The 71567-nt window shown below is 42.4% G+C and overlaps 2 protein-coding genes across 2 annotated transcripts; one reads left to right on the top strand and one right to left on the bottom strand.

Moving 5' to 3' along the window:
• Nucleotides 1-10860: 10860 nt before the first annotated feature.
• On the bottom strand, nt 10861-51456 carry LOC139413894 (sodium- and chloride-dependent taurine transporter-like). Its single transcript, XM_071161737.1, has 14 exons — nt 51229-51456; nt 35307-35536; nt 33345-33479; nt 30362-30596; nt 30066-30198; nt 29116-29250; nt 28560-28663; nt 28266-28390; nt 25613-25725; nt 22620-22757; nt 19185-19287; nt 18681-18781; nt 15082-15252; nt 10861-14355 (listed from the first exon to the last, which is right to left on the bottom strand). Exons 2-14 carry the CDS (start codon nt 35533-35535, stop codon nt 14197-14199), a joined length of 1881 nt encoding a protein of 626 aa, XP_071017838.1. The 5' UTR covers nt 35536; nt 51229-51456; the 3' UTR covers nt 10861-14196.
• On the top strand, nt 35985-37394 carry LOC139412687 (golgin subfamily A member 6-like protein 22). Its single transcript, XM_071159348.1, has 2 exons — nt 35985-36531; nt 36595-37394. The coding sequence occupies exons 1-2, from the start codon at nt 35985-35987 to the stop codon at nt 37392-37394; spliced, it is 1347 nt and encodes a 448-aa protein (XP_071015449.1).
• Nucleotides 51457-71567: the final 20111 nt, after the last annotated feature.

Genomic DNA, 71567 nt, shown 5'->3' with positions numbered 1-71567 from the left:
ATGCCAGTTACCAATGCCAGTTACCAATGTCAGTTACCAATGCCAGTTACCAATGCCAGTTACCAATGCCAGTTACCAATGCCAGTTATCAATGCCAGTTACTAATGCCAGTTACCAATGCCAGTTACCAATGCCAGTTACCAATGCCAGTTACCAATGCCAGTTACCAATGCCAGTTACTAATGCCAGTTACCAATGCCAGTTACCAATGCCAGTTACCAATGCCAGTTACCAATGCCAGTTACCAATGCCAGTTACCAATGTCAGTTACCAATGTCAGTTACCAATGCCAGTTACCAATTCCAGTTACCAATGCCAGTTACCAATGTCAGTTACCAATGCCAGTTACCAATGCCAGTTACCAATGCCAGTTACTAAAGCCAGTTACCAATGCCAGTTACCAATGCCAGTTACCAATGCCAGTTACTAAAGCCAGTTACCAATGCCAGTTACTAATGCCAGTTACTAATGCCAGGCAAGCATAAAGATGTTTGGAAAAATTAGAAAAGCTACAACTTAGTTTCTTTCCAGGCAAACAATTATCTGTATTATCTTTCTAAGTCATCGGAGTGTATTACATACCGGTGAGCAGTCGACAAGTAAACAAGCGTCTCTTTAAGATTTCTCAGAAAACATGTTTGCAAGTGGGAAAACCTCTGCCTCCACTAGCTTGTTATTGAGAAAGACTATATTTAGGCCTATTATTAGCCCTTTATCTCTCATGTGGTCAAGAAAATTCCTGCCTTCTCTTCAAAAATCTATTTGTGAAGCTATTTTCTTGGTCCCCAGAGCAGCAAACCCCAAAACACGTTTCACTTGTAATTATATGAGCATTACTCCAAATATTTTCCCTGCCCCGGGATACCTTCCAAATTGCACCCTTCCCTACGTAGTGCACTACTGTTGACCGTGGGCCCATAGGATAGTGCACTACTGTTGACCAGGGCCCATAGGATAGTGCACTACTGTTGACCAGGGCCCATAGGATAGTACACTACTGTTGACCAGGGCCCATAGGATAATGCACTACTGTTGACCGTGGGCCCATAGGATAGTGCACTACTGTTGACCAGGGCCCATAGGGTGCCATTTGGGACACATATCCAGAGTCCCGTTTATACCCTGTGTTGGAAAGCACCAGTTGTGTCTATGAAGTAGAAAGCACTCATTGTTTTGGAGAATTCTCATAAGAACAATCACCGTCTCTGTTCAGGCTTGTATTATTGCCCACGGAACTGGCCCTGGCCACAGAATTATAGACAGTTTCTTTTTCTCCTTTCTCTCTCACTCTCTCTCCTTCCCTTGCTTATGTATCTTTCCTTTCTCATAACTTCTCATACCCTCTCTCTCTTTTCTTCTCTCTCTCTGTCTTTCACCTTCTCTCTCTCTCTCTCCTCTCTCTCTCTCTCTCTCTCTCTCTCAATTCAACTCAATTCAAATTAAGGGGTCTTATTGGCATGGGAAACATGTTTACATTGCCAAAGGAAGTGAAATAGAAAGTAAACAAATGTGAAATAAAAAATAAAAAAAACATTTGAAATGTCATAGGTTTTTTCTCTCCCACTCTCATTTCTCTCTCTCTCTCTCTCTCTCTCTCTCCCATTCTCCTCTCTCACTCACTCTCTCTCTCTCTCTCTCTCTCTCTCCCACTCTCCTCTCTCACTCACTCTCTCTCTCTCTCTCTCTCTCTCTCTCTCTCCCATTCTCCTCTCTCACTCACTCTCTCTCTCTCTCTCTCTCTCTCTCTCCCACTCTCCTCCTCTCTCCTCCTCTCCTCTCCTCTCCTCTCCTCTCCTCTCTCTTTTTCTTTCTTTCTCTCTCACTCTCCTCTCTCTCTCTCTCTCACTCTCTCTCTCTCCCATTCTCCTCTCTCACTCTCTCTCTCTATCTCTATCCTCTCCTCTCCTCTCCTCTCCTCTCCTCTCCTCTCCTCTCCTCTCCTCTCCTCTCCTCTCCTCTCTCTATTTCTTTCTTTCTTTCTCTCCCACTCTCCTCTCTCTCTCTCTCTCTCTCTCTCTCTCTCTCTCTCTCTCTCTCTCTCTCTCTCTGTAGCATTTATGCAACTCCACCAAAATCTATCCCTGGTAATGGAAGGCCAATGTCAAAGGTATTTTCATAATTCTGGGCCTGTATTCATAAATCAAGAATACCATTTTGTAAACGGGGAAATTCTCAATTCATTTCGATGGCATAACAGCGAGTGTTACGTGTACTGTAGTTATCTTCATGTACGAATTATAAAACGTTGAGATTGAAGACAGGTGTTTTTCTACGCATCATGAAGTGGCAAAAACAAAAGTTTTTCTTAAGGTTAGAGTTTAACAAGCTTTTGAGGCATTTTACATGTGATCATCCCTATGCATTTCAAAGGTCAAAGGTCAAATATATGTATGCAATGATAGTGTGTATTTGAAGAGTTTATTTCCAAAACCCTATATCCACCAATTATTATTATTTTTACATTTGTGTTTTTCCTCTGAAGTGATTGCTTGTGGGTACCTTCATGTGTTCGTAAAATATTACTGTTCTCAAATTAAACATTTTTAGATGCATATGATTTTCATTATGCGTTTCATTGACAAACACTATATATCCATTGTTAGGCCTGAATAGACTGTTTGTATCCTGTATATTTGACTGTGATATGTGGTTAGCTATCTTAACATAAATGCACTGGATAAGAGCATCTGCTAAATGACAAAAAAAATGTCAATGTTTTACATAAATATCTCATATTACTGTATTTAATTATTTGTTTAATGTCAACAAATGCATCATGTACACATTCCTTCATTAAAAATGTGGGTCATTTGTTACATTTGACTGTGTGAAACTGGATATGTAGCATTTTGCAACAAAAATCATGAATTATGTCTCTCTGAAAATGAAACCGTCAAGTGATAGATTATAAACAAATTCATGTCTGTCACTGAACAACCCCATGCCATGATAAGATAGTGAGAGAGAAAAAAACACACCAATCTCTTTCAATATTTATTTAAACAATAAACGCTAATTTACCAGCATTTCTGAAAATGGATATATAGCGTTTTGGAATGAAACTCTTCATTTTTTTTTAAATGTGTAAAATTAATGTTCTGTTCTCTTTATAGTATTTTTATATCATATTTTCTCCCTGGACGTATCGGAGCACAATAAAATAAAGGTTACTGAGATTTTATATGAGGAAAATACTGCTACACCTTGAGGAGAAAAAGATGACTAAATAAACAAAGATGTTTTTGCTACACGGTTTGTGTTCATAGGTGATTCATGTAGTTCTTTAAATGTGTTTATTGCAACCAAAAGAGGAAGCTCCAGATTTTTTAAACATCCCTAACACACACACACGCACGCACGCACACACACACACACACACACGCACGCACGCACGCACACACACACACGCACGCACACACGCACGCACGCACATACACACACACACACACACACACACACTGCTGTCCTAATCTGCTGTCCTAACCTGCTGTCCTAACCTTCTGTCCTAGTCTGCTGTCCTAACCTGCTGTCTTAGCCTTCTGTCCTAACCTTCTGTCTTAACCTTCTGTCCTAACCTTCTGTCCGAGCCTGCTGTCCTAACCTTGCTGTCCTAACCTGCTGTCCTAGCCTGCTGTCCTAGTCTGCTGTCCTAGCCTTCTGTCCGTGTCTTCTGTCCGAGCCTGCTGACCTAGCCTTCTGTCTAGTCTGCTGTCCTAGCCTTCTGTCTAGTCTGCTGTCCTAACCTGCTTTCCTAGTCTGCTGTCCTAGCCTTCTGTCTGAGTCTGCTGTCCTAGCCTGCTGTCCTAACCTGCTGCCCTAGTCTGCTGTCCTAACCTGCTGTCCTAACCTGCTGCCCTAACCTGCTGTCCTAACCTGCTGTCCTAATCTGCTGTCCTAATCTGCTGTCCTAGCCTGCTGTCCTAACTTACTGTCCTAATCTGCTGTCCTAGCCTTCTGTCCTAGCCTGCTGTCCTAGCGCGCTGTCCTAGCCTTCTGTCCGAGCCTGTTGTCCTAACCTTGCTGTCCTAGCCTGCTGTCCTAGGCTGCTGTCCTAACCTGCTGTCCTAACCTTCTGTCCTAACCTGCTGTCCTAGCCTTCTGTCCCAACCTTCTGTCCTAACCTTCTGTCTGAGCCTGCTGTCCTAACCTTGCTGTCCTAACCTGCTGTCCTAGCCTGCTGTCCTAACTTGCTGTCCTAGTCTGCTGTCCTAGCCTGCTGTCCTAACCTGCTGCCCTAGTCTGCTGTCCTAACCTGCTGTCCTAACCTGCTGCCCTAACCTGCTGTCCTAACCTGCTGCCCTAATCTGCTGTCCTAATCTGCTGTCCTAGCCTGCTGTCCTAACCTGCTGTCCTAACCTGCTGTCCTAATCTGCTGTCCTAGCCGTCTGTCCTAGCCTGCTGTCCTAGCCTTCTGTCCTAGCCTGCTGTCCTAGCGCGCTGTCCTAGCCTTCTGTCGGAGCCTGTTGTCCTAACCTTGCTGTCCTAGCCTGCTGCCCTAGCCTGCTGTCCTAAAACTTGCTGTCCTAGCCTGCTGTCCTAACCCTTGCTGTCCTAAGTTGCTGTCCTAGTCTGCTGTCCTAGCCTGCTGTCCTAACCTGCTGCCCTAGTCTGCTGTCCTAACCTGCTGTCCTAACCTGCTGCCCTAACCTGCTGTCCTAACCTGCTGTCCTAATCTGCTGTCTTAATCTGCTTTCCTAGCCTGCTGTCCTAACCTGCTGTCCTAACCTGCTGTCCTAATCTGCTGTCCTAGCCTTCTGTCCTAGCCTTCTGTCCTAGCCTGCTGTCCTAGCGCGCTGTCCTAGCCTTCTGTCCTAGCCTACTTTCCTAGCCTGCTGTCCTAACCTGCTGTCCTAATCTGCTGTCCTAACCTGCTGTCCTAACCTGCTGTCCTAATCTGCTGTCCTAACCTGCTGTCCTAACCTTCTGTCCTAGTCTGCTGTCCTTACCTGCTGTCTTAGCCTTCTGTCCTAACCTTCTGTCCTAACCTTCTGTCCTAACCTTCTGTCCGAGCCTGCTGTCCTAACCTTGCTGTCCTAACCTGCTGTCCTAGCCTGCTGTCCAAGTCTGCTGTCCTAGCCTTCTGTCCGTGTCTTCTGTCCGAGCCTGCTGACCTAGCCTTCTGTCTAGTCTGCTGTCCTAGCCTTCTGTCTAGTCTGCTGTCCTAACCTGCTTTCCTAGTCTGCTGTCCTAGCCTTCTGTCTGAGTCTGCTGTCCTAGCCTGCTGTCCTAACCTGCTGCCCTAGTCTGCTGTCCTAACCTGCTGTCCTAACCTGCTGCCCTAACCTGCTGTCCTAACCTGCTGTCCTAACCTGCTGTCCTAGCCTGCTCTCCTAACTTGCTGTCCTAATCTGCTGTCCTAGCCTTCTGTCCTAGCCTGCTGTCCTAGCGCGCTGTCCTAGCCTTCTGTCCGAGCCTGTTGTCCTAACCTTGCTGTCCTAGCCTGCTGTCCTAGGCTGCTGTCCTAAATTTGCTGTCCTAATCTGCTGTCCTAACCTGCTGTCCTAACCTGCTGCCCTAATGTGCTGTCCTAACCTGCTGTCCTAATCTGCTGTCCTAATCTGCTGTCCTAGCCTGCTGTCCTAATCTGCTGTCCTAGCCTTCTGTCCTAGCCTGCTGTCCTAGCCTTCTGTCCTAGCCTGCTGTCCTAGCGCGCTGTCCTAGCCTTCTGTCCTAAAACTTGCTGTCCTAGCCTGCTGTCCTAACCCTTGCTGTCCTAACTTGCTGTCCTAGTCTGCTGTCCTAACCTGCTGTCCTAACCTGCTGCCCTAACCTGCTGTCCTAACCTGCTGTCCTAATCTGCTGTCCTAATCTGCTGTCCTAGCCTGCTGTCCTAATCTGCTGTCCTAACCTGCTGTCCTAATCTGCTGTCCTAGCCTTCTGTCCTAGCCTGCTGTCCTAGCCTTCTGTCCTAGCCTGCTGTCCTAGCGCGCTGTCCTAGCCTGCTTTCCTAGCCTGCTGTCCTAACCTGCTGTCCTAATCTGCTGTCCTAATCTGCTGTCCTAACCTGCTGTCCTAACCTTCTGTCCTAGTCTGCTGTCCTAACCTGCTGTCCTAGCCTTCTGTCCTAACCTTCTGTCCTAACCTGCTGTCCTAGCCTGCTGTCCTAACCTGCTGTCCTAGTCTGCTGTCCTAGCCTTCTGTCTAGTCTGCTTTCCTAGTCTGCTGTCCTAGCCTTCTGTCTGAGTCTGCTGTCCTAGCCTGCTGTCCTAACCTGCTGCCCTAGTCTGCTGTCCTAACCTGCTGTCCTAACCTGCTGCCCTAACCTGCTGTCCTAACCTGCTGTCCTAACCTGCTGTCCTAACCTGCTATCCTAGCCTTCTGGCCGGCCTGCATGGTGCAAACAGTAGGGTCCTTAGTCCTTAGTCCAAAAGGTAGCAAAACGTAGCAAAATGCTTTTCAACACACCAAATGTTTCTTATTGGACAAGTAGAGGTAGTCCCTCCCTTTTTCAGTCCGTTTTCTAACATTTGGTGCATAATGAACAGCTTTCTGTCTGGCATTCTAGCTGGTCTTAAATGGTGCACACAGCAGTTCCGTGTCTTCGGCAGATGCAGGTATGGACAGAGCAGAGTAGATCAGAATTAAACTGTCACACACTTCCTGTTTTTCACCCAGTCATAGGAAAGCAACCAGCCAACCCAGTCACATGAGCTAGATACCACATTTTGAGGGGAGGGAAATGGAGAGAGAGAGCGAGGGAGCAAGAGAGAGTGAGAGAGAGTGAGGGAGCGAGAGAGAGAGAAAGAGGGAGGGGGGAGAGAGAGAGAGAGAGAGAAAGAGAGTGAGAGAGAGTGAGGGAGCGAGAGAGAGAGAGAGAGAGGGGGGAGAGAGAGAGACAGACAGACAGAGAGAGAAAGAGTGCGAGAGAGAGAGGGGGAGAGAGCGAGAGAGGGAGAGAGAGAGGGGTGGGGGGAGACAGGGAGAGAGAGGGGGAGAGAGGGGGGGGGGGGAGAAAGAGAGGAAGTTAGAACATCTGAGTTGTATTAAGACAAGATCACAAATGCCAAATCTTTCCAAGAAGATATTATCTGCCATAAAAAGCTATATCTGGAGAATTCTGGCAGACACAGAATGGAAAACTTATTAACTTAACCTTACTTAAAGAAATAACTTGCAGTTATTTTAAGGATGGACTGACTTCCCCAGGGCCAACAGTTCTCACCAGCCAGGGATCCGTGTTCACAGAGTAGGAGTGTTGATGTAGGATCAGTTTCACATTCTAGGTTATAATAAATAAGATTATGGACAGAGGGGACCTGGTCCTAGATCAACACTCCTGCTCCGAAACTCATTGTGAAAATGAGCCCAGACAAGTGTGGGACATCTTTTATCATGAGGTTTCATCTGCCCATATTGTTGTTTTCACTGAGCTACTGCTGCCTCTCTGCCCCTAACCTCTGTCTACAGCAACTGTACAGCTACACGTAGTGACATAGAGTGTCAGGGGCTGTTGCCTGATGGAATGGACCTCAGGGTGTACTTGGAAGTTGTCGTTGTCGTTGTTTGTTTCCTATGCGTTGTTGATTTAGCAACAACAACAAAATGGGAACCATGCACCTCTGTTGTAACGCAGTTCAGTATTCTGATGTTCATGTTTACCACGTTATGTGTTACTGTGTACATGTCCTTGGGTATCTGAAAAGGTGCAAATTAAAAGTATTATTGCTATTATTGCAATAACATATCCACTGGCAGCCAAAATAAACAGCGTTTATCGATCCACATCTCACATAGTCTGCTAAAGAAATATCACCTGTATTAAACATACTTAACCCCCCAAAAAAGGTCTACTATGGCAAATGGAATCTCATATGAGTGGTTTGAGATCTGGGTTTTTATGTGCCAGTAAAGCTGGTCGTTCATGGTGTTTTGTCTCCGTGTATTAAGACATTTGTATCAACGTGTAAGATCATCGGGCTTCTCTTACATGACTATTATAAACAGGCTAGGGAGGTTTGGGTCCTGGGTGCTGATTAGCTGAAACAGAATTCAAGCCAATTGTAAACAGTGCATTAGGAAAGTATTCAGACCACTTGACTTTTTCCAGGTTTTGTTACGTTACAGCCTTACTTTAAAATGGATTCAATTGTTTTTTCCCCCTCATCAATCTACACACAATACCCCCATAATGACATCGCAATACCCCCATAATGACATCACAATACCCCCATAATGACATCACAATACCCCCATAATGACATCACAATACCCCCATAATGACATCACAATACCCCCATAATGAATGACAAAGCAAAAACAAATGTATAAATAAATAAAACCTGAAATATCACATTTCCGTAAGTATTCAGACCCTTTTCTCAGTACTGTGTTGAGGCACCTTTTGGCAGCGATTACATCCTCGAGTCTTATTTGGTATGATGCTACAAGCTTGGCACACCTGTATTTGGGGAGTTTATCCCATTCTTCTCTGCAGATCCTCTCAAGTTCTGTCAGGTTGGATGGGGAGCGTCGCTGCGCAGCTATTTTCAGGATTCTCTCCAGAGATGTTTGATCGGGTTCAAGTCGGGACTCTGGCCGGGCTACTCAAGGAGATTCAGAGACTTGTCCCAAAGCCACTGCTGCGATGTCTTGGCTGTGTGCTTAAGGTCGTTGTCCTGTTGGAAGGTGAACCTTCGCCCCAGTCTGAGGTCCTGAGCGCTTTGGAACAGGTTTTCATCAAGGATCTCTCTGTACTTTTCTCCGTTCATCTTTCCCTCGGATCCTGACTGGTCTTCCAGTCCCTGCCGCTGAAAAACATCCTCACAGCATGATGCTGCCACCACCGTGCTTCACCGGATGGTGCCAGGTTTCCTCCAGATATGATGCCTGGCATTCAGGCCAAAGAGTTCAATCTTGGTTTCATCAGACCAGAGAATCTAGTTTCTTTTGGTCTCTTGTTTCTTTTGGCAAACTCCAAGTGGGCTGCAATGGGCCTTTTACTGAAAAGTGGCCTCTGTCTGGCCACTCTACCATAAAGGCCTGATTGGTGGAGTGCTGCAGAGATGGTTGTCCATTGTGAAGGTTCTCTCATCTCCACAGAACTCCTTCAACCTCATGGCTTGGTTTTTGCTCTGACATGCACTGTCAACTGTGGGACCTTATATAGACAGGTATGTGGCTTTCCAAATCATGTCCAATCAATTGAATTTACCACAGGTGGACTCCAACCAAGTTGTCGAGACATCTCAAGGATGATCAATGGAAACAGGGTGAACCTGAGCTCAATTTCAAGTCTCATAGCAAAGGGTTTGAATACTTATGTAAAGAAGGTATTTCTGTGTTTAAAAAAAATACTATATATACAGTATATATCAAATAAATGATTAACAATACATTTTTTTTAAACATATTTTTATTTTCCCCTCACAAAGTTGTCAAATTACGAATGTCACCTATCAAAGCGAAGGACACTTACTAAAAATATGCTTTTTTTTCCATCACTACAAATGTAAAAACCAGTAAATAACCACACAAAGCAATGATATGAAGAACAGCAGTACAATAGATGGCATATATCTCCACATAAATCAGTTTGGTCTTTATAAGGTACGTGGGAGAGAGAAGATGTTAGAAGCTATAGTCAACCCATCAAGTCCGTTGGCTGTCCACCATCAAGTCCATTGGATGTCCACCATCAAGTCCATTGGATGTCCACCACAGCATAGGCAGGATCAAAGGCAGATGACGTGGTGCTGCTGTATTGTAATCTGATTGTTGAGGCATGGTTCCTCTAGCCTGGTCCCAGATCGGTTTGTGTTTTTTGTTAACGCCAATGGTGAGTCGGAACCATAGGGGTTGACAAGACAGCACAAACATGATCTGAGACTAGGCTATGGATTTTCTCCAAGGCCTCCCTGATGCCTCCATGCTTATTCCAAGACAGATACAAAGCATTAGGCTTATCTTTATTTTCTAAGTGTTCAATTTCAAAAGTAATGTGTGGTTTGCATACCTGATGTGTTTATGAATTATGATAATGGACTAAGGTGGCATTAAAGTAATGGGAAGATGTATTTTTCTTGGTTTCATCTTCTCGTCTTCATCGTCTGAAATAACATTTCGTATTTCAGCGGATACACTATTGTGTAACAAATATGTAACATTTATCCAAATTAAGATTTAGTTTGTAACCATGATTTTGTTTCATGGTTGGAAAATAACTAGCTAATCACTTCTGCCTTTTCTATTTGACCATACCCTCTGCACTAGTATGACAGTTATGGCCTACCAAATTGTATGTGTCTTTATATAAAATGTGGGAGGTCAATTTTAAACTTTAAACGCTAACAAATCTGCAGGCATCCTTAATTTTCATGGTTACAGTCAATTTGATGATAGGTATATTTCAATGGGATTTACCTTGATTCAAAATGCCCTTTTAAATATGCATCAACCCTCTTGTGACACTACATCACAATGCTGAATGTGTACTACTAACTATATGTCTTAAGTCATACAGTAGCCTATGTGCAGAATTTAAATAGTCTGCCTTGGAACCAACATTGTTGTGGGGTCATAGGGGACAAGAGGCTAAACTGCCCTGGATAAGCCTGTGATGTAGCTGCTTTAGGGGGGGTTGGGAGGGAGCACTGGGTCCATACTCCCAGCAATGGGTCTTCCTCACCTCTCCACCATGAGAGCTGTTGTGTGGTGGGATTTATTTTTCAAAATGGCTGCCATGGCTACACATTGGTGGTGGATGAGGTGAGCTTCCCCCTTACTTTGTAAAGCGCTCTGTAAATCCAATCAATTATTATTATTGGGGTCGTGAATGTCGAGTGACTAAAGTGCAAGATCCCTGCTTTATTCTGTGGCCTATAGACTCACTAAAGGAAACTACACATGAGAAAAGCAAAAAGCTTTTTTCCAAAAATGTTTTTTTTTTTTATTAAGAAATAAAAAGGTTTAATGTTTTTCTCAGTAAAACCCTGTTTTAAACACACATTTTTGTTTTACAGGTTATTTAGCGCCATAGAAATAAAAAATAAAATCTTTCAAATTGTATTTGAAAAATGTTTCTTCTTCATGGATTAAAAACATTTCCCCTTGTACATTCTTAAAAAGGATGGCCTGGTATGTAATGACATGTAATGTATGAGGCAGGAGAGTTAAATAACTTTAACATTATGTTTTCTATCTGTAGGGATCAGTAGCCTGTCTGATTATAGACAGCTAATCTCAATGGAAATGGAGAATGCGATCCAAATGGCACCCTATTCCCTATATAGTGCACTACTTTTGACCAGAGACCTATGTCAAAATTAGTTCACTATGTAGGGAATAGGGTGCCATTTAGGATACAAGCAGAGACTTCTCCAATCTCCAGCGATGGGACTGGGTGTCAATATCTTCACTGTAATAATGTATTCTCATTTGGTTTTTCAGTAAGCTTCTTTGATACAACACCTGTAAGGTACCTAGCTCGCTAACTACTAGCATTTTTTTTTTTTTTTACAGGTACCAAGCTAGCTAACAACTAGCGGTTTGTTACAGGTACCTAGCTAGCTAACAACTAGCGGTTTGTTTCAGGTATCTAGCTAGCTAACAACTAGCGGTTTGTTTCAGGTACCTAGCTAGCTAACAACTAGCGGTTTGTTTCAGGTATCTAGCTAGCTAACAACTAGCGGTTTGTTTCAGGTATCTAGCTAGCTAACAACTAGCGGTTTGTTTCAGGTATCTAGCTAGCTAACAACTAGCGGTTTGTTTCAGGTATCTAGCTAGCTAACAACTAGCGGTTTGTTTCAGGTATCTAGCTAGCTAACAACTAGCGGTTCGTTTCTGTGCGACATAATACATCTTCTGTACAAACAAACAAGCACTACGGTAGATAAGACAGGCTTATGTTTGGCGGCAGCATCATTTCAGAATGTCACCTAAACCTCACAGGCCAATTCCGACTACCAAATCAGATTTGAGATAGTCATTATAAAATGGCAGGATAACTTTTCATTGCAACTCCAGATATTTTAAAACGTGTAATATTTTTGATAAAGATGAATCAAATTCTGTGTGTTATGACAGAAAGCGATACTACTGCATTGAACGTTGTTTCTTTGTTGATATTATGGCATAAGATTTTGTGGTAGGTTTTCATTGGCCCCTGAAATTGTCGTAATTTTGTCTCTTGCATTGTTTAAAGCAAGTTTTTTATATTTTTATTTCTCTCTACAAAGTTAAAAGTACCACCTATTTGAAAAACAGAGTTATAAAATACTTTTCTTTCTACGAAGTATTGCACATTACAAATTGCAGTTTTGTTGATTAACAGTAAGTTGTTAAATGACGATTCATCCTCAGGAAGCATTAGTAACTGGAGACGGGGTGGTCATTTTACATTTTGATTACAAAAAGGCAAAAACGTGATTGAAAAACAATCAAAGTACAATAAACTAAACGTTCTGAATTTATACCCCCCCAGGGGGGAAAAAAAAAGAAGATTTTTCAAATGTTTATGGAATAGAATCAATAGAATTAAGCGAAGCTTCCGATTCACTACATGTGGTTTCACATTTCAACATTCCATTCTAAGAATATCTTTGCATTGTTTTATCATAAACGCTTCAAATTCCAACAAGGCTTTTGTTTGAATTGTTTCTGCCTCTTTGAAAAGCTGTACTAATATAATATTTAAAACTAAACTAAGATATGACGACCGATAGACAGGGAGTGTGAAAAGGCTAGAGGAAGTGGATAGTATAAGTTAGTATATTAATCAAATTACCATATGTATTATCATCACATCAGAACGTACACTGACCTAGCCTGCAGAAATTCAATAGAAAGATCTGATCGATGTGATTGAGAAGCAGTCTGCTTGTATTTTGAATGGTTCCTTAATCAATATTTGCGATTTATGATCCATATTTACTGTATGGGGAGTTTACATTAATGCGTAAAGTTATTGTGGCAGGTCCTTTAGGCTCCTGTCAATCCATTAGAGAGACAGACTCAAGAGATGCTATATGCATTATATAGTGTGATGTTGTGCTTGCTATTAACTTGCCACTATGTCATGTCCTCTATCTATAGCCAGCGATACAACAACAGACTAAAACACTAAGAATAAAGGAACAAAAACTCACTTTGTTACTTAGTGCAGATAATTAAATCACAGACTTGAAAGACGTATGATGTAGCTACTGTATGCACTGGGATGGATGGCATGTAGCAGTAGTGTCCTTCACCAGCATAGTATAGTCTACTTTAAAATGGAGTTGGGCTGCCTGTATGTATGTACACTAGACACTGTACAAGGAGGACAGGTTTGTACCTCCACAGTCAGGGCCAGGTACAGTTGCCAGCACTAAAAAGCTAGGTTGTACTGCAGTGTTATTTATACAGACAGAACAATTACTGCAAGGTGCTCAAGTACCTTCTAGCAAATAGTTGTGTCAAAAACCAGTATTGCAGACCGGGGCAGGATTTTAAAACCCTGACTTTTTAGCAACTGTAGATGAGATGCTCTGGACCATGAACGCTGCCTAGTAGTGGAGGCACGTTCAGGTTCAGTTGTAATTTTACAACAAACATCGACGACAAACAACACTCGACTAATCTCACTGTATACAAAGGGGGGGCACCACCTCCACGATATTATCGTACTATAGACATTAGTTTAGCTGAGAAGAGAGAGGGGCTAAGTTGATCTAGATACAAACAGGACATAGTCCAATGTTACTGCTCAAAACATGACACACATTTAGTTCTTACGGTTTTATACGCCCCTTTTTCGTATTATGTATTTTCTTCTCTGTAAAAAAAAAAGAGAAGAAGAAGAAAAGATTCCTAAAATAGAGACGACCGCTTATAGTTCTACGGGAAAGAAGAAGAAGAAGTACAAATGGACCATGTACTGATTCTGCTTGCTCCAAGTGGCATGGAAATCTACATTTCCTTCTAACTACATTAATCGTAATAACAGTAATATTAATAACAATAGTTTAATAAAAAATATTAAAAACATAAGACAGGAAACCAATAATGTAACTTCCTCTGTAGAAAACAAAAACAAAAAAGAAGACTCCTAGTGCAGATACATAGCAATGTAAACCTGGTCCTATAACTAGTTTAGTGATAATATAGTATAATAACATAGAAAGCGGGTCATTTCTTTTTTTCTCTTTTTTTTTTTCTTTTTTTCTTTTTTTCTCTTTTTTTTTTTCTTTTTTTAAAATTCGTTCCTCTCACAGAGAGCGCTCACATCATAGTTTCTACAATAGTGTGGGTGGGCTTGATCAGGCCGTTGTTCCCGTTAGGGTCCAGGGGGTAGGCCAGCTCGGCGGACATGCCCTTGGGACGGTGGTCGACTGGACGGGAGCTAGCACCTCCCAGCGGAGCTGCCACAGCCTTGATCCTCTGGGTGGAGACAACAACAAAAAAGAGCTCTGTTTAACTCCACTAAATACCAATATACTGTACAAGTATGATTATATGACGGCAAGTGTACCTGCTACAGATGGATCAACTTGAAAAATGACCTCAAGACTCACCGACTTCTACTGGCTTAATCACAACTTTGTTGGGAGGTCCACTATATCAGTCAAGAGGTCAAGATGAAGCTTCTGAACTACATGAAGTACCTAGGGGTAGGAGCTAGGGCTTAGGGTGTAGGGTATAGAACCTAGGGGTAGGAGCTAGGGCTTAGGGTGTAGGGTCTAGAACCTAGGGGTAGGAGCTAGGGCTTAGGGTGTAGGGTCTAGAACCTAGGGGTAAGGGCTTAGGGTGTAGGGTCTAGAACCTAGGGGTAAGGGCTTAGGGTGTAGGGTCTAGAACCTAGGGTAGGGGCTAGGGCTTAGGGTGTAGTGTCTAGAACCTAGGGGCAGGGGCTAGGGCTTAGGGTCTAGAACCTAGGAGTAGGAGCTAGGGCTTAGGGTGTAGGGTCTAGAACCTAGGAGTAGGAGCTAGGGCTTAGGGTGTAGGGTCTAGAACCTAGGGGTAGGAGCTAGGGCTTAGGGTGTAGGGTCTAGAACCTAGGGGTAGGGGATAGGGCTTAGGGTGTAGTGTCTAGAACCAAGGGGCTTAGGGTGTAGTGTCTAGAACCGAGAGGCCTGGGGGCTAGAGTTATAGGAGTTGTGTACTAACCTCTATGAGTGGTCCATCGGACTGGATGATCTTGATGACCACCACCATAGGAATACAGATCATAGAAGCCAGGGCCAGAGTCCAGCCCACGCCGATGGACCAGTCGGGGTACTCGTAGACCTTGTTGTACGTCAAAGGTTTGTATTTGACCAAGGAGAAGACGAAGCAACCCTGGAGGCAGAGAGAAAACACCAACGGACGGTAAATATATTAATGCTAACTCAAATTCTCCAATGTCTGACAATGAGGAAACGGTTTGGCGTTCTGGTACATTTGCAGTGCCAGCTTGCACTAGCTAACTATCAGCTTCAAAACAAGGGATCTACTGGAAAACGCTCTTGTTCTCAGTAATACAATACTTGATGCTGGAAAAAATAAAAATAAATTATGCAAACCGAGTCTTTCAATTCATTCAGACAAACACCTACTGTTTCATGAGCATTTTGGAAAACAAATGAAAATGAAAACAATTATTGACGTAATTGATAAAGTTACAGCCATATACAATTATGGCGTCTAAAATTATAATAATATCAGAGCTGGTAGTAATTGACATCCACTAACACATATTCTCCTCAAATTCTCCTTAGTCCCTTTCATTCTCCTTGAGTTCTCCTTAATCTCTCCTTAGTCCGTCTCAAGAGAACAAATAGCACTATGTTTCCTGGCTGTTAAGACACAGGAGATTCAATGTGATTAAACAGGATTATCCTCCGGACGGAGCCAAGCACCACATTTCCCAAATGCCTCAACAGTTTTAATCCAGCAAGCACACACAGCATGGGACTCCGGGCCAACGGTTACCCTTTAACCTCCATGGACAGAGGGCCAACGGTTACCCTTTAACCTCCATAGACAGAGGGCCAACGGTTACCCTTTAACCTCCATAGACAGAGGGCCAACGGTTACCCTTTAACCTCCATACACAGAGGGCCAACGGTTACCCTTTAACCTCCATAGACAGAGGGCCAACGGTTACCCTTTAACCTCCATAGACAGAGAGCCAACAGTTACCCTTTAACCTCCATAGACAGAGGGCCAACGGTTACCCTTTAACCTCCATAGACAGAGGGCCAACGGTTACCCTTTAACTACCAGGGAGGCAGGGCCAACGGTTACCCTTTAACCTTCATAGACAGAGGGCCAACGGTTACCCTTTAACCTCCATAGACAGAGGGCCAACGGTTACCCTTTAACTACCAGGGAGGCAGGGCCAACGGTTACTCTTTAACCTCCATAGACAGAGGGCCAACGGTTACCCTTTAACCTCCATAGACAGAGGGCCAACGGTTACCCTTTAACCTCCATAGACAGAGGGCCAACGGTTACCCTTTAACTACCAGGGAGGCAGGGCCAACGGTTACTCTTTAACCTCCATAGACAGAGGGCCAACGGTTACCCTTTAACCTCCATAGACAGAGGGCCAACGGTTACCCTTTAACTACCAGGGAGGCAGGGCCAACGGTTACTCTTTAACCTCCATAGACAGAGGGCCAACGGTTACCCTTTAACCTCCATAGACAGAGGGCCAACGGTTACCCTTTAACCTCCATAGACAGAGGGCCAACGGTTACCCTTTAACCTTCATAGACAGAGGGCCAACGGTTACCCTTTAACCTCCATAGACAGAGGGCCAACGGTTACCCTTTAACCTCCATAGACAGAGGGCCAACGGTTACCCTTTAACCTCCATAGACAGAGGGCCAACGGTTACCCTTTAACTACCAGGGAGGCAGGGCCAACGGTTACTCTTTAACCTCCATAGACAGAGGGCCAACGGTTACCCTTTAACTACCAGGGAGGCAGGGCCAACGGTTACCCTTTAACCTCCATGGACAGAGGGCCAACGGTTACCCTTTAACCTTCATAGACAGAGGGCCAACGGTTACCCTTTAACCTCCATAGACAGAGGGCCAACGGTTACCCTTTAACCTTCATAGACAGAGGGCCAACGGTTACCCTTTAACCTCCATAGACAGAGGGCCAACGGTTACCCTTTAACTACCAGGGAGGCAGGGCCAACGGTTACTCTTTAACCTCCATGGACAGAGGGCCAACGGTTACCCTTTAACCTCCATAGACAGAGGGCCAACGGTTACCCTTTAACCTCCATAGACAGAGGGCCAACGGTTACCCTTTAACCTCCATAGACAGAGGGCCAACGGTTACCCTTTAACTACCAGGGAGGCAGGGCCAACGGTTACTCTTTAACCTCCATGGACAGAGGGCCAACGGTTAACCTTTAACCTCCAGGAGCACTGGGCCAACGGTTACCCTTTAACTACCAGGGAGTAAGGGCCAACGGTTAACCTTTAACCTCCAGGAGCACTGGGCCAACGGTTAACCTTTAACTACCAGGGAGGCAGGGCCAACGGTTACCCTTTAACCTCCATGGACAGAGGGCCAACGGTTAACCTTTAACCTCCAGGAGCACTGGGCCAACGGTTAACCTTTAACTACCAGGGAGGAAGGGCCAACTGTTACCCTTTAACTACCAGGGAGGAAGGGCCAACGGTTAACCTTTAACCTCCAGGAGCACTGGGCCAACGGTTAACCTTTAACTACCAGGGAGGAAGGGCCAACTGTTACCCTTTAACTACCAGGGATGCTGGGCCAACGGTTACCCTTTAACTACCAGGGAGTAAGGGCCAACGGTTAACCTTTAACCTCCAGGGACACCGGGCCAATGGTTAACCTTTAACCTCCAGGGACACCGGGCCAACGGTTAACCTTTAACCTCCAGGGACACCGGGCCAACGGTTAACCTTTAACTTCCAGGGATGTAGGGCTGCCGGTTACCCTTTAACCTTTAACCACCAGGGGCAGGGAAACCGGTTAACCTTTAACTTCCAGGGATGCAGGACCACCGGTTAACCTTTAACCACCAGGGCCAAACAGGAAGGGATATGATCTTACAGAGCCTGGCCACTTTTGTTAAGCAAATTATCATAGGACCCCCCCACCTCAAAATCTAGGACCACCCACCTCAAAATCTAGGACCACCCACCTCAAAATCTAGGATCCTACCTCCCAAATCTAGGACCCTACCCCACAAATCTAGGACCCTACCTCCCAAATCTAGAACCCCACCACCCAAATCTAGGACCCTACCTCCCAAATCTACGACCCCACCTCCCAAATCTACGACCCTACCTCCCAAATCTACGACCCCACCTCCCAAATCTACGACCCTACCCCTAGCTCCGATGGGAAGGAATCCACTGTTTGTCTGTCTGTCTGTCTCCTCTCTTTTAGCAGGCAGATGGCCATTCCATCTTGGGTTCAGCGTTGTTGAACTTACTGAGTCAATTGTGGATTTTCACAGCAAATCCAGCGGATGGACGGGCACGCAAACCCACATACACACACGCTGCTGTTGTAGTAGTATAATGTTTGAGTGTGTGGGGGGGGGTTGACAGATATTTACAGATATATCACTCTCTATCCTTTTCTATAGGAGCCTGAATCCCAAATGGCACCCTATTCCATATGTAGTGCACTTCTTTTTGACTAGGGCCCGTAGGTTACATTATATAGAATACAAATATAGCAAGGGTACCATTTGAGACAAAGTTAATGTGAATGAACATAAGACTCACCACACAAAGAAGAGGTGTGATAAAAGACCAGCTCCATTTCATCCAGGCATTTGGTCTGTAGCCAATCATGTCTTCAATCGCATCATAGAAATTATCAACGCCTGATAGGAGGAGAGAAAAAAAAAATAGAGCATTTTGTCAGATTGATGTAAATAGGGGCCCTATATTCCTTTTATAGTGCACTACTTTTAGACCAGGGCCTATAGTAGGGCTGTGGTCAGAAAGACGTCCACTATAGGCACTATAGGGTACCATTTCTGATGGAGACAGTATTCTATCTCGTGTTCCTCTTTATACTGGGACACAGCCTGTCTAGGTCTAGATGTAATTTTGACGGTGTCCGGCGATATAATGCCACAATAATTTGAGACAGAACTGTGACATCTCTATACAGCTTGGAGTGGTTGTGAATGTATTTCACTGACGGGGCCCGGGGACATTTAAGGACCACAGCTCCTATACAGACATACACAGACAGAGCATTATATTCCAGAGTAGACGTACCATAAACCCAGGCTACAGCAATACATTCAAAGAATGCAACCCACAAAAGGCACACACCGCTGGCTGCATAGTAGTCAAAGAGCTGAAATACATACATGCCACCCTGTGGGAGAGAGAGACGGGCAGGATTTAGTGCTTGGCTCATGTGTGAATGTAGGATTTAATGCATAGATTTACAACAACAACAAAAAGGGTTCCAAAAGGGTTCTTCGGCTGTCCCCATAGGAGAACCCTTCTGTGTAAAGGGTTCCACGTTGAACACAAAAATGGTTCTCGCTGGAACCAAAACAGGTTCTTCAAAAGGTTTCTCCTATGTGGACAGCTGAAGAACCATTTTAGGCTCTACATAGCACCTCATTTTTCTAAGAGTGTAGTGGTGGGAGAATAACCAAATGCATCCCAAATAGCACCCTCTTCCCTACATAGCGCAGTACTTTTTACCATAGCCCTATGAGCCCTGGTCAAAAGTAGTGCACTTTACATAATAAGGAATAGGGTACCATTTGTGATGCAGACATGTTCCGACACAATAGCCCAACGGAACCTTGAGCCGTCCCGAGTTCCAACTCTGAACAGAGCACTCAGTCAGAGAGGCAACATGAGATTGTGATGTCATGGAAAAAGAACAGGCTACTGTGGTCGAAATTACATAAAGCAGTAAGTCCCTGACTCCCTGGCTGTCTAGGGGGCTTAGTGGGGTAGGATTAGGGAGTAGGGACTGTGGTGGGTTTGGTCTTTCTGAGGGTCATCCCATGCTCCTTTCTATATTATGAGGCTGAGAGGCAGGGACACAGCACAGTATCTCCAAGTATAGCTAGCTAGCAATACCTTTTTACAGCTCATGATGCCCTGGATTGAGATGAGCTTCCCAGAAAGTGACTGACAGTTCAGTAGGGTTTCTCAGAGTGGAGATAAAAGAGAGTGAGGTGTATGTGTGAGCCAAATATTTCTCTAAATAGACCATACAGTAGGCTACTGGGAAGCTCAGGCCACACCAGAGTATTTGAAGTGGTGCTATTGTGAGGTACTGGCATGAGAAGATAGGAAAATAGAAAGGGGAACTGTATGTATGGGACTCTTGTTTCTGGGGGAATTTGAGGTTTAAACGCTTCACAAGACCATTTTCTATTCAAGGGCAGTGGGAACCACTGCCATAAGGTGAAGCTACATTGTCTACATTGCCTTCAGAAAGTATTCACACCCCTTGACTGTTTTTCCACATTCTGTTGTATTACAACATGAATTTAAAATGGATTACATTTATATATTTTTTTGTCACTGGTCTACACACAATACCCCATAATGTCAAAGTGGAATTATGTTCTTCAAAATGTGTACTAATTCATTAAAAATGAACAGATGAAATGTCTTGAGTCAATAAGTATTCAACCACTTTCTTATGGCTAGCCTAAAGAAGTTCAGGAGTAAAAAATGTGCTTAACAAGTCACATAATAAGTTACATGGGCTCACTCTGTGTGCAAATTATTGTGTTTAACATGATTTTTAATGACTACCTCATGTCTGTACCCAACACATATAATTATCTGTAAGGTTCCCTCAGTCGAGCAGTGAATTTCAAACACAGATTCAACAACAAAGACCAGGGAGGTTTTCCAACGCCTCGCAAAGAACGATACCTATTGGTAGAATGGAAAAAATAATGAATATCCCTTTGAGCATGTTGAAGTTATTAATTACACTTTGGATGGTGTATCAATATACCCAGTCATACAATGATACAGGCGTCCTTCCTAACTTAGTTGCCAGAGCAGAAGGAAACCGCCATGAGGCCAATGGTGACTTTAAAACAGTTATAGTTAATTGGCTGTGACATGAGAAAACTGAGGATGGATCAACAACATTGTAGTTACTCCACAATACTAAACTAATTGATCTTGTTTGCAATAAGGCACTAAAGTAATACTGCAAAATATGTGGCAAAGAAATGAACTTTATGTTTGAGGTAAATCCAACACAACACATTACTGAGTACCATTCTTCATATTTTCAAGCATAGTGGTGGCTGCATCATGTTATGGGTATGATTGTAATCATTAAGGACTGGGGAGGGATGGTACCAGGTTTCCTCTAGAAGTGACGCTTGGCATTCCGGCCAAAGAGTTCAATCTTGGTTTCATCAGACTGAGAGTATTTAGGTGCCTTTTGTCAAACTCTAAGCAGGCTGTCGTGTGCCAATAAACTGAGGAATGACTTCCGTCCGGCCACTCTACTATAAAGGCCTGATTGGTGGAGTGCTGCAGAGATATTTGTCCTTCTGGAAGGTTCTCCCATCTCCACAGAGGAACTCTAGAGCTCTGTCAGACTAACCATCAGGTTCTTGGTCACCTCCCTGACCAAGGTCCTTCTCCCCCGATTGCTCAGTTTGGCTGGGCGGCGAGCTCTAGGAAGAGTCTTGGTGGTTCCAAACTTCTTCCATTTAAGAATGATGGAGGCCACTGTGTTCTTGGGGACCTTCAAGCTGCATAAATATTTTGGTACCCTTCCCGAGAACTGTGCCTCGACACAATCCTGTCTCTGAGCTCTACGGATAATTCCTTCGACCTCATGGCTTAGTTTTTGTACTGTCAACTGTGGGACCTTATATAGACAGGTGTGTGCCTTTCCAAATCATATCCAATCAATTGCATTTACTACAGGTAGACTCCAATCAAGTTGTAGAGACATCTCAAGGATGATCAATGGAAGCAGGATGCACCTGAGCTCAATTTCAAGTCTCATAGCAAAGGGTCTGAATACTTATGTAAATAAGATATTTCTGTTTTTTATTTTTTAGACATTTGTAAAAATGTGAAAAAGCATGTTTCACTTTGTTATTATGGGGGTTTTGTGTGTAGATTGCTGAGGATTTATTTTATTTAATCAATTTTAGAATAAGGCTGTAACGTAACAAAATGTGGAAAAAGTCAAGGGGTCTGAATACTTTTTGAATGCACTGTACATCATATTCATTAGGGTGTCGCTTAATTTTAGTAAGATAATGTCATATTCATTAGGGTGTCGATTAATTTTAGTAAGATAATTTTATATTCATTAGGGTGTCGCTAAGGTTCGGGACTGGGCTGGACACTTGTGATACTGTATCTTACATAGGAAAGTACATCAACTAGAACTTATTTAAGTAACATTATGGCCATATGATATCAGTGTAAAAAAGTTCAAGTTTACTCCCAGAAGATAGTACTTAACCTAGTAACCATGGTAACTCCCAGAAGATAGTACTTAACCTAGTAACCATGGTAAGTCCCAGAAGAGAGTACTTAACCTAGTAACCATGGTAAGTCCCAGAAGATAGTACTTACCCTAGTAACCATGGTAAGACCCAGAAGATAGTACTTACCCTAGTAACCATGGTAAGTCCCAGAAGATAGTACTTAACCTAGTAACCATGGTAAGTCCCAAAAGATAGTACTTACCCTAGTAACCATGGTAAGTCCCAGAAGATAGCTTATGGAGCACACTGTAGCTATAAAAAGTTCCCGACGGTAACCCTTCCTTAGGAAGGAGGGATACAGATCCACCAAGGAGGTGATCTGTCCTTCCACTTCCACAAACTGGGGACAGAAAAACACAGAGACAAGAGATGGGAGTAGTGGTGCATACAGTAGGCCAGATAGGCTAACATTGTTGTACGGACAAAGTTCTGTGTGGCTCAGTCCGTAAAACATGTCTCTTGCAACGACAAGGGCCGTGGGTTTGATTCCCGCCGGGGTAACGCATATGTAAAATGGATGCACACATGACTACGTCACTTGGGATAAAAGCGTCTGCTAAATGACATATATAGTAACTGTCAGCCAGTCAACAAGTCAGTCAATCAGCCAGCCAACCAATCAGCCAGAAAGTCAACTAACCAATCAGCCAGCCAGCCAGTCAACATATCGACCAATCAGCCAGCCAGGCAGTAAAATTATACCATCGCATGTGCGATCTAGTCTCATATTACTTCCAATCCTTGTTTTCTCACTTGCTTGTAAGTGAGAAAGCCTGGAAATGGAGATTCTGTATCTAGCTAGGTCGTAGTAATCTTACGACTGTCTATGGATGCTAGCATTGAGCTGTAGTAATGGTGCGACTGTCTAGCATTGAGCTGTAGTAATGATACGACAGTCTATGAATGCTAGCATTTAGCTGTAGTAATGTTACAACTATCTATGGATGCTAGCATTGAGCTGTAGTAATGTTACGACTGTCTGTGGATGCTAGCATTGAGCTGTAGTAATGTTACAACTGTCTGTGGATGCTAGCATTGAGCTGTAGTAATGTTACGACTGTCTGTGGATGCTAGCATTTAGCTGTAGTAATGTTACGACTGTCTATGGATGCTAGCATTGAGCTGTAGTAATGTTACGACTGTCTATGGATGCTAGCATTGAGCTGTAGTAATGTTACAACTGTCGGTGGATGCTAGCATTGAGCTGTAGTAATGATACGACTGTCTGTGGATGCTAGCATTTAGCTGTAGTAATGGTACGACTGTCTATGGATGCTAGCATTTAGCTGTAGTAATGTTATGACTGTCTATGGATGCTAGCATTTAGCTGTGGTAATGGTACGACTGTCTATGGATGCTAGCATTTAGCTGTAGTAATGGTACGACTGTCTAGCATGTAGCTGTAGTAATGGTACGACTGTCTGTGGATGCTAGCATTGAGCTTTAGTAATGATACGACTGTCTAGCATTTAGCTGTAGTAATGGTACGACTGTCTATGGATGCTAGCATTTAGCTGTAGTAATGGTATGACTGTCTATGGATGCTAGCATTTAGCTGTAGTAATGTTACAACTGTCTAGCATTGAGCTGTCGTAATGATAGGAATGTCTATGGATGCTAGCATTTAGCTGTAGTAATGGTACGACTGTCTGTGGATGCTAGCATTGAGCTGTAGTAATGGTACGACTGTCTAGCATTTAGCTGTAGTAATGGTACGACTGTCTGTGGATGCTAGCATTGAGCTTTAGTAATGATACGACTGTCTAGCATTTAGCTGTAGTAATGGCACGACTGTCTATGGATGCTAGCATTTAGCTGTATTGACTAACTGACTGACTGCGTCAACATGTAGTTGTTTTTTCATAAGCAGTTAACATCCAGCATTAGAACCTGGGGTGATGTGTCCGTGGCGTGGCTTGCCTCTGTGGATTGACCGATTTTTATTGACTGACTGTTTAGTCCTGTTTAGGCCTGTATTGATCACATGTGTATGGGGGCAGGAGTTTTTCCTCCTGATCACATGTATATATATGGGCCACAAGTTTTTTCCCTGGCCATGTGACCACGAATTTCCCCATGCAGGTTAATAAAGCTGACCATGTGACATTCAGGAACTTGCTTAGTTACAACTTCCCTACATTAAGATACTGACTGTGGCCACGTTCTAATGCCATTGGATATCGAAAATTGGAACAGAACCACCTCTGTCTCTTAACATGCTTACAACTTCCCTATACAAAGTGTATATTTTTCACCATCTCAGCAATCTTATCACTCATATAAAAAAAACGGACGTACTGTCTCACAATAAAAACATACAACTTTCATTAACAAGCCAATAAAATGTGTATAATTTCATAATCTTAGTGCTCATATATGACTGATATCAATAAGCTTCCTTGCCACTGTGTTATAACGACCTGACCTGACTTTCTCAGATTCAGATTCTTTATTCATAATGGCGATACCACTGACCTATCCCGACGTAGCAGTCGTAAAAGAAACGTCTGAACGGGGTCGTCAGAAACCCAGAAACATCCGCTTTTCAGGGCTTCTCCTCTTCCTCTATGCTTTTCCCATAAACCGTATGCTTCCGGTTTCCTTACTTCCCCGCTGAAGGTGCAACTGACGTGACTGTCTCAGATTCAGATTCAGGTCCTTGATTTATAATGAGTATACTACTGACTGTCTCAGATTCAGAGTCAGATCCTTGATTTATAATGAGTATACTACTGACTGTCTCAGAATCAGATCCTTGATTTATAATGAGTATACTACTGACTGTATCAGAATCAGATCCTTGATTTATAATGAGTATACTACTGACTGTCTCAGAATCAGATTCAGATCCTTGATTTATAATGAGTATACTACTGACTGTCTCAGATTCAGATTCAGATCCTTGATTTATAATGAGTATACTACTGACTGTCTCAGAATCAGATCCTTGATTTATAATGAGTATACTACTGACTGTCTCAGAATCAGATCCTTGATTTATAATGAGTATACTACTGACTGTCTCAGAATCAGATCCTTGATTTATAATGAGTATACTACTGACTGTCTCAGATTCAGATTCAGATACTTGATTCTCAATTCATACTGAATATACTGACATGACTGTCTCGGATTCAGACTCAGATTCAGATACTTGATTCTTGATTCTCAATTTATACGGAGTAGACTACTAACCTGACTGTCGAGACCCAGTAGCAGAAGCATGATGAAGAAGAGAATAGCCCAGAAGGTTGGCAGCGGCATCATAGACACAGCTTTAGGATAGGCAATGAAGGCCAAGCCAGGACCTAGAGAGGAACAAGAAGAGAGAGGGGGGACGGGGAAGTGGAGAAAACACAATTAGAAACCAGGGTTCTATCGTTTGATCTGGTCTGATGCCATCTTGGTGCGTCCAAGTATAACACAGACCAAACTAATGTTAATAAGAAATAAAATAAAATCCTCAAAGTGTAGATCTATCTCATCTCGTCTTATCCTTACGCTCATATACTGTAGGCCATGTAAGTGTAATGTATTGTCAATGCCCTTTTAGCTTATGGTTCCTGGTAAGACTAGGGATTCATGTAATGACAAGAACTATCAAAGAAGGTCAACGTAGCCTTACAATAGAACAGCTCCAAATGTTAATCCCCTATCATTATGTGTATATAATAACTATACTAAACTAGCAGAACATATAGGCTAGTATAGAACATAACTAGTATAGTATATAGTAGAATATATAGGCTAGTATAGAACATAACTAGTATAGTATATAGTAGAATATATAGGCTAGTATAGAACATAACTAGTATAGTATATAGTAGAATATATAGGCTGGTATAGAACATAACTAGTATAGTATATAGTAGAATATATAGTATATAATAACAACGACAGGATCAGAGGCAACATACGTCGCCTCTTCTCGATTGTAACTATAGCAACGTCTCGATAACGTGGCGTTATAACGTTGGGATAACCTGTTACAACAGAAGTTAAAAAAACAAAACAGGAAAAACAGCAAAACACATAGAATAAAGTTGGTTTAGCTGTGAAATATACGACAAGGCATCCAACCAAACACGACATGACTAGCTAGCAGACTGCCTAGTGAGCTGGCTTTGAAACGTCAATAATAATAATAATAAAATCCTCTGTCGTGCTCGAGGCTGGTCTAGCAGGTAATGCCGTCGCCTTCAGCACATATGTATCATCCTCAGCGTGGGTGCACATCTGGATCTACTCTGCACTTCTACCCCAAAAAATAAAACCCCCTCTCTCTCCTCAGAATCAAGTTGCAGCAGTTTAAGGCAAAGACCAAGTTGTGACTTTCTCAGTGCACTATGCAGCTTATATCACTGCTTACAGCACACGGTGTAAATTACAAACATGGTATCACAGACCATCTACAGTACTTTGGACCAAAACTCTCCCGTCAAAACTAATGGAATTACTTATTCTATTAAACTGCTCACAGTAAATAGCATTAATCTAGATCAGCATACTTATCAACTAAATTTGTTTCATCATATGATGTAATATATATAGTGGGGTCTGAAATTATTGACACCCTTGATAAAGATGAGTAATAATGACTTTATAAAATAAACATTTAAAATACTGAGCTATATTTTATTAACAAAAATATGGGGGAAATTATATTATTTTATACTAATACAATTTCTCAGAGAAAGAGATCGCTCAGACAGCTGAGATAACGAGATAGGTTACTGAGATGGCTCAGTATTTAAATGATTTATTTTCTACAGTCATCATTTCTCATGCATTCACTGTGTCTCTGTACTCCAGCAGGAACACCCTGCACAGTCTCCTCAGAAGGATAAGGATAGAGATATCGTTCAAGGCTAGAGCAGACTGACTACACACTGCAAGAGGGAGCCAGTGATGCAGGATCTCAGTTAATACCATCAAAAGACCCATCTTTCATATCAGAATGTACAGTATAGTATATCTGCTATATAAAAGTAGAAATGAAGGGTGTTTTTTTCTCAATTACAGAAAAATCACCTAAAAACATCACCACGTTGATGCCTCCTTGTAGTATACACAGCAGTAGAAGGAGAATGACAGAACAAGTGCAATAGTTAAAAACATGCTTATAATTAGAAACTTACAGAACAAATAGAATCCGCCATGGTCATCAACCATTGAACTGATCACATTGTAAAAGACAGATAAATATGCTAGACCCATCTAAAACAGCCCAGAGTTAAGTGTCATAAGTGAGACTTAAGTCACACTTGTTTATTTTAACTTGGCACAAGATGTCCTGGATTACTGACATTATGCTTCGCCCTCATACAGTAGATACAGTATCTGTTGGAACAGGCTGGAGCAGGACTCTTAAATCTACTGGTTGATCGTGAGAAGAAAAGGTCATGATGGGATCTCTCATGCATGGCTTGACTCTTCGCTCCCTAGCATTCTGGATAAGATCCAATTTAACAGTAAAACTTGTTTTTTTCTTTCCACCAGCATGTTCCTTGATACTCGATTGCTTGAAGAATCCAACCAGATCCAAATATGTGATATCCATGTTATAGAGGTGCACAGTAAGCTGTTTCTTTATACTGTAACTTGGTATTTTTATTTTATTTCTGTCAAGCTGTGTTTGATTGCCCGAAACTTCCATATTTCGATGCCGTCTTTCATAAAAAATAAATCCATTTCACTCTTTACATTTAACTTTATCTAGTGTCTTTCGGATTTTGTCTTTTTTCCTGTTGGATAGAACCAGCCAACACTGTTGTTTTTGCTGTTGTTTATTGTTTGTTTATTTTAAGTAGCAGCGCCCACCATCACTGCCACTTTGACCACCTCGTACCTGACTCTGCCACATCGGCAATGTCCACCCCTTGCTCTTGTGCCATGAAGCCCAGGACGGAAAATATTGCGAAGCCAGACACAAAACTGGTACCGCTGTTGAGGCCTCCCAGCAGCAAACAGTCCCTATATCACACATATGTCATGGAGGTTGTTAATGAACACAAAAGGAACCTAGGTTCCCCACTTTTTTCTTTTTTTTCTCTACCCATTTTTCTTTAACCATTGGATTAGGTCCCACCACCACCATCACCTCCCTCCCCCCTCCCACCCCCCCCCCGGCGTGGTCGCTCACCTATAGCAGTTGTATTTGTATTTGTTGTAGCTCCCCAGTGACGTCATAGCTCCCAGACAGATGGCATAGGAGAAGAAGATCTGAGTGCCTGCATCGATCCAAACCTGGAGGTAGAAGGGGAGAAGACATGAAGGCTTAGACGCAAGCTTTGGGAAACACTGAGTAGTATTTAGACTATTTGGGGTATTATTACATTGGGCAATATTTTGACTGACTTTGTCTACACATTTTTCCTTATCCCAGGAGAATCACCTTTACCCAAGGACTACTAATGAAAATTAGCTTTACAGACAACTACACCACATTAACATTATCTTGGGGCATAAGACAAGGATGTCCTTTATTCCCCTTTCTATTCATTATGGCGATTTAAATATTTTTTTCTAAAGATAAGATCAAATACTAAACTCAAAGGATTCAAAATTCAAGATTTAGGCCACGATTCTGTGTGGTTTGTTTGAATCCCAGCCACAGTTGCTTAATGAATAGATTTTAAAAGTTCCAAGACAGGACAGGGTAGGGCGGAGAGTGGTGGGGCAAGGCAAGGTGGTTCTACCTCGGGGTCTTTGAGACGTTGCAGGTCTGGGTACAGGTAGAACTTGATTCCTTCAGATGCTCCTGGCAGAGTGACGCCGCGGATCAACAGAATGATCAGCATGACGAAGGGGAAGGTAGCAGTGACGTACACAACCTGTTGGGAAACAGAGGACACAACCGTCGATGTATTAGCAGATTTACACATCGATAGTGTCGATCTCATCCACATACATTTCTTTGTCTAAAGAGACAGATTTGACACATTCTCAGTTGTCTGTCAGAATCGTAACCCTATCTTTTATCAGAATCCAATCCTCTCTGTTATACTCTTTCCTTTTGCTTTGTGAAGGCTGACACCAAGCGTCCCTTTCCAGGAAGCGAAGACTGCAGATACCGAATGATTTATAGCTTAGAGGGACAAGGAAACATACATCAGGCTAAACCAATCAATTGGCTCAATTAAACAAGGTTTCTGGGATCGATCTAGCTCCCTGACTGGTCCCGCGGGTGTTGCTCTGCCTGGTCTGGCTCTTGTTTGCACTCGTTACGGAGAGATTTAATTGCACTCTGGAACACTGCTCTTGATTTATGCCGATAGTCTGTCGTATAGTAGTAGCCTGTTCAACTTGGCATCGATGCACTTTGAGGTGTGCATTATTAAGATGTATGAATCCGTGCAGGCAGTGGCAGAGAGGAATCCATAGAATTAGAATCTCTAAAAAAGGACATTCCCACCACATCCAATTATCGTAAATAAAATGTTGACCGTTTGGTGTACAAATTAACATTTGTTGCACTTTCATTTCTCCTTGCTGTGGATATATTTGACCAACAATTTAGCTTAATTAAGTCCCTTCTTCAGGGTGTGTTTGAATAAATGCCGAACGGTACGTGGTCTGAGAGAAAATGTCCATTACATTAAATCTATTTATATATGGAAAATGTAAAGTACTTCCCAGCTAAACTCACCTTCCCAGTGGATTTGACTCCTTTCCAGATACAGAAGAAACAGATGACCCAGACCCCCAGCAGACACAGAGCCAGGTCCCACTTGACCTCCCCGATTTCATCGATGCCACTGGAGATGCTAAGGACGTTACGTCTGTTGGAGAGAAGACAAAAAGTCATGTTGGAGAAAGAGAGGGTCAGTTGTACTATAACTGGGGCCCAGAGTTTTACCCCCTTTTTCTATCTGGTCTCATCGCTGCAACTCCATACAGTAGATAAAAGTTAAATAAATAAATAAATTCAATTACTGTACTCACTCCCAGAACTCAGTGACAGGCGAGGTGAAGTTGGTGATGTTAGCGGCCAGCATCAGGGTCTTGTTCTTGCGGACGGTGTCCTCCACACAGCGGTCTGTGTTCCAGGAGTTCTTACACTTGGCCCAGGGCAGCTCCGGCTGGAAGCACTGGAACAGGTAGTACAAACCCCAGGCCAGGATCACTATGTAGTAGATGTTCAGGAGGGACACAATCACAATCGAAGCGTAGCCGATACCTGGGGGGAAAGGTCACATAAATGTTAATCTTGCATGTCAGACATTAGTATACTGTTCAAAAACACTTACAAAGGGATATTTGATATAAAGGAATCCAATGTAGCTATATTTCGCAATGAACACGTGTATGTTTTGAATGCTGTTGTTATCGTTTGTCTGGAAGATCTCCTCTCCTCTTCCCTCTTCTACCTCCCCCTTCCCACCCTCCCTCCTCTACCTCCCCTTCCCTCCCTCCCTCCTCTACCTCCCCCTTCCCTCCTCTACCTCCCCCTTCCCTCCACTCCTCCCTCCTCTACCTCCCCCTTCCCACTCCTCCCGTCTACTCTCCATCCTCTCCCTCACTATGTCTCCCTCTATCCCTCCCTCCCTTTATCCCTGCCTCCATCCCCTCCCTCCCTCCCCACCCACCCTCCCTCCCTCTCCTCCCTCCCTGCCTCTCCACCTCCCTCCCTCGTCCCATTGTCACCCTCTGTTACTTCCCCCCCTCCCTCCCTCCCTCGTCCCATTGTCACCCTCTGTTACTTCCTAATTCCTTCTCCAACTGTCTCTCCCTGCCTCCCTCCCTCCCTCGTCCCATTGTCACCCTCTGTTACTTCCTCATTCCTTCTCCAACTGTCTCTCCCTGCCTCCCTCCCTCCCTCGTCCCATTGTCACCCTCTGTTACATCCTCATTCCTTCTCCAACTGTCTCTCCCTGCCTCCCTCGTCCCATTGTCACCCTCTGTTACTTCCTCATTCCTTCTCCAACTGTCCCTCCCTCCCTCCCTCGTCCCATTGTCACCCTCTGTTACTTCCTCATTCCTTCTCCAACTGTCTCTCCCTGCCTCCCTCCCTCCCTCGTCCCATTGTCACCCTCTGTTACTTCCTCATTCCTTCTCCAACTGTCTCTCCCTCCCTCCCTCGTCCCATTGTCACCCTCTGTTACTTCCTCATTCCTTCTCCAACTGTCTCTCCCTCCCTCCCTCCCTCCCTCGTCCCATTGTCACCCTCTGTTACTTCCTCATTCCTTCTCCAACTGTCTCTCCCTGCCTCCCTCCCTCGTCCAACTGTTACTTACCCTCCCTCCTCCAACTGTCTCTCCCTGCCTCCCTCCCTCCCTCGTCCCATTGTCACCCTCTGTTACTTCCCCTCCCTTCAACTGCCTCTCCCTGCCTCCCTCCCTCCCTCGTCCAACTGTTACTTACCCTCCCTCCTCCAACTGTCTCTCCCTGCCTCCCTCCCTCCTCTTCTCTCACTGTCACCCTCTGTCACTTCCCTTTATGAAAATTAAACTGGGCCGCCCCCACCAATCCGTTCAGGTAGGCAGACACCAGGGCTGAAAAGTAACAGCTTGTTTTTCTGACAACCAGTCTCATCTTATCTGAAGGTATTATACAAATAGAGAGAGTTAGAGTGAGGCTCGACCTGGTTTGGTTTGGCTGGAGGTGAGTGCCTGTCTGCGTCCCAAACAGTTCCCCTATTCCCATAGGGCCCTGGTCAAGTAGTGCACTGCCCTACAGGCCCTGATCGAGTAGTGCACTATGTAGAGCATAGGGTGCCATTAAGACTCAGCCTATAAGGTGCCATTAAGACTCAGCCTATAGGATGCCATTAAGACTCAGCCTATAGGATGCCATTAAGACTCAGCCTATAGGATGCCATTAAGACTCAGCCTATAAGGTGCCATTAAGACTCAGCCTATAGGATGCCATTAAGACTCAGCCTATAGGATGCCATTAAGACTCAGCCTATAGGATGCCATTAAGACTCAGCCTATAGGATGCCATTAAGACTCAGCCTATAGGATGCCATTAAGACTCAGCCTATAGGATGCCATTAAGACTCAGCCTATAGGATGCCATTAAGACCTATGTCAACAGACAGAGCTTGTCAGCCTATAGCGTGCCATCTAGACTGATACATACACAGCTTACTAGTGCTGTCTTCTCTTCTGTTTCTAAGATGTCCGTTTGTTTCTCTCCTTCTCGGGTCAGACCTCATTGATAGGCATCTCTCTGATGTTTTCCAGCGCTGGTGCCATAGCAACCTCTAATTCAACACACTATGTACACGGCACGGCTGAGTCTCAAGGGCTCAGTGTGTGTGTGTGTGTGTGTGTGTGTGTGTGTGTGTGTGTGTGTGTGTGTATGTGGGGGGGGGGGGACATTCCCTAAGAAAATATCAGAGTATAGCTGGGTAGTAAGACAAAAGCACATTGTTTGAGGGGCGTGAGCAAAGTGCACTTTCAGTTTCCCTCAACTCTCAGTACAGAGTGTGTAATGTCTAACGAAGCCAGGGCATATCAGCTGGCAGTGATTTGCAGTTAGTTGGCAGTTAGGAGAGGAGGGGAGTCCAACGGGAACAGGATGAAACTGCAGTATAGGGCGCCTAGCAACCAGGCAGTATCAAAATAAGGCTAGTTGTTGGTTGGACTACCATGGAGTCGGTGTGGGGGCGAGGCAGAGCCAGTGTAATGAAATGTGTGGTATCTTTCCTGGCCTGGGCTGGTATGAATAAGATGATTGACCTGTGCATCAATTATTTACTATTAGTTTGATTTCGGCTGAAGGTCATTGACCTGATTTGACGAAGAATGTCCCTCTCTTCTAGAGAGGTCGTCGTTGCAAAGAAGATTCTGTTTTTGATTAGCTGACCTGTACAAATAAAGGTTTTATTAATTGAATCTTTATTTAACTAGGAAATAACCTTGAGGGTAGAAACTTATTTTTTGTGAGGGCAACCTTAAATAATAAATACAAATGTACTCGCCAGTAAAGATGGGGCAAAGTTTTTCCCAGCAGGTGATTCCACCCTCGGAGGTGTACTGTCCGAGGGCCACCTCCAGGAAAAACACAGGAAGACCTCCGCCAAAGAGGAAGATGAAGTACGGGATGAGAAATGCACCTGGAGGAGGAGAAGACGAATATGTAAACAAATGTGTCAGGTTCAAGAAAAACAAATGTGGTCAAAACACAATGAAGTGTGAATCAAGGGAGTAGCTACGGTAAATCATTTTACGTCAGTAATGTTAGAAGGACATTCATTTGTTAGTCGAGTAAGTCAACCATGGAATGGTTAGTCAATTGGAATGGCTTTAAGCTGTAAAACCTTCATGTTCTAGACCTAGATAGCAGCTGTAAAGGAACCATGGTTGCGTGCAGAGACTGCCCAGATAGCACATTTGGTTCCTTGGAAGTTGTGGGAACGTACGTTTTTGGTTTCCCATTGGTTCTGGGAACGAAGCCATAATTTTCCTAACCGGTAAAACTGAACGTTTTTTTTAATGTTCTGAGAAAGGACGTGAACATTTCGCCTGTTCTGGGAATGTACATTTTTAGCTTGCAGGGAAGTTCTGAAAACATTTTACTATGGTTCCATAAAGGTTTTCCTGGGAGGTTTTATTAACTTTCTGAAGAAGGACATTATAGGTTATTTTAAGGTTTTTGAATAAGTTCCTTAAAACTGAATGTTTGAATAAGACTTGTAATAACTGTGCTAGCTAAGGTTAACTGTTCTTAACTACAAGCACAGATAGGACACATGCAAACACATGTATTTTTTAAAATCATGGATACACGTGTATTTTTTTTATTGTGGCACAGCATCAGTAAGATTCGAACGTATGATCTTCTGTTGGATGGCTCTAGCATGCTTTCTTAACATACAAAGCTGTTCATTTTTCTCTATTCAATCAGACCCCATTTCAAAGGAAACAAGAACTCATTAAGATCAGGTGTGGCCAATTAGTGGGCGTGGCCAACACAGCTGAACACACTTAACAAGATGGAGGATAGAGAGATGCTGAGAGAGAGTTTTGTTGATGCTGAGAACAGAATATATGTTTTTAAATAACAATCTTAGAACATTGTTAATGTTTTCTTGTGGTTTTTTTTTATGGAAAGTTTTCGTAATGTACTGAGAACCACGAGGAAACCTGTAGAAATGTTATGCTGAAGTACTGAAATTCACACAGAACAACGTTGTTTCTTAACGTTCTTGGAACTATGTGAGAACATTACTTTAAATAGAACCATGAGGAAACCTGTAGAAATGTTATGCTGAAGTACTGAAATTCACACAGAACAACGTTGTTTCTTAACGTTCTTGGAACTATGTGAGAACATTACTTTAAATAGAACCACGAGGAAACCTGTAGAAACGTTATGCTGAAGTACTGAAATTCACACAGAACAACGTTGTTTCTTAACGTTCTTGGAACTATGTGAGAACATTCCCGATGTCAAACCAGTTGGAGAACGTTCCTAGAACATTACCAAAAATGTAAATTAAATCTAAACATGTTTGAACTTTTAGGAAACATTCTGTTAAAGTAATGAAATACGAAGAAAATTACTTTTTTTTTTGTCAAGTTCCTTAAATGTGCAGAGAATGTTCCAAAGCCAAGTAACAATCCTACACCATTCCCAGAACGTTGTGGGTAAGGTTGTATGCAAAATACCTATAGAACCAGGCTCTCACCAAACTCTAAGAAACATATGGTTCTCAGAACGTTATGTGCTTGCTGTTGACCTGCACTAACCCACTCTCATGACTTGAATGAATAACCCCCTTGAACACAGCACTCTGCATCTTCTGTTTACATGAATATGTCACAGGGAAATAGCGTCATTGACCCCGTCATCTTAGAATACAGAGTTGGAATTGGAATGGCTTCGTTCCCTTTCACCCTTCATGACCTAGTCAGTAGCTGTAAAGGAGACAGAAACTCACCTCCGCCATTCTTATAGCAGAGGTATGGGAAACGCCAGACGTTCCCTAAACCCACGAAGCCCCCAGCAACGGACAGGATAAAGTCAAGCTTGGAGTTCCACTTCTCCCTCTGGACGGGCTTCCCCTCTGCCTCGTCCTCGGGCCGGGTACCCGGGCTCTTTCCTGGGGAAGGCTTCAGCGTGTCCTTATGGAAGTCCTTCAGACACTGGAGCTTCTCTTTCTGTGCCATGCTGCAGGAGGGAGGGAGAGAAGGAGTGGGGGAAATAAATTATTAGATAGAGTTCATCTGAGGTGACTTGATGTCGTAATGACCTTAACACAACTCCTAGCATTCTCGTCAATTGGATTTACGGGTTCCTGGGTTTATTCCCCCCCCCCCCCCAAATTCGCTGCAATATGTTCAAGAATAAAAAACACCACACTTCATGGTGAACGGGGGTCCACCTGTATAAATGACTGACCTAAATAGATGCCTGAACAAATTCTTCACAGAGTCACGGACATGAGGGTTTTATTCATTAGGCACCAAACAGAAGAAAACAGACTGATAATGGGAGGGACTAACTCGACTTGTCCAATAATAAACTCTTATTTTCTATGGTGTGAGCGAATGAATACGACCCAGTTTGGGCTGCTCAGTGATCGGTCATTTGAGGAACTAGCTGAAGTGAATATCTCATGTATTTGCTGTTGAGAGCAGGACACAGACTGACTGAAATACAGTTTCTTTCAAAAAGTGTGGGTGTGAATGAGGCAGTGGAAGGTGTGGATGAGGCAGAGGAAGGTGTGGATGAGGCAGTGGAAGGTGTGGATGAGGCAGAAAAAGGTGTGGATGAGGCAGGAAAAGGTGTGAATGAGGCAGAGGAAGGTGTGGATGAGGCAGACAAAGGTGTGGATGAGGCAGAGGAAGGTGTGGATGAGGCAGATGAAGGTGTGGATGAGGCAGTGGAAGGTGTGGATGAGGCAGTGGAAGGTGTGGATGAGGCAGTGGAAGGTGTGGATGAGGCAGAGGAAGGTGTGGGTGAGGCAGAGGAAGGTGTGGATGAGGCAGAGGAAGGTGTGGATGAGGCAGTGGAAGGTGTGGATGAGGCAGAGGAAGGTGTGGATGAGGCAGAGGAAGGTGTGGATGAGGCAGAAAAAGGTGTGGATGAGACAGGAAAAGGTGTGGATGAGGCAAAGGAAGGTGTGGATGAGGCAGAGGAAGGTGTGGATGAGGCAGAGGAAGGTGTGGGTGTTTATGAGGAAGAGCAAGGTGTGTATGAGGCAGATTAAGGTGTGGATGAGGCAGTGGAAGGTGTGGATGAGGCAGTGGAAGGTGTGGATGAGGCAGTGGAAGGTGTGGGTGAGGCAGAGGAGGGTGTGGATGAGGCAGAGGAAGGTGTGGGTGTTTATGAGGCAGAGGAAGGTGTGTATGAGGCAGAGGAAGGTGTGTATGAGGCAGAGGAAGGTGTGGATGAGGCAGTGGAAGGTGTGGATGAGGCAGTGGAAGGTGTGGATGAGGCAGAAAAAGGTGTGGATGAGGCAGAGGAAGGTGTGGATGAGGCAGTGGAAGGTGTGGATGAGGCAGAGGAGGGTGTGGATGAGGCAGAGGAAGGTGTGGGTGTTTATGAGGCAGAGGAAGGTGTGTATGAGGCAGAGGAAGGTGTGTATGAGGCAGATGAAGGTGTGGATGAGGCAGTGGAAGGTGTGGATGAGGCAGTGGAAGGTGTGGATGAGGCAGAGGAAGGTGTGAATGACGCAGAAAAAGGTGTGGATGAGGCAGAGGAAGGTGTGGATGAGGCAGAGGAAGGTGTGGATGAGGCAGAAAAAGGTGTGGATGAGGCAGTGGAAGGTGTGGATGAGGCAGAGGAAGGTGTGGATGAGGCAGAGGAAGGTGTGGATGAGGCAGAGGAAGGTGTGGGTGTTTATGAGGCAGAGGAACGTGTGGATGAGGCAGAGGAAGGTGTGGATGAGGCAGAGGAAGGTGTGGGTGTGTATGAGGCAGAGGAAGGTGTGAATGAGGCAGATGAAGGTGTGAATGAGGCAGAGGAAGGTGTGTATAAGGCAGAGGAAGGTGTGTGTGTGAGGCAGAGGAAGGTGTGTGTGTGAGGCAGAGGAAGGTGTGGATGAGGCAGAGGAAAGTGTGGATGAGGCAGAGGAAGGTGTGGATGAGGCAGAGGAAGGTGTGGATGAGGCAGGTGTGGTTGTGTGTAAATATAAATCTCATCAATAAGTCAATTATCAATTATTGATTAACCCATTATTTATGTGTGTGTGTGTCTGTGATAAAATAATTTGGTGGATGCTTATATTTGTCCTAAATCAATTGACTTCCTGCATTTCCCAACTCCCCCTGAGACACCCTGGGAGAGTGGGATCACGGCCAGGGTCAGCCATTATCAACGGTGACCCTGTGTGTGTGTGTGTGTGTGTGGGGGGGGGGGGGGGGGGGGGGGGTTTGGTGTAAATTTAACCTGTAAAACCCCATGGCTATAATTCACATACACATTTCATACAGTCATCTCAACACAAATGTCTGGAGGGGCATATAATTGATGGCTTGGATATCCTGTTCTCATTTTCCAACCCTGGTATAGAGTGACTGAACTTACAGCTGATGCATCAATCAATTATCCCATGTCTATAACACTTTACTAACGTTTTTGTAATTCACAAAATAAATATGAGGGGAAATGCTTGGTTTAATAAAGCATTGAATTATGTATAATATCATATAGGTCTACATAATATCATATAGGTCTACATAATATCATATAGGTCTACATAATATCATATAGGTCTACATAATCATGATATTTAGCACATCAGAATAGAACTGTATCGCCTCTTGCTTCTTGCTAGGCAGTCATTGTAAATAACAATTTGTTATTAATATGATCTGCCCGGTAAAATATAAATCTTTCAAAATTCATCAAATTGCTCTGTCACTATGTACAACTGGTTAGGCCGGCCAAGTCAAAAAACAAACTTTACACACATCACAAATACTACTACTGTGGACATTACGAGCCGAGGGTTATGAGGGCTGGAGGACTCACCGAGATGAGAAGCCAAAGTGTAACACTCGATCCACAGTGGTGTACACTTGATACCCTGATACCCTCAGCCCTGAACCATGCTCTCTAAAGCACTTTCCATTTGTCAATGTCTCACTCTACTCTCCCTGTGTCCTCTGTGTACTTCCTAATAGGACTAGTGTATGTTGAAATGTAAACAGATATTGAATCTCTCCGTCCAAAAGGAAACATACACAGTATTTACACTGTACACACTGTACAGTAGTCTACACAGTATTTAAACTGTACAGTAGGCTACACAGTATTTAAACTGTACAGTAGTCTACACAGTATTTAAACTGTACAGTAGTCTACACAGTATTTAAACTGTACAGTAGTCTACACAGTATTTAAACTGTACAGTAGGCTACACAGTATTTAAACTGTACAGTAGGCTACACAGTATTTCAACTGTACAGTAGTCTACACAGTATTTAAACTGTACAGTAGTCTACACAGTATTTAAACTGTACAGTAGGCTACACAGTATTTAAACTGTAAAGTAGTCTACACAGTATTTAAACTGTACAGTAGGCTACACAGTATTTAAACTGTACAGTAGGCTACACAGTATTTAAACTGTACAGTAGGCTACACAGTATTTCAACTGTACAGTAGGCTACACAGTATTTAAACTGTACAGTAGGCTACACAGTATTTAAACTGTAAAGTAGTCTACACAGTATTTAAACTGTACAGTAGGCTACACAGTATTTAAACTGTACAGTAGTCTACACAGTATTTAAACTGTACAGTAGGCTACACAGTATTTAAACTGTACAGTAGGCTACACAGTATTTAAACTGTACAGTAGTCTACACAGTATTTAAACTGTACAGTAGGCTACACAGTATTTCAACTGTACAGTAGGCTACACAGTATTTAAACTGTACAGTAGGCTACACAGTATTTCAACTGTACAGTAGGCTACACAGTATTTCAACTGTACAGTAGGCTACACAGTATTTAAACTGTAAAGTAGTCTACACAGTATTTAAACTGTACAGTAGGCTACACAGTATTTAAACTGTACAGTAGGCTACACAGTATTTAAACTGTACAGTAGGCTACACAGTATTTAAACTGTACAGTAGGCTACACAGTATTTAAACTGTACAGTAGGCTACACAGTATTTAAACTGTACAGTAGGCTACACAGTATTTAAACTGTACAGTAGGCTACACAGTATTTAAACTGTACAGTAGGCTACACAGTATTTAAACTGTACAGTAGGCTACACAGTATTTAAACTGTACAGTAGGCTACACAGTATTTAAACTGTACAGTAGGCTACACAGTATTTAAACTGTAAAGTAGTCTACACAGTATTTAAACTGTACAGTAGTCTACACAGTATTTAAACTGTACAGTAGTCTACACAGTATTTCAACTGTAAAGTAGTCTACACAGTATTTAAACTGTACAGTAGTCTACACAGTATTTAAACTGTACAGTAGGCTACACAGTATTTAAACTGTAAAGTAGTCTACACAGTATTTAAACTGTACAGTAGGCTACACAGTATTTAAACTGTAAAGTAGTCTACACAGTATTTAAACTGTACAGTAGTCTACACAGTATGTCAACTGTAAAGTAGTCTACACAGTATTTAAATTGTACAGTAGTCTACACAGTATTTAAACTGTACAGTAGTCTACACAGTATTTAAACTGTACAGTAGTCTACACAGTATTTAAACTGTAAAGTAGTCTACACAGTATTTAAACTGTACAGTAGTCTACACAGTATTTCAACTGTACAGTAGTCTACACAGTATTTCAACTGTAAAGTAGTCTACACAGTATTTAAATTGTACAGTAGTCTACACAGTATTTAAACTGTTTAGTAGGCTACACAGTATTTAAACTGTACAGCAGTCTACACAGTATTTAAACTGTACAGTAGTCTACACAGTATGTCAACTGTAAAGTAGTCTACACAGTATTTAAACTGTAAAGTAGTCTACACAGTATTTAAACTGTACAGTAGGCTACACAGTATTTAAACTGTACAGTAGTCTACACAGTATTTAAACTGTACAGTAGTCTACACAGTATTTAAACTGTACAGTAGTCTACACAGTATTTAAACTGTACAGTAGTCTACACAGTATTTAAACTGTACAGTAGTCTACACAGTATTTCAACTGTACAGTAGGCTACACAGTATTTCAACTGTACAGTAGTCTACACAGTATTTAAACTGTAAAGTAGTCTACACAGTATTTAAACTGTACAGTAGTCTACACAGTATTTCAACTGTACAGTAGTCTACACAGTATTTCAACTGTAAAGTAGTCTACACAGTATTTAAATTGTACAGTAGTCTACACAGTATTTAAACTGTACAGTAGGCTACACAGTATTTAAACTGTACAGTAGTCTACACAGTATTTAAACTGTACAGTAGTCTACACAGTATGTCAACTGTAAAGTAGTCTACACAGTATTTAAACTGTAAAGTAGTCTACACAGTATTTAAACTGTACAGTAGTCTACACAGTATTTAAACTGTACAGTAGTCTACACAGTATTTAAACTGTACAGTAGTCTACACAGTATTTAAACTGTACAGTAGTCTACACAGTATTTAAACTGTACAGTAGTCTACACAGTATTTCAACTGTACAGTAGGCTACACAGTATTTCAACTGTACAGTAGTCTACACAGTATTTAAACTGTACAGTAGCTCAGTTTCCACCTCATTTTGTGGGCAGTGTGCACATAGCCTGTCTTCTCTTGAGGGCCAGGTCTGACTATGGCGGTCTCTCTCAATAGCAAGGCAATGCACACTGAGTCTGTACATAGTCAAAGCTTTCCTTAATTTTAGGTCAGTCACAGTGGTCAGGTATTCTGCCACTGTGTACTTTCTGTTTAGGGCCAAATAGCATTCTAGGTTGCTTTGTTTTTGGTTAATTCTTTCCAATGTGTCAAGTGATTATCTTTTTGTTTTATCATGATTTGGTTGGGTCTAATTGTGTTGCTGTCCTGGGGCTCTGTGGGGTGTGTTTGTGTTTGTGAACAGAGCCCCAGGACCAGCTTGTTTAGGGGACTCTTCTCCAGATTCATCTCTCAGTAGGTGATGGCTTTGTTATGGATGGTTTGGGAATCGCTTCCTTTTAGGTGGTTGTAGAATTTAACAGCTCTTTTCTGGATTTTGATAATTAGTGGGTATCGGCCTAATTCTGCTCTGCATGCATTATTCTGTGTTTTACGTTGTACACAGAGGATGTTTTTGCAGAATTCTGCATGAAGAGTTTCAATTAGGTTTTTCTCCCATTTTGTGAATGCTTGGTTGGCGAGCAGACCCCAGACATCAACCACTCTCTCTCCCTCTCCGTCGCTCTCTCTGTCTGTCTCTTTCTTTCTCCACCTTCTCTCCGCACTCTAAATAGCCTTTGAGCCTTTATATCTGTCGATAAAGCTGTTTGTCGATAAAGCTTTACAAGGATATTTTTAAAAAACGGAGTAAGTACCTACACTTAATAACCTTCAAACAGCCACATAACAGGTAACGAGGCAGACCACATAACAGGTAGAGAGGCAGACCACATAACAGGTAGAGAGGCAGACCACATAACAGGTAACGAGGCAGACCACATAACAGGTAGCGAGGCAGACCACATAACAGGTAGAGAGACAGACCACATAACAGGTAGAGAGGCAGACCACATAACAGGTAGAGAGGCAGACCACATAACAGGTAGCAAGGCAGACCACATAACAGGTAGAGAGACAGACCACATAACAGGTAGCCAGGCAGACCACATAACAGGTAACGAGGCAGACCACATAACAGGTAGCCAGGCAGACCAAATCAAGACATTCCTAACACTAACAAAGACATTTGAACTAAATCAATAATGGCAAAGAAAATAATCAAATATTTATTCTACTTTAATTCTCAAATATTTAGAACTGCATCGTGTATAAAGTTACACATGTACTAAAATATACTGTTTAACAACTGTTATGAATGTATGTAGGGGGAAAAAACTACCAAAACCAGTCATTTATTGGGTAAAACACCAACGTTTCAGCATCACTGTGCCTTCTTCCGTGTGACGTCATGAATGCTTGAACCAGGTTATGTGCTTTTTATTAGTGTTTCACCTGTCACCATGAATCTGGCCAGCTTCTTTATTTTGTATTAGTATATCACCTGTCACCATGAATCTGGCCAGCTTCTTTATTTTGTATTAGTATATCACCTGTCACCATGAATCTGGCCAGCTTCTTTATTTTGTATTAGTATATCACCTGTCACCATGAATCTGGCCAGCTTCTTTATTTTGTATTAGTATATCACCTGTCACCATGAATCTGGCCAGCTTCTTTATTTTGTATTAGTATATCACCTGTCACCATGAATCTGGCCAGCTTCTTTATTTTGTATTAGTATATCACCTGTCACCATGAATCTGGCCAGCTTCTTTATTTTGTATTAGTATATCACCTGTCACCATGAATCTGGCCAGCTTCTTTATTTTGTATTAGTATATCACCTGTCACCATGAATCTGGCCAGCTTCTTTATTTTGTATTAGTATATCACCTGTCACCATGAATCTGGCCAGCTTCTTTATTTTGTATTAGTATATCACCTGTCACCATGAATCTGGCCAGCTTCTTTATTTTGTATTAGTATATCACCTGTCACCATGAATCTGGCCAGCTTCTTTATTTTGTATTAGTATATCACCTGTCACCATGAATCTGGCCAGCTTCTTTATTTTGTATTAGTATATCACCTGTCACCATGAATCTGGCCAGCTTCTTTATTTTGTATTAGTATATCACCTGTCACCATGAATCTGGCCAGCTTCTTTATTTTGTATTAGTATATCACCTGTCACCATGAATCATGAATCTGGCCAGCTTCTTTATTTTGTATTAGTATATCACCTGTCACCATGAATCTGGCCAGCTTCTTTATTTTGTATTAGTATATCACCTGTCACCATGAATCTGGCCAGCTTCTTTATTTTGTATTAGTATATCACCTGTCACCATGAATCTGGCCAGCTTCTTTATTTTGTATTAGTATATCACCTGTCACCATGAATCTGGCCAGCTTCTTTATTTTGTATTAGTATATCACCTGTCACCATGAATCTGGCCAGCTTCTTTATTTTGTATTAGTATATCACCTGTCACCATGAATCTGGCCAGCTTCTTTATTTTGTATTAGTATATCACCTGTCACCATGAATCTGGCCAGCTTCTTTATTTTGTATTAGTATATCACCTGTCACCATGAATCTGGCCAGCTTCTTTATTTTGTATTAGTATATCACCTGTCACCATGAATCTGGCCAGCTTCTTTATTTTGTATTAGTATATCACCTGTCACCATGAATCTGGCCAGCTTCTTTATTTTGTATTAGTATATCACCTGTCACCATGAATCTGGCCAGCTTCTTTATTTTGTATTAGTATATCACCTGTCACCATGAATCTGGCCAGCTTCTTTATTTTGTATTAGTATATCACCTGTCACCATGAATCTGGCCAGCTTCTTTATTTTGTATTAGTATATCACCTGTCACCATGAATCTGGCCAGCTTCTTTATTTTGTATTAGTATATCACCTGTCACCATGAATCTGGCCAGCTTCTTTATTTTGTATTAGTATATCACCTGTCACCATGAATCTGGCCAGCTTCTTTATTTTGTATTAGTATATCACCTGTCACCATGAATCTGGCCAGCTTCTTTATTTTGTATTAGTATATCACCTGTCACCATGAATCTGGCCAGCTTCTTTATTTTGTATTAGTATATCACCTGTCACCATGAATCTGGCCAGCTTCTTTATTTTGTATTAGTATATCACCTGTCACCATGAATCTGGCCAGCTTCTTTATTTTGTATTAGTATATCACCTGTCACCATGAATCTGGCCAGCTTCTTTATTTTGTATTAGTATATCACCTGTCACCATGAATCTGGCCAGCTTCTTTATTTTGTATTAGTATATCACCTGTCAACATGAATCTGGCCAGCTTCTTTATTTTGTATTAGTATATCACCTGTCAACATGAATCTGGCCAGCTTCTTTAACTGCTCTGACTGCTCACTCAGACTAAACAGAGCAGACACCAAGGGACCACCCATATGTGTCCCTATTCCCTGGAATAGTGTTCCTATTGGAATGCAGCCTAAAACAATTAAATGCAATGTGCAGATTGGACAGCGCTTCCGAGCCGAAGATGACACAGCCGACTGTGAGGCTGTTACTGTGAGGCTGTTACTGTGAGGCTGTTACTGTGAGGCTGTGACTGTGAGGCTGTTACTGTGAGGCTGTTACTGTGAGGCTGTGACTGTGAGGCTGTGGCTGTGAGGCTGTTACTGTGAGGCTGTTACTGTGAGGCTGTTACTGTGAGGCTGTGACTGTGAGGCTGTGGCTGTGAGGCTGTTACTGTGAGGCTGTGACTGTGAGGCTGTTACTGTGAGGCTGTTACTGTGAGGCTGTGACTGTGAGGCTGTGGCTGTGAGGCTGTTACTGTGAGGCTGTTACTGTGAGGCTGTTACTGTAAGGCTGTTACTGTGAGGCTGTGGCTGTGAGACTGTTACTGTGAGGCTGTGACTGTGAGGCTGTGGCTGGGATGCTGTAAATTTCCACTCACTACCCAGAAAGGAGAGGGCTGTGTGGGCTGTGTCTGCATGCGTTTGCGTGTGTGTGTATGTGTATGTGGGTGCACGTGTGCGTATGTGTGTGTATGTGTGTGTGTGTGTGTATGTGTATGTGTGTATGTGTATGTGTATGTGTGTATGTGTATGTGTGTGTGTGTATGTGTGTGCACGTGTGTGTATGTGTATGTGTGTGTGTATGTGTGTATGTGTGTGTATGTGTATGTGTATGTGTATGTGTATGTGTATGTGTGTGTGTGTGTGTGTGTGTGTGTGTGTGTGTGTATGTATGTGTGTGCACGTGTGCGTGCGTGTGTGTATGTGCACCTTCCTGGAATCATCCACTTTACATGTACCAAGAACACTGGTAAGTCAAGGCAAATACTGATGGACTCAACAAGAACCTTACCGGGCCTGAGCAAGCGATCGACACCTCTGTGCATCATCATTGGTACAGCAAGGTACTTGGGGTCTAATTCAGCACGACAACGCCTTTCCCTTAAAAGTCAACTTAAATAACTGTAAACTTCCATTTCCTGAAATAGTACACTAATAGAATCTCAGTTCAAAAACCGAAAGAGAGGCTGTGATTGGCTTCCTATTTGCAGGTTTGTATCTGAATTCGGTAAAATCCCAAATCATCATACCCGATGGCTTGGTAAATAGAGAATTGTCTCATTAAATGGCACCGGTACTGTGTATTATCCCAGCACAATAGGCACTTTCTCCACTGTGTCCAATGTATTCTCTATCTCTATAGCCCACAGCACCACACACAGACCAGCCTGGTCTCATCGACTAGACGTACCACAGCACCACACACAGACCAGCCTGGTCTCATCGACTAGACGTACCAAAGCCCACAGCACCACACACAGACCAGCCTGGTCTCATCGACTAGACGTACCACAGCACCACACACAGACCAGCCTGGTCTCATCGACTAGACGTACCAAAGCCCACAACACCACACACAGACCAGCCTGGTCTCATCGACTAGACGTACCACAGCACCACACACAGACCAGCCTGGTCTCATCGACTAGACGTACCACAGCACCACACACAGACCAGCCTGGTCTCATCGACTAGACGTACCAAAGCCCACAGCACCACACACAGACCAGCCTGGTCTCATCGACTAGACGTAACATAGCCCACAACACCAAACACAGACCAGCCTGGTCTCATCGACTAGACGTACCACAGCACCACACACAGACCAGCCTGGTCTCATCGACTAGACGTACCACAGCACCACACACAGACCAGCCTGGTCTCATCGACTAGACGTACCACAGCACCACACACAGACCAGCCTGGTCTCATCGACTAGACGTAACATAGCCCACAGCACCACACACAGACCAGCCTGGTCTCATCGACTAGACGTACCAAAGCACCACACACAGACCAGCCTGGTCTCATCGACTAGACGTACCACAGCACCACACACAGACCAGCCTGGTCTCATCGACTAGACGTAACAGAGCCCACAGCACCACACACAGACCAGCCTTGCCTCATCGACTAGATGTAACATAGCTCACAGCGACACACACAGACACAATAGTCACACATGTTTGCATAAGCAGTTCCCTTCTTGTACAGCTGATTCAGAGGTAGGAAATAGAAAGGAATGCTCACACTCAAACACAACTGTCGAATGTATGTGTGTGTGTGTGTGTGTGTGTGTGTGTGTGTGTGTGTGTGTGTGTGTGTGTGTGTGTGTGTGTGTGTGTGTGATTTCTAATATCAAAATCCTTGTTTACACCTTGCCCTAACATGTGAGTTTCCATCTGTTTACGCTTGATTGATATCCAGACACAATACGTGTCTGACTATCGGAGGAGGTAGTCAGAAACATCACATTCAGATCACAATGTGTCTTTTATTCGTCTACAAATGTCTAAAAATGTGGGCTTAATCAGAATCTGACAAAGATCAGGACAAAGGACGCATGTTAGCACCAGATATGAACACTGCTAAAAACACAGTTGAGTCAGAGCACTTTCTCCCTCTCTCTTTGATCTCTGCCTCATTCTCTCTGACTCTCTCTCTCTCTCTGACGGTCTCTCTCTCGCTGACAGTCTCTCTCTCTCGCTCTCTGACTCTCTCTCTGACTCTCTCTCATGCTCTCTCTCTCTCTCTCTGACGCCCTCTCTCTCTCTCTCTGCTCTAGTTATTATTGTCTTGGGTTGGGGGGATGGGACCTACATTGCATGCTCTCCTCTCTAACTGTAAACCACAGAGGACTTTGTCATGCTATTGAAATGCATCATGCAACATTCTGTGGTCCGGGGCCAGGGCCTTGCAGCAGACCTGGGTTCAAGTAGTATTTGAAATATGTCAGCGTTGGCTTTAGCCTGCCTGGTGACCAGAGAGGCAGAGTTTGGCAGTTGTGTCACTACTGTATTGATTGTATTGTGCCAGCCAGGCTCAATCAAGCGCTAGGTACAGTATCAGAAATTATTTCAAATACTATTTGAACCCAGGCCTTCTGAGGCAACTGAAACTTCAGGTCTGGAGTCAGAAAAAGCAAGACATATTTATGTTGATTTATTTTCCCTTTTGTACTTGAACTATTTTCACATCGTTGTAACACTGTACATAGTAGCCATAATATGAAATTTGAAATGTCTCTATTCCTTCAAAAACTTTTGTGGGCGTAATGTTTATTGTTAATGTTTTATTATGTATTATCTATTCCCCATGCCAATAAAGCCCTTTGAATTGAATTTAATTGAGAGCAGGGACAGAGAGAAAGAGAGAGAGTAAGTCTCAGGGACCTTACATAATGCCCCTACTTTAAGACCATGGGCATTTCCACCGGGCCCTCACATTGAGTTTTCCATTCCTCCCCTGAGTCCATGTTAACCTGCTATGATCTCTATTAGAGTTTTCAAATCTCTGTGATTAATTCAAGGAGAAGAAAGGAAGGAAGGATGGATGCTTTCAAAGTATTTCAACAAGGCCCCTGGCTCTCATGCTCAGCTGAGCTCCTCAATTAGACAGAGAGAGGAGGGGGGAGAAATATAGGGAGGAAGAGAGAGAGGGTGGAGAGGAGGGAAAGAGTGAGCGAGCGAGAGAGAGAGAGATAGATATTTACACAAAGTAACTATGAGGTGAAATAATGATTTACAGAGCTTCAAGGCACCCTGGGCATACGGCGTTATCTTAGTCGGGTGGATGAACGTTAGTAGTGGAACTTTAGTTTCACCAATCTATGTGTGCTTAAAGAGGAGGAGGGGAAAAGGAAGGATTTCAGAAGTATTCATGCAGAGCTCAGCTTAATCTTGATCATCATTGCAGTAGCCTAGAAATTGTTCAACCTCATTAGCCTGTATTGATAATGTCAACCATTTTGGAAATACCCACAACCACCTCAAAACCCAATAACAAAGTAAGCAAAGACTTATTGAATCATTAAAACCAATTCTAGATATTCAAAGACCACATGCATCATGAGAAAAGGTTATTTCTGCCAGGAAAGTGGACACAAGGTAAACTATAGCGAAGATATATTTGCTTTTGCACATGTGATAGGGTAAGATTATTACCCAAGTCAAAGCAAAGGAAACAAACTGGCAACAATGTTTCGCTCCTAGTTTTATTACAATCATACGGTCTTATCTATCCATTTCAAACACCCTTTATATTGCACGCTGCTACATTCCTTCCTCAAGGGCACACTTTCAACCTCCAAGCGCCGACATAATCAACATAATTAATTGTCTTTGTTCTACAACTGTTCCAATTATAGCCACAGAAAGTAGAAGTAGCCTTCACTGACACCGCTATATTCAATCATGTTTTACCAAAGTTAAAGAGAGACGCAAACGTAGCTTCTGTAGCCTAGTGATTACCTGTAGCCTAGTGATTACATGTAGCCTAGTGATTACCTGTAGCCTTGTGATTACTTGTAGCCTAGTGATTACCTGTAGCCTAGTGATTACATGTAGCCTAGTGATTACCTGTAGCCTAGTGATTACATGTAGCCTAGTGATTACATGTAGCCTAGTGATTACCTGTAGCCTTGTGATTACTTGTAGCCTAGTGATTACCTGTAGCCTAGTGATTAAATGTAGCCTAGTGATTAAATGTAGCCTAGTGATTACCTGTAGCCTAGTGATTACTTGTAGCCTAGTGATTATATGTAGCCTAGTGATTAAATGTAGCCTAGTGATTACATGTAGCCTAGTGATTATATGTGCCTAGTGATTAAATGCAGCCTAGTGATTACCTGTAGCCTAGTGATTAAATGTAGCCTAGTGATTAAATGTAGCCTAGTGATTAAATGTAGCCTAGTGATTACCTGTAGCCTAGTGATTAAATGTAGCCTAGTGATTAAATGTAGCCTAGTGATTACCTGTAGCCTAGTGATTATATGTAGCCTAGTGAATACCTGTAGCCTAGTGATTACCTGTAGCCTAGTGATTACCTGTAGCCTAGTGATTATATGTAGCCTAGTGATTACCTGTAGCCTAGTGATTATATGTAGCCTAGTGAATACCTGTAGCCTAGTGATTATATGTAGCCTAGTGAATACCTGTAGCCTAGTGATTACCTGTAGCCTAGTGATTACCTGTAGCCTAGTGATTATATGTAGCCTAGTGATTACCTGTAGCCTAGTGATTATATGTAGCCTAGTGAATACCTGTAGCCTAGTGAATACCTGTAGCCTAGTGATTACCTGTAGCCTAGTGATTACCTGTAGCCTAGTGATTACCTGTAGCCTATGCATTAGGCTATAAACTGGGTCCTGGAAATTTGCCAATTTTTCTCTCATTCCCAGCTACACAAGCTATGTGACACGGGCGGCATTTAACGGAATATCTTTTTTTTTAATCATAAACTGCAATGTAACACATCTCTGGTAGACTAAACACAGATTTAAGACTCATGGAGGTGTGTCTTCAGTTACGTTTCTAAGCATACTGAGAACGCCAGAAATTAATGTAGGAAATGAAATAGAAAGTTGCCCCGTTTCTCGTGGTAAAGGGATTGTAACGGCAAAGCCAGAAAACGAAGCTGTTTAACCTATAAACCCAAGTGACTGTCTGAGGTAGACTCTGAATCATCATCAGACATACAATAGCAGGCGTTGTTACACCGTTATACCGTTACACCATGCCAACCCATAACCCATCTATGGCATAATCGTTTGATCATACAATCGACCCTCACTATCGATTGAAGGAGAATGTATTATGCCAGCCATTTGCAGGCTGGCTACACGACCGCAGACACTGTTCTTTATGTTCACCCACACACAACCTCAATTATTTATGTCCCCTGCCAGCCTTGAAGATCAACTCGTCTTTCGGAGATGCTATTCATCAGAACGGATCGAAATGTAGGCAAGGCTATATGACAGAATCTGGTCTTCTTTAGCCTATGACAAAGAGAACAATAAATTGCGCACATAGAATAAACTACACGAGGATAATGAAGGGTTGAATGTCTATGAAACTATTGTAAAATGAGCGACAATCGCCACAACGTGTCGCCTATTCAAAATATGTTCAGCTTCGTCTAGCTTACTATATGGCTGAGGAAACAATAGGCAGCATTTGTAGCCGACCCTCGAGGAGGATGTGAGAGAGTTGATGTATGAAATGTAACATGAGCGAGCCAACCGTGCACCGTACACTCAGTAGCTGCTTCCCTCCCTGCTCTCTGTTCCGTTAGTCAGACATTAACCGCCCAGTGGTGGCAGAAAATGAAATGATTCTGTGCCCCACAAAAAAACACACATTACCAGTGGAATAACCTTAAATTGAATTCATGTGTAAATGTAAACCTATGAAGTTCTGCACTGTAGCCTAGGGTTGTCACAAAATAATATAGATATCATTTGCGTATAATTTGATTGAGTTTTGGAGGAAAATATAGGCTTCATCCCTTCTCTCATGCGAGGATATTTGCATGAGGTCTAAATAACAAGACTCAACCTTTAAGCGGAAATGTGTTCTGAACGTTCTGTTTTCAAAAACGTAAAGAGAAAAAAAATGATATCAACCTACATTAATGATTCATGCTCAAATGCTACTTTTTCAGCATTAAACGCCATAAATGAGATTGAACAACATATTGTGACACAGAAATTACAAAATTCACTATCGGAAATAAAATACTATAATTAATCTAATAGTATATGAACTCTAATCATTTGCATATAGCCTAGCTCATATAGCTGTAACCTAGGTGATGATGATGATTCCTTTGCCTACCTGTATTGGATTGAATTGATTTTATTCCTTTAGAATTGATCAGTCCCTTCAGTGTAGTACGGTGGACGGCGTGTTGAATAGTGAGACTTACGGCGGTAAATGTTATTTATAAGGTTTTCTTTCTGACCTTTGTCTCTTAAAATGGGTGACCATGTGTGGAAAAACACCGGCCAACCTCCCAGTGCAACAGGAGAGCGTCTTCTTAAAGAGGCAGGTTTCACTAGAATCAGCTCGGCGCTTGTTCCGCGCAGCAGCATCACGTTGGCCTGTACGCACGCGCGCACAGAGAGAGCCCAAGAGGTCGGAGGGAACCGAAAGCACACAGAAACAACACAGCCTACCATGGCCATGCGTGCCTGAAAACAAATAGAATTACCACTCAAGTATAGTTCAATTCATTAACTTAAAAAAAAAATGCATTTATACTTGTTTTGCAGTTTTGCAAATGCATTTTGTAAACAAACACTTTCCATTCTAAGATAATTCTGCACTGTCAGCTATGATTCACACATTGACATGTAGCATAATATGTTGACATAAGCATAGCTGTTTACAGTAAAGCCTACTTGCAATTACCAACCTCAACATCTAATGTGTTTTGGAAAAGACACCAGCCTATACATTCAACATGCAAAGTGTGCTATGAGTACGTTCCGTATAAGGACAGGCCATCCTAAGTAGTCAGTTTGAGGAAACAACCTAGATATATATATTTATATATATTTTAAAGTGGCTTGAATGCCAATTGTTATAAACCTAACCTGATTTATAACACGATTTTATAGGCTACACAACATGGCAGGTTTATGCTCTCCTCTGCCAATTCCTAACAAGCATCTTGAACAAAACTCAGACATTTTATTATTGGGACTCTGCAGGATGCTCTACTGTCTCAAGTAATGAGTTATAAGGCCCTAGGGAGCTGCTGTATTTCCATAACCAGCTACTACACATATATTGTCACGGTGTAAACATAGAAACAAGGAGTGTGTTTCAGCCAACATTTCAACAGAAGAAGAGAAGTGAAAGAACCGTCCCTCTGGGTAAAATAGCGTCTGCTAAATGGACTAACTGTGACTATAGAGTAGGAGTAGGTCTTTGTGTAACAGAGTTTAACAGGGTGTGACATTGTCTTGGCCTACACTCAAATCTCTTTGTAGATAAAAACAAACAAAAAAACAAAAAAATAAGATGACATTTTCGTAGTTCTTTTGAGGCCGCAGAATTAACTGTATGTTGTTGAGATAACAGTATCAGAGTGGTATAAACAGTGTGTACTGTACTGGAACTAGTCATATGAGGCATCAGAATGTGTGAGTTGAGGAGGGGACTAATACAGGATGTTCTTTTAAGGTCATTGTGAATGATCTGTATGCTGTTAGATAAGGCCAGACCTTTATATGGTCCAGAACTATATCTTCAGCAGGTCTATATTTTTATTTCATTTAACCTTTTATTTAAGTAGGCTATATGAGGCATCAAATGTGTGTGTGAGGTGAGGGGAAGGGATGGAACGGCAGTGGATATTTTACGGTCTCCTGACGAATTCTGTTATTTTGTGTGTATTTTTTTTATTTTTTACGCCTTATCTTAACTTTATTTTGTACATAATGTCTCCCCCCTCATTTTCTATGACCAAAAAACGCTTATGGACATCAGAACAGTGATAAATAACCTCGATTTCGATGGCAATTTCTACTTCAACAAGTAGGCAGTTCTGGACGTTCTGCCTACTCCAGACCAGGCCCTAATGCCCGGGACTCGAAAGGGGAAGCGACGGCGCAAGAGAGGCAGATTAGCCGGCATCTTGACGAGACTACATTGGCAAGCAAATAAACCACCTCTACCCTATGTTCTATTGGCAAGCATACAGTCACTAGAGAACAAACTGGACAAGTGTCACGTTCTGACCTTAGTTCCTTTATTATGTCTTTGTGTTAGTTTGGTCAGGGCGTGAGTTGGGGTGGGTAGTCTATGATCTTTTTTCTATGTTGTATTTCTGTGTTTGGCCTGGTTTGGTTCTCAATCAGAAGCAGCTGTCGATCGTTGTCTCTGATTGAGAACCATACTTAGGTAGCCTGTTTCCCCACTCTTGTTTGTGGGTGGTTATTTTCTGTTTCAGTGTTTTCACCATACGGGACTGTTTCGGTTTTTCCGTTATTCGCTTGTTCGTTTGTTTTCTGTGAAATAAATATGACGAACACTTACCACGCTGCATATTGGTCCGATATTTCCTACTCCTCCTCCTTCACTCATGCTGCCAAACATACCCTTGTAAAACTGACCATCCTACCAATCCTCGACTTTGGCGATGTCATTTACAAAATAGCCTCCAATACCCTACTCAACAAATTGGATGCAGTCTATCACAGTGCAATCCGTTTTGTCACCAAAGCCCCATATACTACCCACCATTGCGACCTGTACGCTCTCGTTGGCTGGCCCTCGCTTCATACTCGTCGCCAAACCCACTGGCTCCATGTCATCTACAAGACCCTGCTAGGTAAAGTCCCCCCTTATCTCAGCTCGCTGGTCACCATAGCATCTCCCACCTGTAGCACACGCTCCAGCAGGTATATCTCTCTAGTCACCCCCAAAACCAATTCTTTCTTTGGCCGCCTCTCTTTCCAGTTCTCTGCTGCCAATGACTGGAACGAACTACAAAAATCTCTGAAACTGGAAACACTTATCTCCCTCACTAGCTTTAAGCACCAACTGTCAGAGCAGCTCACAGATTACTGCACCTGTACATAGCCCACCTATAATTTAGCCCTATCAACTACCTCTTTCCCAACTGTATTTAATTTATTTATTTATTTTGCTCCTTTGCACCCCATTATTTTTATTTCTACTTTGCACATTCTTCCATTGCAAAACTACCATTCCAGTGTTTTACTTGCTATATTGTATTTACCTTGCCACCAAGGCCTTTTTTGCCTTTACCTCCCTTCTCACCTCATTTGCTCACATTGTATATAGACTTGTTTATACTTTATTATTGACTGTATGTTTGTTTTACTCCATGTGTAACTCTGTGTTGTTGTATCTGTCGAACTGCTTTGCTTTATCTTGGCCAGGTCGCAATTGTAAATGAGAACTTGTTCTCAACTTGCCTACCTGGTTAAATAAAGGTAAAATAAAAATAAAAAAATAAAGGAAGACAACAACCGTTACAACAAGCTTCTTTTGAGACTTATCCTATCAACGGGACCTGAAGAACTGTAATATTATATTTTTCAGAGTCGTGGCTGAACAAGAACATGGATAACATACATCTCACTGAGGGAACAACAGCTGGTGTGTCATCTCTAATATTAAGGAGATCTCAAGTTTGAGTAAGAATACCTCATCATTTGCTGCAGACTAAACTATTTACCAAAATAATTTTCATCTATACTTTCATAGCTGTGTATTTATCATCACAAACCAATGCTCAGACTAAGACCGCACTCAACGAGCTGTATAGCGTCATAAGAAAACAAGAAAGTGCTTTGTCCAGAGGCTGCGGTCCTAGTGGCCGGGGATTTTAATGCAGGGAAACTGAAATCCCATTTACCAAATGTTTACCAACCTATGCAAATGGAAGAGACAAAACTCTTGACCACCTTTACGCCACACACAGAAATGCATACAAGGTTCTTCCTCACATTCCCTTGGGCAAATCTGACCATAACTCTATCCTCCTGATTCCTGCTTACAAGCAAAATCTCAAAGAGGAAGTACAAGTGACCTGCTCAATACTGAAGTGAAGTGGATGCTAAGCTACAGGACTGTTTTGCTAGCACAGACTGGAAACCCAGCCTTGAGCTGCCCAGTGACGCTAGCCTTCCAGACGAGCTAAATGCCTCCTATTTTCACATTGAGGCAAGGAAGACTGAACCATGCATGAGAACACCAGCTGTTCCGGACGACGTGTAATCTCACTCTCTGTAGCCGATGTAAGTAAGACTTTTGAACAGGTTAATATTCACAAGGCCGCGGGGCCAGACTGATTACCAAGACACGTACTCAGAGTGTCTTCACTAACATTTTCAACCTCTCCCTGACCCAGTCTGTAATACATTTACATGTTTTATTTAGCAGACACTCTTATCCAGAGCAACTTAGTGCATACATTTTTGTACTGGTCACCAATGGGAATCGAACCCACTACCCTGGCATTGCAAGCGCCATGCTCTACCAACTGAGCTACATGTTTCAAGTAGACCACCATTGTCCCTGTGTCTAAGAATGCCAAGGTAACCTGTCTAAATAACTATCGCCCCGTAGCACTCACATCTGTAGCCATGAAATGCTTTGAAAGGCTGGTTATGGCTCACATCAATACCATCCTCCCAGACAGCCTGGACCCATTCCAATTCGCACACTGCCCCATCAGATGCTCAGATCCTCAGATGACACGATCTCTATTGCACTCCACAATGCCCTCTCCCATCTGGACAAGAGGATCACCTATGTGAGAATGCTGTTCATTGACTAGAAGGCGAGGTCAGTACAGGTGCATCAAAGCTGGGACCGAGAGACTGAAAAACAGCTTCTATCTCAAGGCCATCAGACTGTTAAACAGCCACCACTAACATTGAGTGGCTGCTGCCAACACACTGACACTGACTCAACTCCAGCCACTTTAATAATGGGAATTGATGGGAAATGATGTAAATATATCACTAGCCACTTTAAACAATGCTACCTTATATAATGTTACTTACCCTACATTATTCATCTCATATGCATACGTATATACTGTACTCTATATCATCGACTGTATCCTTATGTAATACATGTATCACTAGCCACTTTAACTATGCCACTTTGTTTACATACTCATCTCATATGTATATACTGTACTCGATACCATCTACTGTATCTTGACTATGCTGCTCTGTACCATCACTCATTCATATATCCTTATGTACATATTCTTTATCCCCTCACACTGTGTACAAGACAGTAGTTTTGGAATTGTTAGTTAGATTACTTGTTGGTTATTACTGCATTGTCAGAACTAGAAGCACAAGCATTTCGCTACACTCGCATTAACATCTGCTAACCATGTGTATGTGACAAATAAAATTTGATTTGATTTTGATTTGATTTGACTACACTCAGCATTCAACACCGTAGTATCCTCCAACTCATCACTTAACTCAGGACCCTGGACACTGAACACCTCCCCCTGTAACTGGGCCATATGCCCAATTTATTTAACTAGTCTGGAACCAACAGGACCCTGAACAACTTCTACCTCCAAGTCATAAGAATGCTAAATAGTTAACCAAATAGCTAAACGGACTATCTTCATTGACACTTTTTACACAAAATATTTTGACCCGTCAGGCACGCTGCTACTACTGTTCATTATCTATCCAGTTGCCTCGTCACTTTAACCCTACTTCCAGTATATGTACATATCTATCTCAAAACCTCGTACCCCTGCACATCAACATGATATTGGTACCCTGTTTATATAGTCCAGCTATCATTACTTACTGTGTATTTATTCCTCATGTTATAATTTTTCATCTATTTTTCCCTCTGCATTTTTGACAAGGGCCCGTAAGCATTTCACTGTTAGTCTACACCTGTTGTTTATAAAGCATGTGACAAATACAATTTTATTTGATTTTATTTATACAGAATATGTACACTTTTATAGTTATTTTAAGGTCATGAGGATGATATGTATGCTGTCAGATAACTGTATCAGATTCTGAACTACATATTACCGTAAACATAGCTATAATATGAGCCAATGTGTGTGTCCAGTTGGAGGAGGGGATTTATACAGGAACACTGACTTGTTCTGTCAATCAAGCTAACTTATGGATGGATAGAAACGACTTGTTTTTCAGACATTTTATTTGGTGAAAATATGGATCATACGACCTTACATATAGATCATGACTCATCAACAAAAGTGACGTTTACAAATGGCACATTTCGCCAGGACTCCAACTCTATGCCAAAAGCGGGTGCTTTTATCTCTTCAAAACAACTGGTACACGTGTCATTGAAGTTAACGTTGTAACACAAATGAAACTAAATTTCCAAATAATATGAAGCCCTATCGGAGTAGGTGGGCACTCTTGTTATTTTCTAGAAATTTCTTGAGAAGCATTTCCAAATTACATGAAGCCAATCGATGTAGAAAATATACTTGTTTTTAATTCAACATTTCTCGAGTTGAATAATCATATGAGAGACCACCACCACCACCTGCCACCTGCTAGCTGGAGATAAAGATGAAGAGATGATGGGTTGGCACAGCTGAAACCACATGGCCTGTAGGTGACTGTTGCATCGTTAGATTTAAATCCATTATAGAACCAACATGCTGGTACTTGTACGAGGTGGGTGTGTGGTGGGTACTGTAGAACATTCTAGAAGTAAATAGTTATAGAATGATCATTGCCATAGCTAAAGTATATAAAGGCAATCACTAACCTTAACCCTGAGGAGGTGTTGTGGTGGGTTTACCTTGGATTTGCAAGACGTGATCAATGCCCTAGTTCTAATGGATTCTAATGGCGGTCCTAATCTTCATATTGACGAGGCAGCATTTTTATGTCATGTTTAGGCCTTTAGGGAAGTAGACTGTTTTTGTTCCTTCAACAGTTGGGAGTACTGATAGTGATGGACTATAGTTATTCTCCAGGTAAATGGCCTCGGGCCAATGGCTGATGTGTATGTAAAATGGCTCTATAGGCCTAAATCATCTGTTGGGCCAGGAGTTTTTTTCTGGCCTAACCACATAAGCAGACAAAGGGAAAACTCAGGGCCTTAGCTAGTCACCAGGACAGTGTAGAATGGTAGAATGAAATGTTGAAATTCTGAGTTTGTTTCTGTTTATGTGGAACAGTTTGTGAATTTTACCTGCAGTTCTCTATCGTTTGTTCTGTTGGCTTATCATTCAAATGAGCATGTCTGATGTTGCCTGTATGGAAAATAGGTGTGCTTGCTGGTGAGAGCTGGCAAAAAGATATTTGAATATTGATTTGAATCTATGGACAATTTGCCTTGTGAATCTCTTTAGATACAATGTATCCCCAAGCCCTCTGATTGGTGGCCTTGTCAAGTTGTTCTACAAAAGCATTGGTTCAAATGAAGGGAATGATACATACAAACAAACAATCACAAGTATAGAAGTACGATTGGGCTTTGCTCCAATGCATGTTATTACCGTAGCAATTACCATAAAAGTAAGCACCTACCTTATAGAATAACTCTTCTATATCTTGAGTGCGTTAAACATAATATGGGATCGCTTGTGAAGTCCAGCATTTTCCCCCATATACACTGAACAAAAATATAAATGCAACATGTAAAGTGTTGGTCCCATGTTTCATGATCTGAAATAAAAAATCCCAGACATTTTTCATAGGCACAAAAAGCTTATTTCTCAACAATGTTGTGTACAAGTTTGTTTACATCCCTGTTAGTGAGCATTTCTCCTTTGCCAAGATAATCCATCCACCTGACATGTGAGACATCTGTGGATAATAAAAGGCCTCTCCAAAATGTGCCATTTTGTCACACAACACAATACCACAGATGTCTGTAGTTTTGAGGGAGTGTGCAATTGGCATGCTGACTGCAGGATTGTCCACCAGTTTCCAGATAATTTAATGTTAATTTCTCTAACATAAGCTACCTCCAATGTTGAGTGGTTTTCTGATGTCAACGTTGTGAACAGAGTGCCCCATGGTGGGGTTATGGTATGGGCAAGTATAAGCTATGGACAATGAACACAAATGCATTTTATTGATGGCAATTTGAATGCACAGAGATACCTTGACGAGATCCTGAGGTCCATTGTCGTGCCATTTATCCAACGCCATCACCTCATGTTTCAGCATGATAATGGCCCATGTCGCAAGGATCTGAACACAATTCCTGGAAGCTGTAAATGTCCCAGGTCTTCCAGGGCCTGCATACTCACCAGACAGTTCACCCATTGAGCATGTTTAGGATGCTCTGGATTGAAGTGTACAACAGCGTGTTCTAGTTCCCACCAAAAGTGTGGGACAACATTCCACAGGTCACGATCAACAGCCTGATCAACTCTATGAGAAGGAGATGTGTCACGCTGAATGAGGCAAATGCTGGTCACACCAGATACTGACTGGTTTTCTGATCCACGCCCCTAACTTTTTTTTAAGGTATCTGTAACCAACATATGCATATCTGTATTCCCAGTAATGTGAATTCCGTAGATTAGGGACTAATGATTTTATTTCAATTGACTGATTTCCTTTTATGAAATTGTTGCATGTTGTGTTTATATTTTTGTTCAGTGTAATAGAACAATAATGTCTTTGCAGACCAACGAACAACTTCCTTGTTTTCACATATCTTCCTTTTGCTACTCGTTTCATGATTGTGTCAATACACACAGATGTATAATCTTAAATTGAGCCAGTTTTTTTGTGTGATCATTTTTGAAAGGGTTGATACATGTTTCGTTAGGGAAAATTATGTCTGACATTTCAAAGTGGAAATCACAAACTTCAGAACCATTTTTAAACTTCAAACACACTACACGTTTTAAATGTACTGCATTTCAGGAAAGTCCTCCAGCAACAGGGTGGTCAAATGAAGATCCTACATCTGTACAGTACAGTAATCGAGAAAGCCAAAAAAAACAACCCGATCAAATCCCGGGAGAAGTCATAGCTTGTTCCCTCTCTAACGTAGAAACTAAAGTCAGATTCACTTTTGTACTTACAGTACACCTAGACAAGGGCACATGGCTTTAGGCTTGGGTATTGCAGTATTACAGCACTTCATAAGCACGTTGGGAGTCACTCTAGACTGCAAAGTTATTGAGTTATAAGGCCAATGGGTTGCTGGCTGTTTGAAAGGTGAAGATGGAGAAAATAATTATTATCTTAAAAGGCCCACTCCTTATTCACAGAAAGAGAAAAGAAACGGCAGCCCATTTTGTTATTGTTAAATTCCTAAATGGAGCTATGGATCCAGGACTGACCGTCCATTAGATCATAATGATATAGTTTTACCCAGAAATGGCTGTAAACAACATAGATTTGGCCTTAAATAATGGTATCTATTAAGGATGATTCACATTACTCTCTCTGTCAGCGGCGACGCTGGATCCGAATTCCTAAACTCCAGACAGATAATTTGCATCCATTTATATCTGTTTACATAGTTACGTAAGACTTTAATCCCCAACAGTCAATGCCAGGGAGAGGACAGGATTTGTTTGCAATTTACGACTTCGTGATGTAGTTGATGTTTTTGACTCCAGACAATTTTGCATCAAAAGTTTGCAGGGAACCAATCACTGTCCCACACTGTGGCTGTCTTTAAACACTCCCACTGGCAATCCTTGCATTCATATGAATTTGAGAGTGCTTACTTTTCTCCAGCCCTCGGCTCTCAGTTGTGTAACAAACCAAGTTTGTGGCTGGGGCTGCTGTTTTCCTGCTGTTTTCCTGCTGTTTTCCTGCTGTTTTCAAATAAAGGAGTGGACCTTGAACATATAATGCACACTTCAGTATAACATAGCGTGTCATTCCTGGAACACATCTTTACGTTTTTATTGTTTCTCGTGAGAGAGTTGTTTAAACTTTGAACCCCACTAACCACTGCTACTGTGTAACAACATTAAACATACCATAAAACTACGCTGTCATCGTCACACCCTAACCACTGCGTTCTCACTGGACACTTCTGATGACACAAAGTGAAATCATAAGAGTGCTCATATTTAGAAATGTAGTCTTGTGAAGCATCCCAAATGGCACCCTACTCTTTATATAGGGCTCATTGAGCTCTGGTGAGCAGTATGGGTGTTTTACTTAGTCAAACATGTTCTCAGAGCAGAAAGGATTATAATCCAATCAAATCAAAGGGTTAGGGTTTATTTGTCACGAATACATCACCTTACAGTGAAATGTTTACTTATAAGCCCTAACCAACAGTGCAGTTTTTAAGTAAAAAATAGGTATTAGGTAAACAATAGATAAGTAAAGAGGTAAAATGACAGGAAAAATAACAGTAGCTATACAGTGGCTTGTGAAAGTATTCACCCCTTGGATTTTTTTTTATTTTATTTTTTTTATTTTTTATCATTTGATTTACACAACATGCCTACCACTTTGAAAATACAAAATATTTTTAATTGTGAAACAAAACAATAAATAACACAAAAAAAAAACAGAAAACTTGAGCGTGCATAACTATTCACCCCCCCCCCCCCAAACCACCTTTCGCAGCAATTACAGCTGCAAGTCTCTTGGGGTATGTCTCTATAAGCTTAGCACATCTAGCCCTGGGATTTCTGCACATTCTTCAAGGCAAAACTGCTCCAGCTCCTTCAAGTTGGATGGGTTCCGCTGGTGTACAGAAATCTTTAAATCATACCACAGATTCTCAATTGGATTGAGGTCTGGGCTTTGACTAGGCCATTCCAAGACATTTAAATGTTTCCCCTTAAACCACTTGAGTGTTGTTTTAGCAGTATCCTTAGTGCCATTGTCCTGCTGGAAGGTGAATCTCTGTCCAAGTCTCAAATCTCTGGAAAACCGAAACAGGTTTCCCTCAAGAAGTTCCCTGTATTTAGCGCCAACCATCATTCCTTCATTTGTGCCCAGTTTCCCAGTCCTTGCCGATGAAAAACATTCCCACAGCATGATCCTGCCACCACCATGCTTCACTGTGGCGATGGTGTTCTCGGCGTGATGAGAGGTTGCTTATTTTTTTCTTTAAGCAATGGCTTTTTTCTTGCCACTCTTCCATAAAGCCCAGCTATGTGGAGTGTATGGCTTAAAGTGGTCCTATGGACAAATACTCCAATCTCCGCTGTGGAGGTTTTCAGCTCCTTCAGGGTTATCTTCGGTCTCTTCTTTGTTGCCTCTCTGATTAATGCCCTCCTTGCCTGGTCTGTGAGTTTTGGTGGACGGCCATCTCTTGGCAGGTTTGTTGTGATGCCATATTCTTTCAATTTTTTAATAATGGATTTAATGGTGCTCCGTGGGATGTTCAAAGTTTCTGATATTTTTTTAGAACCCAACCCTGATCTGTACTTCTCCACAACTTTGTCCCTGACCTGTTTGGAGAGCTCCTTGGTCTTCATGGTGCTGCTTGCTCGGTGGTACCCCTTGCTTTGTGGTGTTGCAGACTCTGGGGGCCTTTCGGAACAGGTGTATATATACGGAGATCATGTGACACTTAGATTGCACACAGGTGGACCTTATTTAACTAATTATGTGACTTCTGAAGGTAATTGGTTGCAGCAGATCTTATTTAGGGGCTTCATAGCAAAAGGGGTGAGTACATATGCACGCACCACTTTTCCGTTTACATTATTTTTATTTCACTTCACCAATTTGGACTATTTTGTGTATGTCCATTACATGAAATCCAAATAAAAATCAATTTAAACTACAGGTTCTAATGCAACAAAGTTGGAAAAAACGCCAAGGGGGATGAATACTTTTACAAGGCAATGTATACAGGTGGTACTGGTACAGAGTCAATGTGCACCGGTTAAATCGGGCTAATTAAGGTAATATGTACATGTGGGTACAGTTAAAGTGACTATGCATAGATGATAAACAGAGAATAGCAGCAGCGTAAAAGCGGGGGTTGGGGGGTGGGGGGTGGCGGGACACAATGAAATCTTCTGGGTAGCCAATGTACGGAGGCACCGGTTAGTTGAGGTAAAATGTACATGAATATATAGTTAAAGTGACTATGTATAGATGCTAAACAGAGGGTAGCAGCAGCGTAAATGAGGGGTTGGGGGGGGGGGGGGACAATGCGAATAGTCCGGGTAGCCATTTGATTAGGAGTTTTATGGCTCGGGGGTAAAAGCTGTTGAGAAGCCTTTTGGTCCTAGACTCTGTGCTCCGGTACTGCTTGCCTTGCGGTAGCAGAGAGAACAGTCTGGGCTGGCTGGGGTCTTTGACAATTTTTAGGGCCTTCCTCTGACATCGCCTGGTGTCGAGGTCCTGGATGGCAGGCAGCTTAGCCCCAGTGATGTACTGGGCCGTACGTACTACCCTCTGTAGTGCCTTGCGATCGGAGGCAGGGCAGTTGCCGTACCAGGCAGTGATGCTCTCGATGTTGCAGCTGAAGAACCTAATTGAGGATCTTTTACAAAATATATATTTCACCTTTATTTAACCACGAAGGCCAGTTGAGAACAAGTTCTCCTTTACAAATGTGACCTGGTCAAGATAAAGCTAAGCAGTGTGTCCAAAAACAACAACACAGAGTTACACATGGGATAAACAGAAGTAAAGTCAATAACAACAGAAACATCTATATACAGTGTGTGCAAATGGAGTAAGGGGGTATGGCAATAAATAGGCCATTGTAGCGAAGTAATTACAATTTAGCAAAAAAAATAATTACAATTTTGCAAACACTAGAGTGATAGATGTGCAGATGTGCAAGTAGAAATACTGGTGTGCAAAATAGCAACAAAAAAAATATATGGGGATGAGGTGGGTAGTTAGATGGGCTATTTACAGATGGGCTGTGTACAGCTGCAGCAATCGTTGAGCTGCTCAGATAGCTGATGCTTAAAGCTAGTGAGGGAAATATCTCCAACCTCAGTGATTTTTCTAAGTCTCCTGAGGGGGAATATGTTTTGTTGTGCCTTCTTCACAACTGTCTTGGTGTGTTTGGACCATTCTAGTTTGTTGGTGATGTGGACACCAAGGAACTTGAAGCTCCCCGTCAATGAGAATGGGGGCGTGCTCAGTCCTCTTTTTCCTGTAGTCCACAATCATCTCCTTAGTCTTGATTACGATGAGGGATAGGTTGTTATTCTGGCACCACCCAGCCAGGTCTCTGACCTCCTCCCTATAGGCTGTCTCGTCGTTGTCGGTCACTGTTGTGTCGTCTGCAAACTTAATGATGTTGTTGGTGTCGTGCCTGGCCATGCAGTTGTGGGTGAACAGGGAGTACAGGAGGGGACTGAGCGCACACCCCTGATGGGCTCCAGTGTTGAGGATCAGCGTGATGTGTTGCTCCCTACCCTCACTACCTGGGGGCGGCACGTCAGGAAGTCCAGGATCCAGTTGCAGAGGGAGCTCCCAGGATCCTTAGCTTAGTGATAAGCTTTGAGGGCATTATGGTGTTGAACGCTGAGCTGTAGTCACTGAATAGCATTCTCAGGTAGGTGTTCCTTTTGTCCAGGTGGGAAAGGGCAGTGTGGAGTGCAATAGAGATGGCATCATCTGTGGATCTGTTTGAGCGGTATGCAAATTGGAGTGGGTCTATAGTTTCTGGGATAATGATGTTAATGTGAGCCATTACCAGCCTTTCAAAGCACTTCATGGCTACGGACATGAGTGCTACGGGTCTGTAGTCATTTAGGCAGGTTGCCTTAGTGTTCTTGGGCACAGGGACTATGGTGGTCTGCTTGAAGTATGTTGGTATTACAGACTCAGTCAGGGACATGTTGAAAATGTCAGTGAGTCACCTGCCAGTTGGTCAGCACATGCCCGGAGCACACATCCTGGTAATCCGTCTGGCCCCGCGGCCTTGTGAATGTCGACCTGTTTAATGATCTTACTCACGTCGGCTACGGAGAGTGTGATCACACAGTCGCCCAGAACAGCTGATGCTCTCATGCATGCCTCAGTGGGGCTTGCATCAAAGCGAGCATAGTAGTGATTTAGCTCGTCTGGTAGGCTTGTGTCACTGGGCAGCTTTCGGCTGTGCTTCCTTTTGTAGCCTGTAATAGTTTGCAGGCCCTGTCACATCCGACGAGCATCGGAGCCGGTGTAATACGATTCAATCTTAATCCTGTAGTGGCGCTTTGCTTGTTTGATGGTTGGTCGGAGGACATAGCAGGATTTCTTATAAGGATTTCTTCCAGGTTAGAGTCCCGGACCTTGAAAGCAGCTCTACCCTTTTGCTCAGTGCGAATGTTGCCTGTAATCCATGGCTTCTGGTTGGGGTATGTATGTACAGTCACTGTGGGGGACGACGTCCTCAATGCACTTATTGATAAAGCCAGTGACTGATGTGGTGTACTCCTCAATGCCATCAGAAGAATCCCGGAACATATTCCAGTCTGTGCTAGCAAAACAGTCCTGTAGTTTAGCATCTGCTTTATCTGACCACTTTTTTTATGGACTGAGTCACTGGTGCATCCTGATTTAATTTTAGATTGTAAGCAGGAATCAGGAGGAGAGAATGTGTGTCAAATGTGCCAAATGGTGGGCAAGGGAGAGCTTTGTACACGTCTCTGTGAGTGGAGTAAAGGTGATCTATAATGTTTTTCCCTCTGGTTGGGCATTTGACATGCTGATAGAAATTAGGTAAACTGATTTAAGTTTCCCTGCATTAAAGTCCCCGGCCACTAGAAGCGGCGCCTTTGGGTGAGCTGTTTCCTGTTTGCTTATTTCCTTTTACAGCTGACTGAGTGCGGTCTTAGTGCCAGTATCCATCTGTGCTGGTAAATAAACAGACATAAAAATGTTTTATGAAAACTCTCTTGGCAAATAGTGTGGTCTGCAGCTTATCATGAGATACTCTACTTCAGGCGAGCAAAATCTAGAGACTTTCTTAGATTTTGTGCACCAGGTGTTGTTTGGAGGTGTTGTTTGGAGTGTGCTGTTCTATCTAGCCGGTGCAGCGTATATCCCTCCAGCTGAATGTTTTCCATGTCATCATTCAGCCACGATTCGATGAAACATAAGATATTACAGTTGTTGATGTCTCGTTGGTAAGATATTCGTGATCGTACCTTGTCTAATTTATTGTCCAATGACTGTACGTTGGCAAGTAATATTGATGGTAAAGGCAGATTTCCCACTCGCCGTCGGTGGATCCTTACGAGGCTGTGTCCTCTATACCTGCGTTTCTTTCTCTTGCCAATAACGGGGATTTCAGCTTTGTCGGATGTCTGAAGTAAATCTTGTGCATCCTGCTTGTTGAACAAAAAATCCTTGTCTAATCCGAGGTGAGTGATCACTGTCCTGATATCCAGAAGCTCTTTTTTGCTGTAAGATACAGTGGCAGAAACATTATGTAGAAAATACGTTACAAATTACACAAAAATAACCACAAAATAGCACGATTGGTTAGGCGGCCATTTCTTCCGACGCCATCTTTCAGGCAACCAATGGAAATGGAGAGGATGGCGGGAATATTAAACTGAGAGCAAATTGAGGAGTAAACAGTGTTCACGTGACAAGATTTGAGCACATTTGAGGGGGAAAAGGGAGGGAGTAGAAATTCTACAGGATCGAGCTGAAATACAGTAAAAGAAGGTGACTTGAATATAGCGAGCAGGTTACTTTTGCATGTACTTATTCCAGTTAAATAATTGATTGAATACTAAATGTGAAGAATTTGTTTTTCTAGCTTATGTTAGCTAGCAAACAGCTGTAGCCATAGGTTACCAAGCTACCTAAGCTAAGCTAACCTTAGTTACCTAACCATTAGTTTTTCTAGCTTATCATGTTAGCCAGCCAACAGTTTAATCATTAGGTGACCAAGTTATTTAGCGTGCTAGTAAACAATTTAAGGCTGCAGGCTAACTAGCCAGATAGTATCAACTGGTTCTAATGCTGCTCTGAGAACAGAATATATAATATGTCACCTTGGGGTTACTGTTAAAGCTAGTAAACAGCTTTAGCCTTAGGTTACCAAGCTTGCTAGCTAAACTAAGCTAAGCTAACTTTGGTTAGCTAACAGTTCGTTTTTCTAATTTATCATGTTAGTTAGCAACTTAGGTTACCAAGCCAGGAGCAGCACATATAAACTAGCTATCACTGCTGCTCAACTAGGCCTAGATATCGCTGCTCTGGGAGCAGTTTGAGTCAACTGGTTTTCTGTTGGGTTTTTGGATGTTGCTGCTCTGAGAGCAGTTTGAGCCAACTGGTTTTCTGTTGTTCTAAGAGCATAACTTTACCATGTTATCTTGCTGTCGTTGCTTTAAACTCTTTCTGAGTTCTCTCTGGTGTGTTTGCAGAACCACCTGCAACTGGATACGGACATTTATAAGATAACTGTTTTACAGAATCGAGAACGAAGAGAGCATCGCCAATACCAGCTTAGACGAAGACTCTATGGATATGTTTTGTATATGCAAACCTGCAGTGGTGTAAAGTATTTGAGTAAAAATACTTTGAAGTACTACTTAAGTAGTGTTTTGAGGTATTTGCACTTTACTTTACTATTTCTATTTTTGACAACTTTTACTTTTTATTCCACTACATTCCTACAGAAAATAATGTACTTTTTACTCCCGTACATTTTCCATGACACCCAAAAGTACTTGTTACATTTCGAAAATCCAGGACAGCAATATGGTCCAATTAATGCACCTATCAATATAACACATTCTCAGCCCTACAGTCTCTGATCTGGCGGACTCACTAAACACAAAAAGCTGTGTTTGTAAATGATGTCTGACTGTGGAAGTGTGCCCCTGTCTGTCTGTAAATACAGTGAAAAAAAATAAAATCTTGGCATATCTGGTTTCTTTAATATAAGGAATTTGATATATAGCTTTTTCTTTGCCTTCATACGTTAACTCAAATATGACAATTGAGTACTTTTTCCACCACTACAAATCTGTAAGGTCCATTAATTTATACCAAAAATCTATGGTTATATCACATTGTACACCAGATAATCAGTAGCTAAGTTGGAGTAGGATGCAGAGCAACCTGCCTCTATCCTTATCCTTGTAGTCTAGTTGTTGTAATTTTTTAGGCCGTCGGGATGTTCATTTCTACCTTATAGACTACAATCCTACAATCCTTTGCTGTGATGATTTATTATTTTTAAAATTATTTTTTTAAATTATTTTCTCTCACTTTTGTTTCAGCCCTCCTCTCCTGTGTTCCTGCTCCCGGTGATCAACCAAGTGCTATTCACCAAGCATGGGCTCAGCTGATTCACTCACATGTGAGGAGAACCATCCTACCGACAATTTGAACTAGCCGTCACTATTTAGACATTGAGACCACAAATGCATTTGCCTGTTGTCTTTACTTTGTGGGTTTTGTCTTACACATTCTAGTGCATTTCAGAGTTGAGGAGCACCAACTACAGATACACAAGCTCACATGTCGAAGACTACATTAAACACAGAATCAGCTTGACGAGGTGACAAACAGATTATGTTTTTGCTCTGTAGAGATGAGAGTTGTATTTTTTTCTCTCAGGAGCCTAGACTTTTGCCATAGACGGTAGAGTTCTCGTCTCTGGACCAAACAATCTTAAGATTGCATTCCTCTAAGGCACTTCTCTCTCTCTCTACATTGGTTGGCTACATTGGTGACCAGGGTGGGATCCTTTTCAATACACCTATGGGGCCTGAAACTGGAATGCTCCTAGAGAGGGGGGGGGGGGGGGGGGGGGAAGCATGCGTTAATGACAGCTCTACTGTCTCCTTTAGAGGCTCATGCTTTTGGCATGGATGGTGCATTTCTGGACTGCAGCATGTAAGATTGTGCCCCCCACGGCACTTCTCTCTCTCTAAATATTGTATATGTATATATGCAGTTCTTGTTTTTAAACCTGTATTCTAGCATACATGACATACACACACACATCTTTCTTGCTTTCATTCTTTTATTTGGGTTTCTATGCAAAGTACATGATTGAAGGTTTCTTCAAGCCTGCATATAGTAGAGTGCTTGAAATGAGACATAGAATCATGGCAAAAACATGATAAAAAAACAAAACATGATCATGTTTTTGAACTTGATTCAAAAACATGATTGACAAGTAGCTGGCTAGGCTTGTCAAACTGTAACATTGGCTAGCTTTCAACACATTGGCTAAATGGTCAACGGCGTTACCTCTTCATACGATAAAAACTATTTGTTTTTGCATGCTGCATATTTCAAGTGCCCTCAAAAAAACAGATATTTCTCTTATTTCAGTCTTTGGGAACTCATGACACACTGACAGACAGCATCTGGAGATTTCATATGAGGCTATGTTTACATCTTAGATAGAAGCAGGCTATTGGCTGCCTTCATCACGAGTGGTATGTAGGGAAGTTCTGATTTGTTCCAAGTTTAGCAGTTGGACAAATTTTCCTGAGCAGACAGAGCATTGAAATATACTTTTTTTTTAAATGAGAAAATGTGTCAGAATTGATGATGACAACAAATGTTATAGACATCATAATTTACTGTCATACGGTATACAGAAAAATCAGCTCCTACCCTATCAATCAACTTCACGTTTTTCGGTTTTGGTCCCCAACATATTTGGTATTCCCGCCTCCTCTCCATTTTCATTGGTTGCCTGTCTCAACCAATCATAATCCTTTCTGCTCTGAGAACATGTATGAGTAAGTGGAACTCCCATAAGCAAAAGAAGTGCACTACGAATAGAGTGTCATTTGGGATGCATGCATGTTCCCTATGACAGTAGTAAAGCAGCTGTCTGAACCGTGGTGTTGAGTAAGATAGGCAGTAATTCTGTAATTTTCCACTTGTGCTTCAGTCAGAGGAAGTGAAAAAGGGGAAGTCGTCAGCAGTTTTTCAACAGTTGTTTTTTTAATCCTTCAAGAACTTGGAAGCTAGCTAAAGCTCAATTTGCTTAGTAACACCACTTCTTCCATTTCATTGGGTTGAAAACTTTAACGCTCTCCAAATGTTTTCCTCTTTTCAAATAATTCACTTCACAAAAAAAGTGTAGCAAGATAATCTCAGATAGAACTTGAGAGCTAGAGTTTAGTAAGAGACAGATTTTTTTTAAAGCTCTCAAAAAAATGTCTTGGGGGAATAATTCACTTCATAAAAATAGTGTAGCTGGATTATTATTAGATAGAGATATCTTCTTGAAAGCTTAGTAAGAGCCAGGTTTAAAGGCTCTCTCTAAAAAAATTATTCACTTCACAAAAATTGCAGCGGGATCAATTCAGATATTTTTGATGGTGGCTGATGTGACAGGAAGTCCTAATAATCTGTTAAAGCCATGGCTTCCTGTCTGTCAGACACAATAAAAGTTGAAAACGCATACTGTATCTGTCTGTCTGTCTGTCTGTCTGTCTGTCTGTCTGTCTGAGTGAGTGAGAGAGAGAGAGAGAGAGAATAAAAGGTATAAAAACTGTGCTTACATTGTGTTGAATGGTGCAATCTACGGTAGCTTGGATGTGGAATGTCAAATGCCAACTAATAACGTCAGACTGTTGTCCTGTAGCCGGTAGGGTCACTAGTTGATAAACAGTATTTACAAGGGCAGAGAGTATGGTCGTGCATGAGCACATCTACCGTGAAGATGTCAAAACAAAAGTTAGGTTTAGGCTACGAGAAATGAAAGTAAACTTTCCCAATGACGCAATAATGCCTTTAATGGTCTAGATTAGCGTAGTTCGTATCAGCAAAGTGCACGCACTCCTCTCCTCAACAGTCTGACACTGATTGCTAAAATACAACTTCCTTGATACAGTAACTGTATGTTTTGACAGGTTCAAGGAGAAACAGACAAAAAACCACAGAGCGAGAGAAGTATCGGTCCCTGACCTTGGCTGTGTATCCCTGATGGCACCTCGTTCCCTATAAAGTGCACTACTTTTGACCAGGGCTCTTGGTCAAAAGTAATTTACTACAGGGCTCTCGCGTCAATAGTAGTGCACTATATAGGGAATCGAGATGCCATTTGGAACGCAGACCTTGGCCAGCCTCTGGCACTAGCTATAGCTATTGTAGAGTGTCTGCTAAATTACAAAAATGTCAACTGTACTAAATTGCGCTGGCTCGGTCTTGGAGCAGCCACGTGTTGTAATCTTATTTTCTACTCACATCTAGACAGACCTGGGTTCAAATAGGATTTTAAATTATGTCAAATCCATTATCTCTGCTTCATTGAGCTTAACTGGCCTAAAGGAATAGTTCCCCCAAATTACAAAATTACATATTGGTTTCCTTACCCTGTATGAAGTCTATGGCAAGATGTGACAGCAGTCCATGCTTGGGTTTAGTTTCCCTGTTTCCACATGCTAACGTTTTAGCATTTATGGGACAAATACTCATCACTCCATCCTGTATCAGAAGGTTGGCTGGACCTCACCAAAACCCCATAGATCACTTCATTACTCCGTTCTTGTTTACAAAGCTCTGCTCCACAAGCTTCCAACATACCTGTCGATGTATAAAAACATGATACCAAAACCGTTCGCATGGTTGGTTAACTCGAAGTCCCGCTCGTCTCCACCAAGTTTGGCAAATCCGCCTTTAGTTGTCAAGGCAACACAGTTATGGAATACCTTCAAAAACAAATTCCACCTGGATTCCCTGGTGCCGATAGGGCAGTTTAAAACTGTGCAATTGTTTCAACTGACTAGTATAACTTGTTGTAATAACCTTATGTAATGTATTTATAACTGT

The sequence above is a fragment of the Oncorhynchus clarkii genome, chromosome 7, assembly GCF_045791955.1.
Source record: "Oncorhynchus clarkii lewisi isolate Uvic-CL-2024 chromosome 7, UVic_Ocla_1.0, whole genome shotgun sequence".
In the NCBI taxonomy this organism is placed as follows: domain Eukaryota; kingdom Metazoa; phylum Chordata; class Actinopteri; order Salmoniformes; family Salmonidae; genus Oncorhynchus; species Oncorhynchus clarkii.
This window is presented reverse-complemented; position numbering and strand designations above follow the sequence as displayed.

Excerpts from the sequence above, each read along its gene's own strand:
- LOC139413894 (XM_071161737.1), bottom strand. The coding sequence starts at position 35,535 with ATGGCACAGAAAGAGAAGCTCCAGTGTCTGAAGGACTTCCATAAGGAC. Across the intron at positions 30,199-30,361 it reads CCTGTCACTGAGTTCTGGGA|ACGTAACGTCCTTAGCATCT; the intron begins GTGAGTACAGTA and ends TCTCTCCAACAG. Across the intron at positions 15,253-18,680 it reads TCACACCTCTTCTTTGTGTG|GGTTGCTTCGTCTTCTCCTT; the intron begins GTGAGTCTTATG and ends CTCTGCCTCCAG.
- LOC139412687 (XM_071159348.1), top strand. The coding sequence starts at position 35,985 with ATGTATTTGCTGTTGAGAGCAGGACACAGACTGACTGAAATACAGTTT. Across the intron at positions 36,532-36,594 it reads TGTGGATGAGGCAGAGGAAG|TGGAAGGTGTGGATGAGGCA; the intron begins GTGTGGGTGTTT and ends TGGATGAGGCAG.